The following is a 72,089-nucleotide window of genomic DNA, read 5'->3' on the forward strand; positions in this document are numbered from 1 at the left end:
CACTACTGTCGTATGACGGTGGTGGTCAGTTGATCCCTTAAGGTCACACCTAAAGGACAATTCCCTTAATAGATAAATTAATTAATTGTATGACGATACAAGGTGATCAATTCCTTAAAATTGAACAATTCATTTGTGAGAGAGAATATTGATATCTTATTGTAATGGGATTAAATAAGATTTATTTTAGTAACAAAAATGCTTTATTACTAATATTGTTTATTGTTTGAGAAACAATAGAGATAAGAATGAATGGTTAATTATAATTACAATATGTTGTGAATTATAATTATATGACCCATTTTATTTATGTGATCAAGTATCACTAGTCAACTTGTTATATGTAATTTAATTAATTTTTAAAATGATATTTATGTGATAAATATGCATTAAATTAATTAACGGATAATTCACGCAGTACCCTTGAAGTTGGCCACTTTGCACAAAATACCCATATTTTTTATCCGAAAAACTTAAAGAGGCCATACCTCGTGTTTACGAACTCAGAAAGTGAAGATTTTTTTTTTTTCAAATCGATCATCTTTCCGAGTACTACGATTTGAAAAAAAAAGGTTTGACGAGTTTGGAACTCGTGGCCAGGAGATATGCTCACTCAAAATTTGTTCGGTCGAAAAAACTTTGACGCACAATAACTCCTTGTAGCGGAATCCAAATGCGACAATTTTTTTTTTCAAATTGTAGTTCTCGGAAAGAAGAGCGATTTGGAAAAAAAATCATCACTTTTGGAACTCGTAAACACGAGTTATGACCTCTTTAAGATTTTCGGATAAACAATTTGGGTATTTCGTGCAAAGTGGTAAACCTTAGGGGTACCGCGTGAATTATCCGATTAATTAATAACATGTAACATACTACATGTAACATATTGTGTGACAATTGACATATTGACAAAATAAAATGGTAGTCCATTTTATGTGATATGGACCGAATGGAGGGAGTAGTAGTGGTTTGAGGTTGATTTATTTTATGAGAAATAATCATAGCTATTTGTTTTTGTAGCCTTACACCTACTCTACATTGTCTTACACATCTACACCTTGTGAAGACAAAAAGCAAAAGGCAAAGATGCCTTCCTTGGCCTCTTCCTACCCGGCCTCCCTCTCCTCTTTATGAGACTTTTGATCTCATTTTCCATTTCACTTATTCATTCACATTTCCTACATGCAAAACATTCTCATATTCTCTCAATCTCTCTAAAACAAGTTTTAGAGATACAAGCATTTGTTCATGCATTCTAATATCAAAGTAAGATTACTAGTGTAGTAATAGTGATAATATTAGAATTAATTTTAAGGATACTAGTTTATTAATCTAGTTAATTAGTATACTACTTTAAGGGATAAGTCTTGGGTGCAATCTAAGGAGGATCTCTACTTTGGGATTTTTGGAGGATCATCCAACATATTAAGCTCAAGAACAAGTGAAGGAAGGTGACCTTACTTGTGCCCATATTTTCGAACTAACCAACAATGTAAGGGACATTGTTTTTCCTTATAAATCTCTTATTTTGTTATGCATGCACTAGATCTAAGGAACAAATAATTAAGAAGTTAATTAGTTCACTATTAGAGGAGTCTAATAATAGGTAAATAAACCTTACAAATCGTCTAGTCTATTCACTACATCGTCACAATTCTACCATGGATCCCCTAATCCTAACATAAAAGAGATTAGCTACTCATGTTCTTAATGCAATCAACAATAATAACAAAGAGCATACTAATAAAAGACATGATAAAGGGATGATAATCAAGCATAAACTAAACAAGAATAAGAATAATAACAAGGGAACGAGAAATTAAAGTAAAACAAAGTATTGAGATTAAAGGAAAAAGAATGATTACAATCCAATAGATACCGGCGTAAAGAACAATCTACAAAAGCAAGAGCAAAGGTATCGGACTAAGAGAAGTTCAGCAGTGATTAAGAAGTAAAAGTGTCAAAAGAAGTTAAGAGATGTTTTATAACCTAATGACGACTCCCTTATATAGGGGAGCGAAAATTAACATAATTAAACCTATCACGGATTACTTAAACCCGTGTAACACAGCAAACTACTCGATCGAGTACTTTCGGACTACTCGATCGAGTTCTTCTCCAGCCAAACTGTTTGATCGAATAAAAAGGGCTCTCGATCGAACTCTTCCAATAAAGCGCATTTCGATCGAGTGTAAAGAACTACTCGATCGACCTCTAACATCTGCCAAACTACTCGATCGACTTCCAGAACCTCTCGATCGAGTGTTTTCCACTGAGAACAGCTTTCAACTCGTCAGCTTCATATGACCTTCATTCACGCATCCCGAGGTACGACTCTTGCTCTAACAACTCCGTCTCCTTACAATGCATGCTAAATGGGACGAATAAGGGATGATTCCGCTACTTTCGGGTCCATTTCTGCAATTAAGACAAAACAAACCAAAGTAGCCAATTCGGGGCATTTTGCAATACAAAGCGATACAAAAAGGCATAGAAATACGTGCAATAAAAGGCTAAAAAGTCTATATAAATTGCACGTATCAACCAATTTTTTAAATGTCCTTTGTTTGTTCATTTAATTTTACGTTCTTTCACTTTGCTATTTCTCGCTTATATCTAGTCAAGTTCTGTGTCACAGTCAGCTATACTGTGATATAAAACGGTTGTACCATCTTGTGAACTTACATTCAATTAAGTTTCTCAAGTCTTGTACATCAAGGTTCTTTACTTAAGTTATCAATTAACTAAGTTAAGAACAAAATTTTAAAAAGGGTACACCTAATTCACCCCCTCCCCCTCTTAGGTGTTTATCGTTCCTAACTCTTCAATTGGTATCAGAGCCTCGTGCTCTTGATATTGGTTAAATCCAAAGAGTTAATCCTATAGTTATGGACGATTTAAAACACACTAAGTATCCCATTTTCAAGGGAGAAAACTATGCTTTGTGGAAACATCGCATGGAGCATTATGTTAAAAGTGCGGACTATGAATGTTGGTTGATCATTCAAAAGGGTCCCCTCAAAATAGAAGTGACTAATATTGATGGCACTAGTACCTTGAAAAGTGAGGATAAGTATGTTGAGGCCGATTATAGGAAAATCGAGAAAAACTCTAAGGCCATGTCCATTCTTCAATATGGGATCGGTGACCAAGAGATTAATCGTATATCTGGATGTGCTTCGGCCAAAGAGCTTGGGACACCCTAACCCTTGCTTATGAGGTAACGTCACAAGTCAAAAAATATCGTATTGATCTTCTCATGCAACAGTATGAGATGTTCAATATGGAAAGAGATGAGTTAATTAATAGTTTGTCCTCACGTTTTTCAAGTATTGTCAATGACCTTAAGAGTTTACGTAGAAGTTTTCAATCCGAGGATTTAGTCCGTAAAATTCTTCGTAACCTAACTGAAAAGTGGCAACCGAAGGTTACGGCTATTGAGGAAGCTAAAGACCTTTCATTGCTCACCCTTGTTGAACTTATGGGCTCACTTATGGCCCATGAGTTAACTCTCATGAAGCGTTCTAGTGAAAGCTCTAAAGGGAAAGGACTCGCTCTTAATGCTCTCTCAAGTGATGAGGAGAATGACGATGATGAGTTTGCAATGTTCACTAAAAACATTGTTGGCATGATAAATGGTCGAAACTCTCAAAGGTATAGCAATAATTCTAGCAAACGTCGTTTTCCTAAGAGAAGGTCTTATTCCACTGTTGGTTGCTTTAAATGTGGTGACAAAGGTCACCAAATCAAAGAATGCCCAAAGTGGAACGATATCAAATCTAAGGAAAAACGTGACTCTGCTAAATGCGATTACAAAAACAAGGTAATGACTGCTATTTGGGGCATGTCTGATTCTGAAGAGGACGATGTCCTTGAGGATGAATTAGACGCCAAATTATGCATCTCGTCTAGTTCCTCAAAAGGTGATTCCAAATCCTCGAAGAAAGAAGACATCAAATGTCTTATGGCTCACTCCACAGATTCCGACTCAGATTCAGACCATGAGGTAATTAAGCTCAAGAAAAAGGTTTGATCCTTCTCTAAAGACAAAATTTGTCTCCTCTTAGATCAATTTATCGATAAGTGTCGTGTCCAAACTAATAAGTTGGAAGCTATGCAAATTGAAATTGAGGACATAGCTGAAGAAAATGTTATCTTAAAAGTAAGTGTAAATGAGAATGATCAACCTAGTTCCATGTTGAGTGTTGAAAAAGAAATCAAAAAGCTTCGAAAACAAAATTTGTTTCTAGCCAACAACGTCGATGAAACGAACACAATAGATCTCTGCACTGTTGCATCCGGTTCTAACAAAGGAAATGTGTCGTCACTAACTCAAGAACGTGACCAACTTTTGATTAACTTAGCAACTTGTAATAATGAAAAAGATGATCTTGTTAAGATTGCTGAAATGTTGAATGATGAGTCCAGTCGTGTCAAAAGTGCCTTAGATCGAGTCCAAAAATCAAATAATGACCTTCTTGCTCAAATTGAGAATTTGAAAAAGGCTTAACAGACTCATGCTACAGATGCTTCTACTGTGGCATCCGAGTCAAGAAAAGAAATAGATACTCTCACTAATTTAGTGTCTTCTTTGACTAAAGAACGCGAATCTCTTCTAGCTGACCTCACATTGTGTCAAAGGGATAACAAACAACTAGAACAAATTGGGTTGTTACTTAGTGATGAAGCAAGGCATGCAAAACAAGCCTTCGATAATTTGGGTAGATTAAATCTTAATCATCTTGCTAAAATCGAAACATTGACTAAAGCGCTAGATGAGGCTAAGTTGTTTTACTTAAAATGGGAAGGAAGTCAGAATGTTTTGGAGTTTCTCTTAAAACAATCAAAAGAATATGAAAAATTTGCAAAGAAAGCTGGACTTGGTTTCAAATGCAACAGTAGCACGCACTGTTGCACTCGAAACCAGGATCCAAGCAAAACTGACTTCCGAAGAAGAAAGTATGCCGGTCTTCCTGAATACATCATTTGTAACTACTGTGGCAAAACAAGTCATGAGTTTAATGGTTGTGAAAAACGAGTCCGTGACTTAGAAAGAAGCACTAAAATTGCTAAACAAGTTTAGATCAAGAAAGAGGAAATCAAGAAAGTTGTTGCCAAGAAGGAACTTGGGTTCCTAAACTAAATGTTTGATTTCTTATAGGCATTAGTGAGGGGCAGCAGCAATTGGTACTTAGACAGTGGATGCTCTCGTCACATGACGGGAGATGAAAGTCAATTCCTCTCTCTAGAAGCCTACGATGGTGGTATGGTGACTTTTGGCGATAACAAAAAGGGTGAAATCATTGGTATTGGAAAGGTTGGTAAGTCAAAGTCATTGTGTGTGGAAAAAGTGTTGCTTGTCAAAGGTTTGAAACACAATCTCTTGAGCATTTCACAATTATGTGATCGAGGTAATATTGTTGAATTTTTTGCTAGTGATTGTAGAATCGTCAATGGAAAAACTAGAGAACTCATACTTGAAGGTAAACGTGTCAAAGATGTCTACATGACTAATCTATACTCATTGTCGGGTCAATTATTATCATGCATGAGTGTTCAAAATAATGACCCTTGTCTTTGGCATAAACGACTTGGTCATGTAAATGCTAAAACACTTAACACCCTCAAGAGACTTGATCTAGTTGAAGGCATTCCTAACATTAAGTTTGAATTTAAATCATTTTGTGATGATTGTGTTAAAGGAAAACAAGTCAAGTGCTCCTTTAAATCCAAAAAGGTAGTTAGCACTTCCTTACCTCTTGAACTCATTCATATTGATCTATGCGGTCCCATGCGTATTGTAAGCAGAGGTGGAAGTCGTTATATTTGTGTCATTGTAGATGATTTCACAAGATTTGTTTGGCTTCTCTCCTTAAGTTCTAAGGACCAAACATTTGATGAGTTCTTAATTTGGGTCAAAAAGATTCAAAATAAATTTGGTTATAAACTTGTCTCATTGAGATCTGACCATGGAACCGAATTTGAGAACTTGTCATTTGAATCCTATTGTAATGAGAATGGTGTTAGCCACAACTTTTCGGCCGCAAGAACCCCACAACAAAATGGGGTTGTGGAACGAATGAATCGAACTCTTGAAAATATGGCTAGGACCATGCTCATTAGCTCTAAAGTTCCTAAGAATTTTTGGGCCGAGGCCGTAAACACATCGTGTTACATCTACAACCGTGTCATGATTAGAAAAATCATTGAGAAAACTCCCTATGAATACTAAGAGGAAGAAAACCTAACATTTCACATTTAAAATGCTTTGGTATTAGTAAATGCTTTGTGCACAATAATAGAAAAGACAACCTTGGCAAATTTGATGCCCGTAGTGATGAAGGAGTTTTTGTTGGTTATTCCGATCATAGTAAAGCTTATAAAGTTTATAACAAAAGGACTATGAAAATGGAAGAAAGTGTTCATGTAATATTTGACGAATCTAGTCTTTTTGTGTCAAACACACAGGTTGATGATGGGGATGATGAATATGATGATGATTTTGAGATTGGTATGACACGACACGATATGGATCAAGTGGTGGAAGAGGCTGAGCAACAGTTGGAGCCACTGTTGCCTGAGGAGGATGTCCAAAATTCAAAGGGAACTAATCGTCCTCCAACACAAGAAGATGCTAGCTCAGTTAGGGGGAATAAGGATGGTGAAGAACAGCCTAACCAAGTTATAAACGAACCACAGTCACCCCCATCAAACAATCCTCATGAAACAGTCCCCTCCACTATTACAGACGAACCAACCGAATCCTCTAACTCACTTATTACCAAAAAATGGAAACACCAAAGCTCACATCCTTTATCAAACCTAACCAGTGACCTAACATCTGGAATAAAAACCATATCATCCAAAATTTCTGTGCACATAATGCTTTCCTCTCTCAAATTGAACCGGACCATATCACAGTAGCCCTGACTGATGAATGCTGGGTGACAGCCATGCAAGAGGAATTGGATCAATTCGAAAGGAACAAGGTATGGCATCTTGTCCCTAGGCCCTCCCAACGTACTGTAATTGGTACACGGTGGGTCTTTCGCAACAAGCTAGATGATGTTGGAGAAATCGTAAGGAATAAAGCTAGACTAGTGGTGAAAGGTTTTAACCAATAAGAGGGAATCGATTATGACAAAACCTTTGCACCGGTATCTAGGCTTGAAGCCATACGAATGCTTGTAGCTTTTGCATCTTACCAAGGTATAAAGCTTTTTCAAATGGATGTCAAAACCGCATTTGTGAATGGATACCTTGATGAAGAAGTGTTTGTTGAACAACCTTCCGGCTTCGTAAACAACGAGTTCCCTAACCACGTTTTTAAACTTGATAAAGCACTTTATGGTTTAAAACAGGCTCCTAGGGCCTGGTATGATAGGCTTTCAAAGTTTCTATTGGAAAATTGTTTCTTACGTGGTTCGGTTGATAAAACGTTGTTTATCAAGTCACAAGGAGACGAACTGTTGCTTGGGCAAGTATATGTCGATGAGATTATTTTTGGAGCAACTAACAACGTTATTTATAAGTACTTTTCTGATTTAATGAATTCCGAATTTGAAATGAGTATGATGGGAGAACTTGGATTTTTTCTTGGTCTTCAAATCAAACAAAGTGAAAACGGAAGAATGATTCATCAACAAAAGTACTTAAAAGAAATGCTAAGTAAGTTTGGGTTGACTAATTCTAATCCTATGCCTACACCAATGGTGCCTAAAATAAAGATTGATAAAGACGAAAATGGTAAGAGCATTAGTGAAAAGGTATATCGAGGTATGATTAGTTCCTTACTCTATTTAACCGCTAGTCGACCCGACATACAATTTAGTGTGTGTGTTTGTGCCCGTTTCCAATCAAATCCTAAGGAATCACACTTCAAATCCGTCAAACAGATTTTTAGGTATTTGATTGGAACACAAGGGTTATATCTTTGGTACCCAACTCACTACGAACTTGATCTTGTAGGATTTTCGGATGCAGATTATGCCGTTGACACATTGGATAGAAAAAGCACTTCGGGGATTGCTACATTCCTAGGACCATGTCTCATCACATGGGCTTCTAAGAAGCAAAACACCGTTGCATTGTCCACGGTCGAAAGTGAATATGTAAGTGCCGCTCATTGTTGTGCATAAATTCTTTGGGTACGTCAACAATTGTATGATTATGACTTTATTTTCAAGACTACTCCCATATTTTATGACAACACTAGTGCAATTAACATATCAAAGAATCTCATACAACACTCACGAACTAAACACATCGACATAAGACATCATTTTTTACGTGATCAAGTTAAAAAGGTTAATATATGTCTAAACTTTTGTAAAACGGAAAATCAAATTGCGGACATTTTTACAAAACCGTTAGAAAGAGAACAATTCGTAAGACTCCGGTCGGAAATTGGTTTACTAGGCGACATTTAGCTAAATTGAATCATTTTCTCTAATGATTGATTAGAGGTAGGATTGTCATGTAATATATTTGGCTAAATTGTTTAATGCATGCAAACTTGTCGAACAAAACAATTTAACAACCTTTTGTGCACTTGAGCTAAATATTGCATTGAGCCAATAAATCACTTTATGTCAAATCAAAACAAAGCCTACAATCCTAGACTTAAGCTCTCAACACTCAACCGTCCACTACCATTACTCTCTCCTAGTTAACCACACCAACCCCACATTTATTTCCCATGTTCCCACACTAAATCCTCTATTACCCACTAAAAAAACCTCCCATCACCTTTTTCGAACTCCCAAACCGTCAATACCCCTTCCTTTCCTATATTTCAAAATGTCTCCAAAGCAAAAATATTCAAAGAAAGTTCTCCAACTTAGAAACACCTTCAACCCAAAATATATTGCAAAAACAAAAATGCCTCCCAAATCCGCTGTCAAAACCGATGATGCCATTCCTGCCACTGCCAAGACCACTGTTGCACGAAAGAAAACAACCGCCAAAAGAGGTGGTGGTCGGGGCAGAGGAGGTCGTGGTAGGAATCCTCCAATCTCGCTACAATTGGATGCCGAGGTTGACATTGATACCGATGAGGAGGAACCTGTTACTATGGAAACCGAGAAAGATGAAGTAATTGAGAAGGGGAATGAAGTTGTGAAGTCGAAAGAAAAAGGGAAATAGGGTCATTCAAGTGAAAAGAAAGAGGGGGAACTTGAAGAAGGAAAATCAAAAGAAAGTGAGGAGAAATCAGAAGGAGATGAAGAAAAATCAAAAGAAAATGAGGACGAAACAAAAGAAGATGAGGGAGATTCAAAACAAAGTCAGGAAAAATCAAAAGAAAATAATAAAGAATCAAAAGAAAGAAAGAAAGAAAGAAAGAGTTGAAAGAAAAGAGGGAAAAATCGAAAGAAACTGAGGAAAAGAAAAAGAGTGTTGAAGTCGAAATTGATAAGGAAAAGAAGGATGATGGTGTTGATGAAATCTTGAAAGACTTGGTAAATGAAAGAATGGAGGAAGATGTGCCGGCTGAGACGGATGCAACCAAGGTTCCCACTGTTGAAGAGGTAATCAATGTTGATGATTGCAATATTCAGAAAGAAATTGATGATGGGTTTGATCCACTTTTCTCAAAGCCATCCTCTCGGACACGATCTAAGAGAAAGATGGTCGAAATCTTTGATGATGACGACGATATAACTCCAGAAGCATCCCCATCAAAACCCAAAGTCACTCAAAGAAGAAAGGGATCTGGTTCAAAGACCAAGGCACCCAAACGGCCTCGGTATCATCGGGATTGGCCAAGTCTGAATAAGGATGAGATTATTGAGGAGAATATTCCACTCAACACATGTATGGATCTAGTTGTTGCTCCTTTTCGAGAAACATTCAAGAATGATGTCCTTAACCATCTCAATTCGCTTGATCTTCCGGAGGAGGTCCTTAAGCTATGCCACGGTATGCTGATCTATTGCTTTCACAGTGGAAGGAGATACAAAAAGTCTTGGTATGATACTTCTCTTGCCTTCAAATATTTCAAGGAAGCAATGTACGCACAGGGTTGGGTGAACCTATTGGACAAGTATAGTCCCATGTACTTGTCCGAGATCATTCAATTCTCTGCAACACTCAAAGTAGATGTTGCATCTGGAACCCTTTCAGCCTACATAAATCAAAAACCTTTTGTCTTAACAATTGACCAACTTGCTGCCCATCTTGAAGTGTGTGATGTTGGGCTTACCTCTTACCCCAAACGTGATTGGGGTGAAATTGATGAGGTAAAATTTGCTCAAGTCATGAAGGTTTTTCGACCTGATGACGACAATGGCCCAACCAACATATATGCTCTCGAATTATCCGCACCCGTTAGGTTTATCTTTAACCTTGTCTTCCGCAACCTTGTCCCTAGCAACAACAGTCGGGGGAGATGCTCTCTCCTTGACATGCTCCTCATTCACCATATCATCAAACACAAACCAATTAACCTTCCCCGTCTCATGTTTCACCGCATTCATGAGATCTCCACTAATTTTCAAAGCGGAAATTTCGACAAAAATGTCGTAGTGCCTTACGGTATGTGGCTATCCATTATCTTTGTGAAAGAGGGGTTGGTCATAAAGGGAAATCCCGCAATTGAGAAGTTGAGTGATTAAATGACTCCGGGTCTTCTCTCTTGGATGAATATGGAGACAAAGAATGGGAGATTGATGCGGAAAAATCAGCTTGGAAGTGGTGCTACGGTGGGTTCTACTGTTGAACAGGGGGCGGTTCTTGCAAAGTTGGATCAACTTATGGGGCTTGTTAATCATTTGATCAAGGTAAATGCCAAGTTACGGGATGAGGTGGCCAATCTTCGTACCATGAATGAGGATCTATTTGAACGTCTTGATGATAAGAAGCCATAATCCACGGCTTAAGCTTATGGATTCCTAACCCGTTTATGCATTATCGTACCTTGGCTCTTTGCCTTTAAAACTCTTATGCACTTTTGGATGTTTTTTTATCTTGCTTGAACAATATTTGTGTGTGTTTTAAATCATGCGGCTAAAATTGAACATGTTTTATCCTCCCTTGATGATGTCAAGAGGGGGAAGTAGTTCAAACCATGCTTATGTGTGATCTCTTAACACTTAGGCTAACGTTCACCGTAATTATGTCTTAGCTACCATGATTAGATGTCTTACTTTAGCCAAGCATGTTGCACCCTTCGAATACCTTGATCATGTTTATAAATTATGTATATGTTGAAATGATCAAAGACCGACTAACCATGGGCTAAGGGGGAATATCACACATGTTTGGACTTGTCGTCATCAAAGGAGGAATTTGTTAGAACACATTGAGTTGATGATGCCAAGTCCCCTTGTTATTTGATTGTTTGCTTTTAGTTGAAAATGCTTAGTGTTTGAAGCAATCAAATGGACTCTCAATGATGGCTCAAGATGATCAAGATAAAGTAATCAAGAAGTCAAGACAATGATATTATTCTAGCCTTAGTCGAAAATTGTAAGAGTAAGTGTAACATTATCATTCAAGTCTAGATATGGCAAAACCATACAACAGTACGCTGTACTGTGGTTTCTGATACTACCGTATGGAGGACGTTTTCAATCGAAATGTTTTAAGTGTTAAAACTTTACAAATCTCAAACCTTAGCATTTGAATCTTCAAAAGCTTGAAAACAAATCTGAAATTTTGAGTCACAAATCCACTTGATTAAACCTCTAGATTTGTGCAAATACCTTTTACATAAATGGTAAGTTGAACTTGTCAAACTTTTAAAGCGAGAAATTTTTTTTGCCATTTAGTAAAAGGTCACATGTTGAGTGTTTTGGCCTAAGTATTCAGATTTCTTCAATAACTTAAGCCCCAAGGCTAAAGTCTAACACTTACCATCACTCAAAGGCTACTAATTTTATATTGGATTTAATTTTCCTAAATTGTACTTACTTGAGATCAAATCCATTATAAATAGAGTGTCTTAGTCTCATTTATTTCTCAAGACTTTCCAAAGCATTTATTGTAAAACATTGCAAATCATTTGTGCATTTAAAGCTTTGTTCTTCAAGTGTTTGCAAAACGTTTTTCAGATTTTTAAAGTATTCATTTGTTTTTCGAAAAGCTGTAAACCTCCACGTATCAGTTCGCTGTACTGTGACATAATGAGTTTGTTCCATGATTCTTGTGTTAGATCTTAATTGTGATCTCCATGTTCATTAAGTGAACTCTAGAGATTCAAAGATTCTGTAACACCTTGAGACAGAACCCATAAACTCTTGAAGCGGAGTCGCTTTAAGTTTGAGTGCAACCGGAGTAGGTTGGCGAGTTATTTTCATTGTAAGGGGTTTAGTAAGTTTGAGTAAATTTCTAAACAAGCAATAAAAGAACAGTTGGACGTAGGCCTCGGAGTAGAGGCTGAACCAATTTTTTAAATGTCGTTTTTTTGTTCATTTACTTTTACGTTCTTTCACTTTGCTATTTCTCGCTTATATTTAGTCAAGTTCTGTGTCACAGTCAGCTATACTGTGACATAAAACGGCTGTACCATCTTGTGAACTTAAGTTCAATTAAGTTTCTCAAGTCTTGTACATCAAGGTTGTTCTTTACTTAAGTTATCAATTAACTAAGTTAAGAACAAAATTTTAAAAAGGGTACACCTAATTCATCCCCCTCCCCCTCTTAGGTGTTTATTGTTCCTAACTCTTCACTAATGTTATTCCCTAAGCACCGCACTTTTGTTTTATTCTAACTATACTTGACTCATCTTAAGATTAAAACGGATATTAACCGTTTTAATCGAGAATTTTTTGTAATTATTTCCCTCACTAAAAGAGCCCACATATATTTGGGTCAACTCATATATTTACTGTCCGTATATTATACGATAATTTTTGAGTCGGCTCATTTAATGATTGTTGCTTTTGAAGTACTTTTTCACTTATTTTTGCGTCTTGAAATGTATTTTCTGAGACCTTTTTTTCCCAAGTAGTAAGTCTTTTTTTACCTTTTTCGATTTTAATAATTTTTCACTTTTTATTTAATGTCTTTTTTGCATATATTTCGATTATTAATATTTTAATATCTCCTTGTAATTATTTTTTTCTGCAAAAGTTTGCAGATCTACCATTTAATTTATTGTTTGCAAATCTACCATTCAGGTTAAAGCGGTATAAATTTTGTGGTCTTATTTTATTTTTTTTCTACAATTTTTAAATTTGTGGTCTTAGTTTTTTTCGCATTTTTTTGCAAGGAACCCTATTTTATTTTATTTTTATGTTTTCTACCGATTTTAGCAACTAAAAAATAAAATGATTTTCGATAATTTTTTTTTTGTACTTTGTTCAGATTATATTGGTATTTTTTTAGGAAATGTAATTGTATTACCTATGATTTTACATAGTTTGCACGTGATTGTATAATCTATAGTTTTGTATAATTCCTATAAATTAAGATCATAAAATAAATTAGGAGATTATGCATTATTTATTACTCCGTAATAATTTATATTTATGTAAAAAACATAAACGTAAACATTTACGTACAAAACATGGTGGTTTTCGAAAAATTAATTCTAGATTCTTAGAGAGAGAAGATTATTGATAAAAATGAAGAGAGATAAGCTAGAGAGAGAAAAGCTCTAAATTCCACAAAATATCTGTATCAGAAAACAAAAAACAGCAAGCTCGAAACCCTAAAAATGGCAATAATGGCGAGAGGATCCCAAGCCTCCTCGTCCAAAACACCAAAAAAATCTAATTCCTTTTCAGTACTTGCTACCCAGAATCCAACCAATGGTCCGACTGATTCGGTGAGTGCAAAGACGAAGAATATCAATGAAATTACTGGAATAGCGCCGTTTGACCTTGAATCAGTTGAAATTGATGAATCAGGAGAGACATGGTTAGTTCAAGGGAAACGTAAGCAAACTTTGGAGACTATTGAAGAGGAACCTTCTGGATTGATGCAATGTAGTGCTGAAGATGTGCAGGAAGAGTTGAATTACTGGAAAAACTCAGTCTACTGCTTCATACTAGGAGCCAACCCTCCTTGGAAAATAGTTGAAGGTTTTGCGCGTCGAATTTGGGCTAATTATCCTGTTGATAAGGTATCGTTCCTTCCGAATGGTATTTTCTTGGTAAGATTCATGAATGAAGCTAGTAAGGTTGCTGTTCTAAAACAGGGGCACTACTTGTTTGACAATAAACCTTTAATAGTGCGTGATTTGCAACCTAATATTGAGTTAACTAAGGATGATGTTAAGAATGTAGCCGTCTGGGTTAAACTCCATGATTTACCTCTTAAATTTTAGGGGAAATGTTTACCTAAAATTGCGGGACAGCTTGGTACATATCTCAGAAGTGACCCCTCTACTATGGAGAAAACTAGGCTAAGCTTTGCTAGGGTATTAGTGGAAGTTCCTTTTGGTGTCAAGCTTCCTGAAGTTGTGAAATTTTTAGATGTGGATGGGCATGTTGTTACTATTAACCTGGAGTGGGAATGAAAACCTGTACTTTGTGAGGATTGTGGGGGGGGGGGATTGGCCATGAAAGTTCACAGTGCAGGAAACCAAAACCACAACCCAAAAAGAATGCTCCACCATCTAAGAAATGGGTACCAAAAAAACTAGTCCTACTGTAGCAATGGTGGTTATTGGAACTCCAACTCCTGTTGTAAATGTGGTTCCACAGGCTGTGCAGTCTGAGTCTCCAGTCATAGCACCGGCTGCAGAGCTTACTGCTACTCCTGAGGAAGTTCAGCATCAGATTCAGGTGGTTTGGAATAAGGATGGTACGTATGGACAAGTTAATACTCCACTGAGGCCCGTGGTTTCCTTGAGTAGGACTGCTATTATCAGAGCAGGTCAACAATCTTCAAAACTCTCTCAATACACCTTTTTGGATGCAATGAATAATGCTACACCCAAAGTAGGAATTGGCACGAAAGGTAGTGCATTACTCCCACGGGGGAGTAATGCATAACATTGGTTTTATGAATGTTAGGGGATTAAATAGTCCTACCAAGCAGAAATATGTTAAGTGGTTTATGCACTCTCATAATGTAGGGCTATTTGGTCTCCTTGAGACCAAGGTAAAACCTAGGTCTCTAAATCATGTCAATATGAATATTTGTGATGGGTGGTCTATTACTACAAACACTACTTATCACCCTGGTGGAAGAGTTTGGGTTCTTTGGAACCCTCAAAAATTTAAGGTTCAATTCCTGTTTTACAGTGCTCCAATGATACACATGAAAGTTACTGATTCTAGTCTCAATTTTGCTTTCTATTGTTTTATGATTTATGCCTTTAATGATCTCAATGAAAGGAAGTCTTTATGGCAAGATTTAAATCAACTGTCTACTCAGAGTCAAGGGCCTTGGGTTCTATGTGGTGATTTCAACTGTGTGTTATCCCCAACTGAAAGACTGGGTGGGCAAACCAGTAATGAGGAAATGGAGGATTTTCAAAATTGTATTGATCACTGTGGTCTGATTGATAGCCATGCTGCTGGCTCACTTTATACCTGGAGTAACAAGCAAGATCCCAGTACACGAGTTTATTCCAGACTGGATAGGGTTCTTGTTAATCAAGACTGGTTAACTGCCAGGAGGGATTCTTTTGCTCAATTCTACAATGAAGGTCTTTTGGATCACACTCCTTGCATTATTCAGGATTCCACTAGTGCTTTGAATGGAAGGACAAGTTTTAAATATTTCACTATGTGGAGTCAGGTTGGAAATTTTCTTCCCTGTGTTCAACATCATTGGCATGTATCCTACCAGGGGACAAAGATGTATCAAGTTGTGAAGAAATTGAAGAGTTTGAAGAAACCTTTGAGAGCTTTGAATAAGGAGCTTTTTGCTGATATTGAGAACAATGCAATTCATGCTTGGAAACATTTGGATAGCTTACAGACTAGTTTAAAGCAGAATCCAACTGATCCTTGTCTTATACTTCAAGAAATTGAAGCTGCAAAGGTGTATAGAGAAATGCAACAGGCAGCTGATAGTTTTCTCCTCCAAAAGTCAAAAGCCACTTGGGTAAATTTGGGAGATGATAACACTGGCTATTTTCATAAGATCCTGAAAGGGAGATATACAAGGAATAAAGTGCTAAAAATTGTTGATATGGATGGTCAGGAGCATTATGATGGTGACCATATCCAGCAGGCTTTTTTACAATACTACCAATCACTACTGGGAACTGCATCCTCTACTTCTCCAGTTTGTAAGAGTGTTGTTCAACAGGGTAAACTTTGCACTGATGCCCACTGGCAAATTTTGTTATCACCTGTCCATAAAAAAGAAATTCAGGAGGCTTTGTTTTCTATTCCTAATCACAAGGCTCCTGGGCCAGATGGATTTTCTAGCTCCTTTTATAAAGATACTTGGCCTGTTGTTGGAGAGGAGGTATGTGATGCTATTACTGATTTCTTTCACACTGGCAAACTTCTAAAGCAGATTAACCACACCTTCATTACTTTATTGCCTAAGTGTGAGCTCCCTCAAGATGTGACTCAGTTTAGGCCCATTGCTTGTTGTAATGTCATCTATAAAGTGATTTCTAAGCTACTTTGCAATAGGCTTTCACTTGTTTTACCTGATATTATTAGTGAAACTCAAGGTGGGTTTATTAAAGGAAGGAATATAATTGAAAACATCCTGATTTGTCAGGATTTAGTCAGACTGTACAATAGGAAGTCTATTTCTCCTAGATGTTTGATCAAGGCTGATTTGAAAAAAGCTTATGACTCTGTTGATTGGGGTTTCTTGGATCAAATGCTGGTTGCTCTCAACTTTCCTCCCCATTTCATCAGGTTAATTATGGAATGTGTCAAGTCTGCTTCCTACTCACTGGTGCTTAATGGCCTAAATTTTGGCTTTTTTAAAGGGGCTAAAGGTTTAAGACAAGGGGACCCTATCTCCCGCTTACTTTTCACCATTACTATGGAGTATTTGAGTAGAGTCTTGGATCATGTGACTACTACTATGAAATTTAGGTTCCATCCTTTATGTGGTCAGCTCAAGTTATCTCACTTAATGTTTGCTGATGATCTTCTTATGTTCTCAAAAGGAGATGTTACTTCTATCATGATCTTGCTACGTGCTTTTGCAACATTCTCAGCTGCTACTGGCTTACAGATGAATACTACCAAGTCAAATATCTACTTCAATGGAGTTTCAGAGCATCTTAAATCTGATATATTACAAGTATCTGGTTTTTCTGAGGGGAGTGTTCCATTTAAATACCTTGGAGTACCTGTGTCTGCAGGGAGATTGAGTGTTAGACAAAGTGCTGTTCTTATTGATAATGTTGTAGCCAGGATTAGAACCTTTGGTACCAGACATCTATCCTATGCAGGCAGGCTCACCCTTGTAAATTCTGTGTTGACTACTCTATATAATTACTGGGCCACTGTATTCATCATCCCTAAAGGAGTTTTGAGGAGGATTGATGCAATTTGCAGAAACTACTTATGGGAGGGAGGTCCTGATTACATTAAAGTTCCCATGGTGAGTTGGGAAAAAATATGTGTACCAAAGAGTGAAGGTGGATTGGGAATCAAGGATAGCTTTTCTTGGAATATTGCAACCATTGGAAAGTTAGTATGGTGGATTTTTACTAAGCCTGATAGCTTGTGGGTCAAGTGGGTTGATCATCTTTATATAAAAGGGGGTGACTGGCTCACTTACACTCCTGCATCTGATGCTACCTGGAGTTGGAAGACCATTTGCAGGGTGAAGGATACACTCAAAGCTGGCTTTTCTGCTGGACAGTGGCTTCCTAATCCTGCAGGTTACACAATTTCAAGTGGATACAGCTGGTGCAGAGTCATTCAACCTGCTGTGCATTGGAAGGATTCTGTTTGGAACAATTGGTGTTTGCCTCGTCATAATTTTATCAATTGGCTAATGGCAAGGAAGGCTCTTAAGTTGAAAGATAAACTGTTCAGACTAGGGATTTGTACAGATGATATCTGTTGGTTATGTGCAGGGGCTACTGAAACACATGAGCATCTAATGTATCAGTGCCCTTATACTGTACGTGTGATGGGCAGGATTAGTTCTTGTTTGCAACTAGTCCTCCCTGTTCAGAATACTTTAGACTGGATACAAGGAAAGCCATGGTCTAAAGTCAGAAAAAGAGTGGCTAATGCATGGATTCAGGCTGCCTACTACAGCATATGGCATCAACGCAATCAAGTAAGGGTGGAAGGAGTTCTGGTGCACCCAAAACAAGTGATGGAGAATATCAGAAGCATGTTGAAAATCCGTTCTATATTTTGGCTAAGAAATGTAATGAAAGATAGAGATAAACAATGGATTATGGCATCTTTTTAATATGTTAAATGTCGTAATCATTGTGCAAATTGTAACCAATGTTGGTGGTTTGTAATAGTTTGTTTGATCTTCAATGAAAGCTTTTACCAAAAAAAAAAAAAAAAATCTAGATTCTTTGCTGCGGGTCCCACATTTATTGTTTAAAAAAACAAACTGCATTTGAGGACGTGAGTGAATATGGATGCTTTAAATGTTTCTGTATTTATAAAAATAAGATTTGAGAAAAGACCTAAGATATAGCCTATATAACGGACTTCTAATTCCGACCTCATGGACCCCTTTAAACTTGGACCCTTGTCACGTGACCCATCAAACACCCCTATGGGCCGGCCCTGATAGTAAACTTACAATTTCATGAATAGTACAAGATTACACTTCTATCATCTTCATACTTTCTCTCTTTAATTCATCTTTTATTCTTTTGTTATTACATCATATCTACTACTCCATCGGTCTTCATATATACACATCTGACAATATTGCCACCAACATGTTGTTTAACATAAGTCTGACTTAACCAAATGGGTTTGGCGTGGTGGTTGCTCACCTCATCCCTTAACCATGAGGTCAGGGGTTCGATTCCTGCCCATGGGAATGGAGCAAACTCTTTGGCCAGCCGTTTACCTCTTCGTGAGAGCACCCGCGGCGAGGGGATTATACACTGTTGTCGGCGGTGGACACCCCGGTTTACACCAAAAAAAAAAAATAATAAATAAGTCTGACTTGATTTCTAGGTCTTTTAAGCAGCCAGCAGTCCCTAAAGAACCCAAGTTCCATTGTCCGCAACAAATTGGATGATTTAGATGACTATATACTAGTATATAAATGCAACATGAGTACATCATCTCCTCACTTTACGGTCACTCTGGATGTATATGGTTCATAATTGCAGTAGTTTCACAGAAATTATCTCATATGTATGATCGATCCCCGAAGTGATGACTACAAAATACACGAGATATTCCTAAGAACAATTCCCCCTCAGCCATGCGAGTTAACTATACAACAGACAATCATGGGATTTTAAATTGTAAGATGAATCCACATATGGCATGACATTACATCCCAAGCCATCGGAAACAGGCTTCCGTTCAAACTCTATCAATATACAATGCAATTGTTTTACTACAGAGATACACGAAAACGTGTTTTAACTTTTAACCATCATTTACACACACACACCCCTCAAAAAAAAAAATCATAAATCAGGATAATCAGACAACAGTTCGCAATGATAAATGATACACTCCCAACTCATTTTCTATGAGTATTATTCAACGACTTTTGTGAACCACTAAACAAATCCAGTATAAAGTTCCCCAAATCATCAGCTGTGTATCTGATGTACTTGTCGCTAATTTCGTTGGTATGTCTTCCTACAAACGTCCGATATGCTTGAATCACCTTAAGGGACGTCGAAATCCGCAAATCTTCCTGAAGCTGAGGATCCTTGATTAACCACCCTGTTTGATTCTTATAGACCTCCTCAAAAGCCACGTAAAAGCTTCTCAACCTTTCTTTCAGAACATTTTTCGTGTTTGAATTTGATCCCGAGTTTTGGAGTCCGTCATCTTTGAGCAGGGACAGGATGGAACTCCAGGTTGCTCTTTCGTAGTTCATTGCTTGCTGTTGAAATTTTCCATTGTGCCTTTTGATCCATTCATTGCCAAATATATCTCTGAGCTCCGAATGTTTCACCTTCTGTGCAATGTAATAAATGTTGTTCATCAGGAAGAAATGCTGCAAAGCGGGATCTTTGTACAACTTTGATTTTTCATCAAGATTACGGAGTAGGGTCGAAGTTATTGATTGAAAATGAGAAGCCATTGGAGAAGATTCCCCTTGATTCCAGTCATCCGTGGATGAAATAGAATCTGCTGATGGAGAAAGTGATTCCTCTCTTTCAGCATCTTCAAGGATCTGATTGAGAGTGTCCTTGTAATCAGTGAGCAGCCTGATGTAGTTCATCACATACCTGGTCAAATGATGGACCCCACCCCCGGTAAAGGGGTTTGTCGATGCATTCGTCGCAATGGCGTTCTTAAACTCAAGAAAAGTGGCCTTTACTGAATCACCCAATCTTCTCAAAACCTCATAGCACTCAGACCTAACAGAATCACCAGCCTCATTAGAGTACATAGAATTAATATCCGGATGAATTTCTACAAGTACCTCATACATGTCGATGATCCTAAACAATTTCTCGGGTTGCCTAGAGCTCACGGCCACAGCATCCCCGAAACTCAGCAGCTGCATGACTGAACCCTTTGAAGCATCAATGAAACAGAAAGAATTAACGGGGCTAAAGTCCCCAAAAATATCATCGCTAAGCCTTTTTTCACTGGCAAGATAAACCCTCACATATTTTTTGATAGCCCAAACCCATCTCTTGATTTGAGAATCGAGGCTGCCCCATTCCATCTTGAGGACATCTTCAATGCTTAGAAGCTCAACTTCCAAAATGAAGAGGCACCTATTCAAAGCGTTTCTTCTGGCATTAACATAAGCTTGGGAGCACTCACGCTCATAACCTGAGCTGAACATCAAGTTTGCAATATGTTTTAGGTCCGGGATTACATCAGGATGGACCAAATCCAGAATGAAGTCCTCCAAGGTTTTACCTACAGAATCTCTGTGAAAAGATTCTCCAATTGAGTCATTGTCCATAGAAATGGGGCTACCAACTAAAGCATCTCCCTCATTAGAACGGAAAGACAAACATTCTGGCTCAAATGGTTGGGCATTCTGGACCATAATGTGCTCAAATTCGTGTTCAAGTCTTTCCATTGCTATTTGAAGTACATCATGTGCTTTCCTAAGCAGTTCAACTTCTTCAGTATCCTTATCCAAACACAAATCCTCCAATTTTTCTGTCAAAAGACGAGATTCCTCGACAGCCTTTAGGTAGTCAGAAGTGTCCTCTGGACCTAAATCCCATATCATAGATTCATCGGATACCCTAATCATTATTTTCTCAGATACTGTATTCAAAGACAATTGAATCTCACTGGCCTCGTCAGTCACGGATTCAGAGGGTTCAACAGTCTCTGGAACATCAACAATAGCAGCCATCGTATTCAAGAGGGTTCGAAGTTCCACAAGAATTGCCTTCTCATCTTTAGATAGAACTTTATTCGTCCCTAATGCCGCAACAATATGCTTTGCTGCAGCAATAAGGTCACTTCCATTTTCAGAAGGGTGTTCAGTCTCATAACTTCCCATGATACGTCAATTTCACACTTCTAACCCCGCGCCCTTAAAAGGAAAAACCTAAATTTGACCCCTCAATGTCATCAAACAGAAGAATCCAACTCTGAAGCAGTGAAACTCTTAATAACTAACATTAAGCTCAATAAGAAATTAAACTTCATACCTGAACCTTAATATAACAGCAAACATAGAACGAAACAAAGTATAAGTGCCGTTGAACTGAAAAATACAGGTAATAGACAGCAGAAAAATAGGTTGACGAAGAACAAAAAAAAAAAAAAAAAAAAAAAAAAAAAATCGAAAAATTAGAGGAATTTACAGAGGGGTATGGTATCTCAAATTAGAGCAAATGAGCAATGATGAGTAGAAAAATTGGTAAAGAAGAAGCTGACCTTTATACAAGCTAGATCTATGAAACAAAGCTGAATAGTAAACAAAATCATCGGTGCTATAAAAGAGTGGAGTTATTGTTTACAAGATATTTTTTACTGTACTAATGACAAAATGCGGGATGTTGAAACTTAGAACAGTGGGTCCTGAGCATTGTAATGGAGTATCATTTGTGTTTAGCTAAACTAGTCTTGTTAATTTACACAGCCGCTTGTTCACAGACTATTCCCTCCATTCCGGTCATATGGTCGTATGTTTACCAATTAGTCTCCCTTGTGACGAACTATATGCGTCACAAGATGAAAACGGGCCAAATTAATACCATATTGACTAATATGAATACTAGTGGAGCATGTCTATCTATTATTTAATTTATGGAATTCTTGAAAAAGTTAAAAAAAAAAAATAGTAAACAATTGGGGAGCTCCCAATATTCCGTCTGATGTCAGGCAAATAATTATACAAACCTCACTCTCTCTCATCACTCTCACATCAGTTTTTATATTTTTTATCACTCTCTCATGACTCTCACTCTATCATCAACAATAATCGTCGTTTTCCCATTTGAATCGTCATTTTAGCAGGTATTGTGTTGATTTGGAAGGTATTGTGTTGATTTTATGGTGATATTTTTGTTGTTTAGTAACTTATTGTAAAATATTACTCAAAAATCTCAATTTTATTTGTAAAAAATTAATTAATGTCAAAATTAGGATTTCGTAGATTCATAGATTACTGATTTTACGAATCTTGATTTTTTTTTGTGAACTTACTTGTTTTTGTATTGATCTTGTTGTTCATCGATTGTAATCGTGTGTTTTCGGTTGAAGTAGTATTGATTGGAGAAAACAGATGATTTATTTGGTGAATTTAATCGTGTTTCTAAGTTGAATTAGTTGTTGAGTGGGGGAAGAGATTTAATTCGATGTGGTTAGTGTTTATTGTTCGTTGGATTTGCGTTTAAAGTTTGATTTTCATGAAAATAGAGAAAAATGTGATTTTATTAGTGGAAAGGGGAAACGATAGTGTGATTAGGTTTTGTCGAAGGCTGTGATGACGAAAATATAGAAAAATGTGATTTTAATGTTTATCTGAAATATATTTGCGATAATCTGAGAACGAAAATGTTACCACCTTTGTGTTAATAATGCGACTACATTAGTTGAGAAATGTACCTATATTTGAGTGTGTTGTTATTTATATTTATGTTTGTCTGGGTTTAATATGGATCTTACCATGTCAACATATATGTGTAAACATAGTGACATATGTGTTAGTGCTGAAAATGTGACTACCTTAGCTGAGAAATGTACATATGTTTGAGTGTGTTGCACATTATATTTATGTTTGTTTTGATATAAAATGAATCTTAACATGTTAACATATATAAATAAACATGGTGACATATGATTTGTGTTAAAAATGTTACCACATTAGTCGGGGATTGTACCTATGTTTGAGTGTGTGTAATTGCTATCTTACTAGGTTCAGCTCTTGTTATTTATATTTATGTTTATTTGGGTTTAAAATGAATCTTAACATATTAACATAAATGACTAAACATGGTGACATATGTGTTTGTGTTGGAAATGTGACCACCTTAGCTGAGAAATGTACCTATATTTAAGTATGTTGCTCATTATAAAAATGTTTGTTATGGTTTAAAATGAATCTTAACATGATAACATAAATGAGTAACACGGTGACATATGTGTTTGTGTTGAATATGCGATCACCTTAGTTGAGAAATGTACCTATGTTTGAGTGTGTTGTTATTTATCATGCTAACATAAATGACTCAATATGATGACATATGTATTAGTTTTGAAAATGTGACCGCCTTAGTTGAGAGATGTATCTATGTTTGAGTGTCTTGCTCATTATAGAAATGTTTGTTTGAGTTAAATTATTACTATTCTGGATATCTGTTTTCAGTGTTAATGTTACCATTTTATTAAAGAACGTGACCATTTAAAAATATTTGACCATTTCATTTTTCATATGTGATCAATAAGGGTGTACATTGTTACCATTTTATCGTATATATGGATTTGTGATTGTGTGATATCAATTTCAGTTAAAATGGTAACATAACAATGTGTTGCCCCTTTCTGTTTAATTTTTTAACATTTAAGCTACACTAGTTAATTTATATATTCATTAAGATAATTATATGGTAACTATTGGAGTTAAACTGGTAACATATGTCATTGATAGTTGTTACCATCTTAATGTAACAATTGAGAGTGAATATAAACTGGCATATGATGTTTTGAATGTTACAAATGTGTCTTAATGTGTAATACCTCGTATTTTAGGACATGGTCAATGGTTAGTTAGCAGTGGAAATGTCAAATGTGATTTATAAATTATATTTCAAAATATGTTTTATTATATTTATTAATTAAAGAATTATGTTGTGAGACTATATAAAATAATAAAATAATGAATGAGTCGGGAAAAGAGAGTTGGGTCGTGTATTGGACCGTGTGTCGGTGTGTAGTAGCTCATGCAAATAATAATAATAATAATAATAATAATAATAATAATAATAATAATAATAATAATAATAATAATAATAATAGTAATTTACAAATACGATAGTAATAATAATAATAATAATAATAATAATAATAATAATAATAATAATAATAATAATAATAATAATAATAATAATAATAATAATAATAATAATAATAATAAAATAGGAATTAGGAAATTTCCTAGTACCTTCCTTATACCTATCTTTTACTAGTATAAATACAAGACTAGACCTATTCATAAATCACTTTACACTTTTACAAATATCACACATAAATTAGAGAGGGAGAGGTAGAATAAGAAGGAAGAAAAAAGGAAAAGGAGATATTGGCAATCAATTTGAGGATTTTGCATCTAATTTTATTGGATTCAATCTTTTATTTTGTAAGTTCATCTTTAATCCTTCAAAGTTTTAATCTGTAATCCTTATAATCATGTTTTAAGTTTTAGTTCATCACCTAATCATGTCTAGATTAAATATAATCATCTATAGTTAAATTTGTGACAATTTTGTTAAAGAATAAAGTTACAGCAATTCTGTAAATCTATAAGTTGTCTTAAACGAATTATCAGACCATCTTAAATTCCTTGTCTTCAAAAACTTAAAGAATAGACTTAGGTTTTTTCAAGCCTAGTTGATGCCTGTAAAATTTCGTAGCAATTGACCGTGTAGATTTTCCAGAATAAATTCGTTATGAACATGTCGACTGAAAAACCGCGAATGCACTAGTAATCAAAAGTTTAATTCGTAAACCTATTTTATAAATTGAAATTGAGTTGGGTCTTTTTTAATACAATAACTTTGAAGAGTCTAGATGATGTTAGGAAAAGGAATTTCTCAAAAATCATATGTTAAACTTATTTTAAGAATCAATACTTTTTATGCAACGAAATTCGTCAGTATTTATAAATCCTTCAAGAAAACCCTGATAAGTCTAGAATTTGAGAAAAGTCTATTTCACAAGAATTGTAGATATGTGTCTTACGGTTTCAACCCCATTGGTCTTGCGTCGTTTTGATTTTTATTGAATTAAATATGATTTTTTTTGTGCGAAATAGGGGCAAAGCCCCGGAAATTAACTAGTAGCTATTACACGGGGAATAGCGACCCCAAATATATCCTCCCTAAGGGTGGACCCTAAATCATTCATAGGGAAATCTAAGTGTGTAACTAAAGTACTCGAATTAACTCATTTGTTAGCTAATAAGTCGGCCGCCTTGTTGGCTTCTCTGTAAGTGTGCTCCAGCTGAACTCTCCAATGATCTTCATTTATCAAATCTTGGCATCGACGCACTATAAACTTCAAGTTATTACTGACCAATTGATCTTCAATGATAAGGTCGACGCAAGGATTATTATCCATATGGATAAGTAGCTTTGAGATACGGAGAGCTTTTGCTCTTTCTAGCCCTGCGAGTAAAGCGAGTAGCTCTGCTTTCATGGAAGTGCAGGAGCCACAAGAGAAGTAATAAGCGGTAATGTAACTCGAAGATTTGCGAAAACGGTAGGATTAGATATTTAGCTTTAAAGTTGTCAAAAGGATTAGGACGTGATGGGCATAGGATAAGTGCATGATTAGTTGGTTGTTTATGTAGTAATTGTACATAATTACGTTATGTAGGTTATGGATTTGTAAAGGATCAATTTTGATTGCTTGTGTGACTCGAAGATTTGCGAAAAGGTAGGATAATCTACTCAACTATATCTGTTTTCCGTGTTTAATGGATGGATGTTATTGGAAGGATGATTGGTTTATGACTGCTTATTTAATTAAGTTAATTGAGTGATTAATATTGTCAGTTGTTGGAGTTGTGTATATTTTATACGATTATATTGTGGAATAGTTTATGAGAATTGGACTGCCCCAGGCTTCGTCTATGGTGGATAACGTGTGTGATTAATTGGACTGCCCCAGGCTTAGTCTCTGGTGGATAACGTGTGTGGTTAATTGGAAGGTCCAGGCTTAGTCTCTGGTGGATAACGTGGACAGTTGATGTCGAGATATGACATGTGGACAGTTGAGATTGGAATTTGTCATATTGACAGTTGTGAGATTATTATAGATTGGTTGTTTTAATGTGTTTTATCCTACTCAACCTCGTGGTTGACAGTGTATTCGTGAACACCGGTGCTACATTTTCCAAGGCTTCAGGCTTGCAGATGAGCAAAGGAAAATCAAATGTGTATTTCAATGGGGTGCCACCTGAAGTTAGAGCAGAAATTGTGCAGGTCTCAGGCTGCATTGAAGGGACCCTTCCTTTCAAATATTTAGGGGTCCCAATCAAGCCTTCCAAGCTAACTATCAAAGACTGTCAGCCTCTAATAGACAAGGTGTTAGAGAGAATCAGAATGTTGGGGACCAAAAAACTGTCCTATGCAGGGAGGTTAGTCCTGGTCAAAGCAGTGTTTAAGTCATTGCACACTTATTGGGCTCCCATTTTCATTTTGCCAAAAGGTGTCATTGCTAAGATTGAAGCTATATGTAGGAACTTCCTGTGGTGTGGAAGCTCTGAATTTTCTAAGACTCCTACAGTGGCCTGGGATAAAATTTGTAATGGAAAAAGGCAGGGAGGCTTGGGACTCAAGAATGAAGTCATGTGGAATAAAGCTGCAATTGGTAAGCTTCTTTGGTGGATCCATGCTCACCCTAACAAGCTTTGGGTTCAATGGGTCCATAGCATATACATGAGAGGGACTGCATGGGACAATTATCAATGCCCTAATGAAGCTAGTTGGACTTGGAAGAAGGTTTGTAAACTGAAAACTGATATGCAGCCTGCTTACAGTCAGAATGAATGGAGTACTTGCCCTGGCAAAGAGTATTCCATTGCTAAAGGGTATGCTTGGCTGCATCACTCTAATTCAGATATAGATTGACATCATCAGGTTTGGAATAAGTGGACTGTCCCTAAGCATGCAATTATAGCCTGGTTGTATCATCATCGGGGTCTCAACACCAAGGACAAGCTCTTTAGACTCAACATTGCTAGTGATAACCTCTGCTGCATTTGTGGAAGTGAGGAAGAAACCCTACAGCATCTGTTTTTTAAATGTCAGTACAGTAAGGCAGTTTTGTCTTTGATTCGTGAATGGACTGGTTTTTCCTTGCTTGAAACTAGAGACCAAGATTGGAGGAGGAATGCTAGACTGTCTAGACTGAAAGTAGGAATCATAAATAGCATTCTGAATGCTGTTACTTATCATATTTGGAGGCAACGAAATGGCAGCAGACATGAACTGCAAATCCAAGCACCTGCAGGCTGTCTGAAAATGATACAGTTTGAAGTTCGAACAAAAATTCAACAACAAATCAAGGGCACAATGTCTAGGAGAGATCGTAGTTGGCTTGAAAAGCTTATGTAATCTGTAATTAGTTCCATGGCTGGCTGATTTTCATTTCAGCTTTAACTGTTGATGTATTTGGTTCTTGTTTTCTCAATATATTTTTACATTTACCAAAAAAAAAAAAAAAAAAAGATTAGCAGACTTGGGAGCTTATGGGATTACGTGAGGACTTGACCGTGGCCTAGGCGTCTAGCTGACTTGATTAGTTCATCACAATTTAATTAATAGTCTAATCACATTATTTCCGCTGCGAGTTTGTATTGATTATTATTTAAGTTGGGTTTAGTCATGTTGTAATAAAACCGTTATTTCAGTTTAAATTATTAAAGTACTTTGGTGAGTTGGACTTTGTTATTCACTACCTCGGGAAACCGAGATGGTCACAGTCCTATTTATTTGGGAATGTCTAGCTAAAGGCTCCTGAATAAATGGGGGTGTTACATAATGTTACTATGTTATTCGAAAATGTTATCATCTTAGCTGTTTTATATTAAGAGCTGATTAATTTGTTTTGTTTGTAGGTAAATGAAGGAGGTCGAGGGACATGGGCCACCATCTTCCCTATACCATCTCATAGAAAAATTGACCACCGCGCATAAGATGGATGTGAAAGATACAGTAAACATCGGTTTGTAATAAGAAAGACTTAGTACTTAGTGATTGATGGATAATATGTTATTTTGCAACGCATTTTTTTAGTCCCTCAAGATGTTAGTGATGTAAGACAATGATTGATTTGTAACCGTCTTATTATAAAATATGCGCATTTTCTTTTGAACAATTTTAACTCACCTTAAAAGTTTACAAATGTTATAATTATTGTCGCGTATGTGACCACTTCTGTTTATTTGGAAATTGTGTAAAAGAGAATATGTTATAATGTAAATATAGCCATATTATTAGGCATCTATAGTCTCTTAGAATGTGAAAAGGAGAATATTGCCATCTTAGTATGAAAATGTAACTACGGCAGCTATCATCTTAACTACGGCATGTAAATATACTACAGATTACAGGCATACCGTCTTGCATAGATGTCTGTTTCTTACTTTTCTTTTTGGTGCCAACAACAGCTGCCATCTTAACAAGTTAACATAATTGTTTAAACATGGTGACCTAAATGTGTTTGTTGAAAATGTGACCATCGTATCGAGATATGTTCCTATGTTTGAGAGTTCTGAACTGAGTTTAACATGATAATATAAACGCTTTATAACGTGGTGACTTATGTTAACATATTCAAAATGTGAGCACTTTGGTTGGAAAATGTAACCACTCTACCGCTAGTAATGTAACCATAATGGAACTAAATTTAGGAGATGATTCAAAATATGACCACTTTGGTGGTAAATGAAACCACTTTACGCTAGTAATGTAACCATAATAGGAACATATGTCACAACATTCGTAGATTGTCTCATTTCATCATAAGGTGTTTACAAAACAAAGATTGTCTTACATCCCTAACATCATGAGAGACTAAAAAGTGTGTCCCAAAAAGAATACATCGTTAAACAAACCACCATGTACTAATTCCCAAAAGATCATCATTATTACAAACCGACGCTTACATCAACGGGTCATGCCCCTTCTTCATTTCTTCTTCGGAGTCTTGGGAGGACGAGCAACATCTTAAGAACTATTACAAATGGGACCTCCTGTTGGCCTATCTCTAGCATGGATGTACCTGAGTTGATAAGTGGCGTGTAACGCCCCGTAATTTCGGACCGTTAATATATTTCGAAAATAATTTATTAATCAAATAAAAGTTGATATTTAAGTATTTAAAGTAAAAATAATTCAAAGAAATATAATTTTATTATATTTTGAAGAAAAGTATTTATTTTGATAGTTTCGAGATGTTTAAAATAGTTTAAACCGTGTACAACTTTTTATTTCGAAATAAGGGCGTATCGGGGGGAAAATGACAATTCTTTTGAACGTTGGGTAAACGAATTTGGAAATGGGTCGTATGAATACTCAATTTTCTTGTAATCTCGTGTTTAAAAATTTTGGTCTTGTCGGAATTTGCATTTGACTTACGGTTTTAATTATTATCGAAACAAGTTAAAACCGACTCGAAAAATCCCGACTCAAACCCGACTCCCTCCTTTCCTTTCTCCCTTACCCGGCTCCCCTCCCCCTTTCTTTTCTTTTTTTTCTGATTTCCTTAGTTTCCATCACCTTCTTCAACCTTCTAATACTCCAAACACCATTTCAACAAAAATTCAAGCTATTTTGGCCATAATTTCTTCGTTTCTTATCGGATTTTCACGAAATTTACCTTTCCGGAATCCCCTCGACGAGATCTACAACCTAGTATGTTTTAATTTTAATTTTCTTGAAGTTGTTTTAAGATAAAATTTCGGAAATTCGGTGTTTATACTTAATTATTGTGTTTTTATTGTTTATTTAGGTGAAGAATTGGAAGACGAGTTCGGGGACTCGTATATTGTAGAGGATAGCGGCTTGTTGTTGTTAGGGTTTGGGTTTTGAGGTGCTAATTGCTCATTTTCTAGCTTAAGGTAACATATTTCGAGTTACTCGACGAAAGATCGTCACATGTTTTTGATTTTTGTATGTTTGGTGATTTTTGTTTGAGTAGTAGTTTTCACATGTTAAAATTTGTTGCATGTATGCTTAATTTATGCCTTTTGTTAGTTTAAATTAACAAAGTTGAATTGGGAACGATTAATTAGTGTTCAGACGGTCTTTTACTAAACAAAAAAATGGAAAAATGGTGGTGTAGGGGTGACGGCCAAAGCAGCCGTGCGCCCATGGCAGCCCATGGCGCCCACGGCCGGCCTTGGGGTTGGCCCGGTTGGTCCGTGCTTGTTTCGCGGTTTTTCGTACAATATTGGTCATTTCGGGTTAATTAATGTTAGAGTTGTATAAGTCACATATGGGTACACTTTTAAATTGAACCATACTAGTAGTAGAAATTATTCTTATATTGGTAAAATTAAGCTTATATTGATAATTATCACATGTTAGGATAGTTTATAAGTTGAAATTGTAATGATTAGGCTCAAGGTAAATTTTATAGCAATAATTGCCATGTTTTGATGATTGTGCCGAAAACTGAGCCTTAGTCCCTTTGACTGATGCGATGTCAGTTAATTGAGTGATTGGTCACCGCAATTTAACCCGCACTGTCGCGGCAGGTTGGGGTTGCGGGTAAAAATTCGGTTGAATGATTTAGATAATCGGCCTTTTTCTTGTTTTAGGCCATTTATCAAGCTTTAGTTCACATGTATAGCTTATTGAATTTAATAGTATCTTGTATTGTAGAAATGGCCCTAGTTTTCCCTAAAGCCTTTAATATTGTTAAAATTGCTAGAATTAGAAATTAGTATTGAATACTTATTGAGGATATTGTTGGGTTGTTTGCTGAATAGACATTTATATAGCCTTTCACATGATAGAATGTTAGCATTTAGGTTGGTAAGTTGGACTTTTTGTCCTCTTATGGTTAAGTGGGTGTCTTACTTGATTTGTGTGGTGAGTCTTGTGTGGTGTGGGCTAAAGTATTCAAGTGGGACTAGCGGGACTAGGTCCTAGGTGAGTATTTCGGCCTTCATCATAGATAGGTCTTTATAGTCTTTGACGTAGTATATGTTCACCGCTTGATAGCCTTTGTGTTCGACTAGTGGATTTATATCCAAGTTGGGGCATGACCTCGTTACTTATTTTGATAGTAAGTGGTCAGCTTAAGTACTAGCCAACCCTTTGGTTGACTCCTTAGGGTACTCACTTCACTTTGTTTTAAAAAAAGTTGTGGGTCTTGGGTGCGGTGGTGTGTATCCGCATGTCTAGGTCTGCGTAGATTTTAGGCTAGGGATTGTGTTGTCTCTTGGCCATGTTTTATTAATATTAACCGCTGAGCCAAGATACCGGTTCGATTACCTTCCCTACCTCGTGGTATAGACTCGAGTTACAAAGTGACTATTGACGGGACTAAGAACTTATGCCTGTCTTTGATATATTGCCCTTTCTTGTTTGATGATTCTATGAATCATAGAAGGTGAGATGCAAGCCGGCTATGGTTGATAGAGTTTGGATTACTATTTGTTATATGATTCACATGATAGTTTAGTTTGGTCAGTTTAGGGGTCATAGGTTAGATTACATGATAATTACATTGTTTATCATATTGTTTACATGTTACATTACATGTTACATTAATTTTGACGATTCGTGGCTGGGAGGACTCGAAGTTACTCCCCACTGAATTGTGGCTTTCGTGTTTGTATAAAATGCGATTGACAGGTTGTTGATGCTTTGTTGGGGTCACAGACGAGCTAGTGAGCAAGGAACCTTGGACCTAGTTTTTGGCTATTCTTATAGTAAACCTTTTATCTTTTGGTTTTGTATATTATTTGAAGGGACATATGTCTCCCTTTTCTATTTTGGGTTTGTATCTTTACTTTTTCTTATCATTAGCTATGTATGTAAAGTAGTTCCTTAGCATTGCAGGTTTTGGCACCCGCTTCTGGGAACGTTGGAAATGTTGTGATTGGTTTAGAAAATTTTTTGAAATTACAGGTTTTTGGCTAGTTGAACCAATTACAAACATATCCTACCAGTTTTTCCGTAGAATTTACGTAATTAATTAAGGCTAGATTTAAGGGTGTCACAGTTGGTATCAGAGCTTGTTGCTCCCGACGCACGTTTGTGCACCCCACTTAAAATCTCTTGACCTTTAAATAATAAACTTGAGAGATGGGTAGGATGGGTAGATTTAGGATTTTATGTGGTAGTCTGTTTGTGATTGCTAATTGTTAGGTACTAATTGATTTTCTCTTTTGTAAGATGGCTCTCCAATAGATGAAGATAATGCAATCTTACCTTAGTCTTTCAAATCTCGTTGTTTATTCGTCTTTCAAATTCCTCTTCTCTCGCCTTGGTAACTACCTTTCAATTCTTTCTCCCGATTCTTCTTAGGTTCGTTTTCTTCTTATAATAAAGTCCATGTGGACACCTTCCTTTTATTCCGCAGGATAGTTCCCTTGTTCAAGAGAACCCGGTTTTGAGAGAATGTATCATTGGAGGGCGTGAACGAGTTGAGAAATTGATTGGTTAAGGTTTGAGTGGTATAGGAGAATATAACTTGGGATCCTTTGGTTAGACTTGTTAGTTGTGCATGATATGAGAGCCTAGTGAGTTGAGGAACACCTTTGGATTTATGTCTATTGAGAGCTTGTTTGTTCTAGATGATTGAGCATGGGTACTACCTTAGCACATAAGATGGAATGAACCTAAGCTACTTCATTTGAGAGTCTCGATGTTTCTTGTGGAGAATTAAAGGTATGATAGTTAGCCCTAATCCTTGTAGACCTTGAAAGGAATACAATAGGACATTGATGTTGCTTAATGGATTGGTATTGTACTTTGGAATTAGTTAGTTTGTTAAACCTTTTAAGTTGACCAAATCTAGTATAGAGTAGCCCTTGTTGACCTTTCGAAATTTGAGAACACGTGGTTGACCTTAGTAATCATATCTGGATTTGGGAATTATGGTGGAATGTTGTTCGATGTAGTTCGTGAGTTCAAGGATGTGATTCCAATTTATGGTATCGGAGACTAGAAGTATTAAGTGGTAAGATGATATACTTGGGGATGACATAGTAAGTGAAGTTCAAGGACGAGAATTGTAAAGAAGATACTTTGGAACATGGGTGGTAACAAATGAATTTGTGTGGTGAATTGATTTTGGCTCTTAGAACCAATTGAGTTGAGGAATACCTACCATTGTAGAGTCCTTGTTAGTCTTATAATTTGATAGACTTTTGGGGCTTTGTTGAGCACCTTAGTGATGTAACCTTATCATATCGATCATAAGCTTTGATGAGTGTTTGGTAAGCGGGAACCCTTTCATTGTGCCGCTTCTATTCTCCTTTCCTTCTCTTTAACGATCGTTGAACCTTGTCTTTATGCCAAATTTTACGTATCTTCTTCTTGCCCGAGATATCTTCTTAACTCGAATACCTCTTATTTTTGTCAACCGTTATCTTTACGGTCTGACTCCTTAGTTTCCTAACTTGTCAGATTCATGCACCCTTCAGAAATGTTTTACTGTTTCTCTATTCCGTTATCACTCCTTACCTCCTTAGTATAGTTGTTACCCTGTTGACCATGTTTACAGAGTTTGTGAGATGTGATTTGAGGATATAGGTTTGGTTAAGTAGCCGAGTTTGGGTTGGGCTTCCATAATCACTTTGGATATGAGGGTTTGATAATGTATATGTTATCGTGTGGGAAATGTTAAATGTGGGATTATTTGTTGGTTTTAGTGGGTGATATTGATTACTACTTGAAGTATGTTATGAGAGTGAGAGTAAGCTACATTGTTGGGAAATCTTAGCACTTGTTTTGGTAACTAGAAAGGGTAATGGTTTGGTTGACACCAATTGTTAGGTTAAAGAACACAGTTTCACTTATAGTTTTAGGAATTTTGAGGAGATAAAGTGTTGTTACAATTAAGACCTTGTTCCTTGGGAATTTGATGGTAAGTAAGTTTTAGGATGTCAAATTTGAAAGAATATTCCTTGAGATGTGGATGACCATAATGGTTTGGTGATGTGATTTGGCATTCTAGTTGACTCTTGAGAGTTCTTGAGTTGTGAGAGACTTAGTGTTGAGAAGAATTTGTTAACCCTATAGATTTATAGACCTTGAGGTCACATTGATTACTTGAGATGATGGGATGATGTTGTAGCTGAGTGTAGATCCGCTTTCGGCAATCCTTAGTAAGCAAAAGGATAGAAAACTTGAGATCCTATTGATTTTTCAGAGTTTGGGGTTGGTATGTTACTACCTTGTTTTGAAATGAGAATCTTGTGGAATATTTGAGGAACTTTCTCTTGGAGTTTATAGCTTGGTATTGGGATTCTTGAATGAAGGTTTACTTTTTGAGGAAACCATAGTTGACACTAGTTGGATATGAATATAGCTTTGTTGGAAGCTATGACCTTAGGCTTGTGGAAGTTGTTTCTGAATGTTTGAGGATTTGGAACGATGAGATCACGCTTATAGTGGAATACCTTGTTTCAGGGAATAGATTAGGATGAGGTAACATAAGCAATTGAGGAAACCCTTGGGAGTGATGTGATTATGAGTTTTGTTGTTAGGAAGTTTTTGGAACCGTTTTGGGTGTTGTTGTAGTTTGTGATAAAAGTGTTTGGCATTTCCTTGTTGTCTGATTTTCCTTCTTCCTTGATCATGAGCGTTACTGCTCATACCTCTTTTCCTTACTTCATCACACTCCTCTCATAAGTTTAATGTTGGTAACCTATGAAACTCCGTCTTTGACACCCATTTAGGTTCGACTTCAATTCTTACCTCATGAAATTCATACAGCTCCTTTGATTATTATTCTTATTATAGAACTTTGAACTAAAATTTTGAAAATGCTTTTATGATTTTTAATGGTTTTAACATTAATGAGTGTTAAATCTCGTTGTTGGAGACGTCCCAATAATGGGTTTTCTCATTTATTGGTGTAGAAATATTTTTATATCTTGATATGAATATGGATGCTCTTGTCTGATCAACAAGAGTATCACCGTTTCATTGAAAAGATACCTATATTTTCTTATAACTATAATTTCTCCTTCTAAGTTTCGAGGGCGAAACTTTTTAAAAGGAGGGGTGATTGTAACGCCCGTAATTGAATCGTTAATATATTTGAAAATAATTTATTAATCAAATAAAAGTTGATATTTAAGTATTTAAAGTAAAAATAATTCAAAGAAATATAATTTTATTATATTTTGAAGAAAAGTATTTATTTTGATAGTTTCGAGATGTTTAAAAATAGTTTAAACCGTGTACAACTTTTTATTTCGAAATAAGGGCATATCGGGGGGAAAATGACAATTATTTTGAACGTTGGGTAAACGAATTTGGAAATGGGTCGTATGAATACTCAATTTTCTTGTAATCTCGTGTTTAAAAACTTTGGTCTTGTCGGAATTTGCATTTGACTTACGGTTTTAATTATTATCGAAACAAGTTAAAACCGACTCGAAAAATCCCGACTCAAACCCGACTCCCTCCTTTCCTTTCTCCCTTACCCGGCTCCCCTCCCCCTTTCTTTTCTTTTTTTTTCTGATTTCCTTAGTTTCCATCACCTTCTTCAACCTTCTAATACTCCAAACACCATTTCAACAAAAATTCAAGCTATTTTGGCCATAATTTCTTCGTTTCTTATCGGATTTTCACGAAATTTACCTTTCCGGAATCCCCTCGACGAGATCTACAACCTAGTATGTTTTAATTTTAATTTTCTTGAAGTTGTTTTAAGATGAAATTTCGGAAATTCGGTGTTTATACTTAATTATTGTGTTTTTATTGTTTATTTAGGTGAAGAATTGGAAGACGAGTTCGGGGACTCGTATATTGTAGAGGATAGCGGCTTGTTGTTGTTAGGGTTTGGGTTTTGAGGTGCTAATTGCTCATTTTCTAGCTTAAGGTAACATATTTCGAGTTACTCGACGAAAGATCGTCACATGTTTTTGATTTTTGTATGTTTGGTGATTTTTGTTTGAGTAGTAGTTTTCACATGTTAAAATTTGTTGCATGTATGCTTAATTTATGCCTTTTGTTAGTTTAAATTAACAAAGTTGAATTGGGAACGATTAATTAGTGTTCAGACGGTCTTTTACTAAACAAAAAAATGGAAAAATGGTGGTGTAGGGGTGACGGCCAGCAGCCGGCAGGCCCATGGCAACCCACGGCCGGCCTTGGGGTTGGCCCGGGTTGGTCCGTGCTTGTTTCGCGGTTTTTCGTACAATATTGGTCATTTCGGGTTAATTAATGTTAGAGTTGTATAAGTCACATATGGGTACACTTTTAAATTGAACCATACTAGTAGTAGAAATTATTCTTATATTGGTAAAATTAAGCTTATATTGATAATTATCACATGTTAGGATAGTTTATAAGTTGAAATTGTAATGATTAGGCTCAAGGTAAATTTTATAGCAATAATTGCCATGTTTTGATGATTGTCCTGAAAAATCGAGCCTTAGTCCCTTTGGTCGATGCGATGTCGATTAATTGAGTGATTGGTCACCGCAATTTAACCCGCACGCGCAGGTTGGGGTTGCGGGTAAAAATTCGGTTGAATGATTTAGATAATCAGCCTTTTTCTTGTTTTAGGCCATTTATCAAGCTTTAGTTCACATGTATAGCTTATTGAATTTAATAGTATCTTGTATTGTAGAAATGGCCCTAGTTTTCCCTAAAGCCTTTAATATTGTTAAAATTGCTAGAATTAGAAATTAGTATTGAATACTTATTGAGGATATTGTTGGGTTGTTTGCTGAATAGACATTTATATAGCCTTTCACATGATAGAATGTTAGCATTTAGGTTGGTAAGTTGGACTTTTTGTCCTCTTATGGTTAAGTGGGTGTCTTACTTGACTTGTGTGGTGAGTCTTGGGTGGTGTGGGCTAAAGTATTCAAGCTGGGACTAGCTGGGACTAGGTCCTAGGTGAGTATTTCGGCCTTCATCATAGATAGGTCTTTATAGTCTTTGACGAGTATATGTTCACTGCTTGATAGCCTTTGTGTTCCTGACTAGTGGATTTATATCCAAGTTGGGGCATGACCTCAGTTACTTATTTTGATAGTAAGTGGTCAGCTTAAGTACTAGCCAACCCTTTGGTGGACTCCTTAGGGTACTCACTTCACTTTGTTTTAAAAAAAGTTGTGGGTCTTGGGTGCGGTGGTGTGTATCCGCATGTCTAGGTCTGCGCAGATTTTAGGCTAGGGATTGTGTTGTCTCTTGGCCATGTTTTATTAATATTAACCGCTGAGCCAAGATACCGGTTCGATTACCTTCCCTACCGCGTGGTATAGACTCGAGTTACAAAGTGACTATTGACGGGACTAAGAACTTATGCCTGTCTTTGATATATTGCCCTTTCTTGTTTGATGATTCTATGAATCATAGAAGGTGAGATGCAAGCCGGCTATGGTTGATAGAGTTTGGATTACTATTTGTTATATGATTCACATGATAGTTTAGTTTGGTCAGTTTAGGGGTCATAGGTTAGATTACATGATAATTACATTGTTTATCATATTGTTTACATGTTACATTACATGTTACATTAATTTTGACGATTCGTGGCTGGGAGGACTCGAAGTTACTCCCCACTGAATTGTGGCTTTCGTGTTTGTATAAAATGCGATTTACAGGTTGTTGATGCTTTGTTGGGGTCACAGACGAGCTAGTGAGCAAGGAACCTTGGACCTAGTTTTTGGCTATTCTTATAGTAAACCTTTTATCTTTTGGTTTTGTATATTATTTGAAGGGACATATGTCTCCCTTTTCTATTTTGGGTTTGTATCTTTACTTTTTCTTATCATTAGCTATGTATGTAAAGTAGTTCATTAGCATTGCAGGTTTTGGCACCCGCTTCTGGGAACGTTGGAAATGTTGTGATTGGTTTAGAAATTTTTTTGAAATTACAGGTTTTTGGCTAGTTGAACCAATTACAAACATATCCTACCAGTTTTTCCGTAGAATTTACGTAATTAATTAAGGCTAGATTTAAGGGTGTCACATGGCGTCTGCTTGACGTTTAGCTTGCCCAATATGAGTTGATAGGTGATCACATTCTCAACAATCACAGATATGTTACCATGTTTAGTCTATTATATTGACATGTTAAGAATAATGTTAAGGTGGTCATGTTTTCAACACTAAGACATATATATGTGATCTATGATGGTCGCATTTTCAACATTAAGAAATATGTGATCATGTTTATACATTTATGTTATCAAAACAAATATTTTTATAATCTTCAAAAATAAAAGAGTAAATTGATAAACAGTACCAATATAAGCACCCATTTTTATAAACAGTACCAACATAATCAATAATTTGTAATCAGTACCAAAATATTAAGTTTCATCTATGAATAGTACCAAGTCGCCTAAAAATCTCATCTTAACCTACTATATAAAGTCCAAGAAACCATCATTTAAGTACAAATCTTGACTCATCCACTTCCAAACTCCCTCTGTTAGATGAAAGCACATATAAAGTAGGAAAAAAATGGAGTAAAAAGGCGACTTGGTACTATTTGTAGATAAAAGTTATTATTTTGGTACTGTTTACGAATTATTGATTATGTTGGTATTGTTTATAAAAAAGGGTTTTTATATTGGTACTGTTTATCAATTTACTCAAAATAAAAATAAAAACATTGGTATATTTCTCAGCTAAAATGGTTACCTATTCAACACTAACACATATGATACGATATCTACAGATAAATGTTATCATATGTAAAGCATATATGTTATCATGTTAAGTTCGTCAGGTCACAACACTAAGACACAGGTACATATCTCTGATAAGGTGATCACATTGCCAACAATCACAGATATGTCACCATATTTAGTCAATTATGTTAACATGTTAAGACAAATGTTAAGGTGGTCACATTTTCAACACTAAGACATAGTATGTGATATCAGGTGGTCACATTTTCAACATTAAGACATATGTGATCATGTTAACTCATTTATGTTATCAAAACAAACATTTTTATAATCTTCAAAAAATAAAAACATTGGTACATTTCTAGCTAAAGTGGTTACCTATTCAACACTAACACATGTTATAATGTTTACACATAAATGTTACCATGTGTAAGCATAGATGTTATCATGTTAAGTTCAGGTCACAATACTAAGACATAGATACATATCTCTGATAAGATGGTGACATTGTCAACAATCACATATATGGCACCATGTTTAGTCTGTTATGTTAATATGTTAAGAATAATGTGAAAGTTGTTACATTTCCAATACTAAGACATATGTGATCTAAGGTGGTCACATTTTCAACATTAAAACATATGTGATCATGTTTACTTGTTTATGTTACAAAAAAAAAACATTTATATAATTTTCAAAAAAAAAAGGATAGTACATTCTGTTCCGGGTGTAATTCCAGAGCAAGTATAGTTACCACCCGTGGCTTGTTGAATAATGTCTTGAGTTGGATTCTCCCTTGGCCTTAATCGTTCCACTCGGCCTCTCCTGCAACAATGAACGAACTGAGGGCTTGGCTTTGAGCCAAGCGTACCCACTCTGACGCCCAAGTCAGTAAACTTAGATGTATAAGTTGTATGCTAATTGGTTAGGAATATATTGTAGAGAGATAGGGAAGATTATACCAGATGAATAGTGTATTTAGGTTAAGTTGTGTATTTCTGGATTGGATCCTTTCCTCAATGAAGGTTGAGGAGTATTTATAGACTTCACCTTTTGTCACGTAGTGGCCAAGTGGCCAAGTGGCTAGCAGGTGGAAAGACTGATCAACCCCTCGGCCGAGGGACCTATGGCTGGCCGGCGGGCCCTGGTGACTCACCGCCGAGGGGTCTTGGATATGAGTACGCGGGTATGTGTTTCGGCTGGCAGGTTGTCATGCCGGGACCCAGGTTGGCAGGCCGATGGGCCGCATCGGCTAGGTCGTCTAAGTCGTTGACTTGCTGTGGATATCTTTGACCTTGCTCGATATGTTGACTTGGTCAGCGGTGCAGAATATGCCCCATCAATTTGCCCCCAGCGTAGTCTATGCCGTGGTATGGGCTTCGATGTACGTCTGAGCGTATATTCTGCGCAAGTAGTTTGTAGAAAATTTTCTGCATCGGCTTCTTCTTCGGCGGCTTCTTTTGCCTCTGCCTGGTCTTTCTTAGGCCGTACCATATCCCCCCTCCACATGGATGTGTATTGGGCATCCGATGTGGATAAGAAAGGGACGCTGGCCGAGACCGGGGTTGAGATTGCCGGTTCTTTTTGATTGCCCCCGGCCGGCGGTGTCTGGCTTGGTCGATCATGTGGCCGGCGGAGAGCAGATGCTTGGGAATTTGTTGAGGAAGGTGAATAGGCGGAGAGATTTGAATAGGCGTGTTGAAGACATTTGGTCACTGTTGCATTGATTGACACAACTGTTGCAATGATTGACATCCCGTGGTTGCATGTCCGACACGTGTCTGCACGCTGATTGGTTGACGCTTCATGGGCTGTTCTCTGATTGGTCCTGCTTCATGGGCTTTTCCCTATAAATAGGGCAGTTGCCCCGTGAAATTGCCCACCAATTTCATTCTCCAAAATTTTCCTTCTCTAAACTTTCAAGGGCTTCTGTCTTCTAACATTCGAGTTGTGATTTAAGCGAGTGTTTTTCTTCAAGGTAAACAAACAAACTTCTTCACTTTTTATTTTGTTAAATAATTGTTGCTATTATGTCTGCTACTGGCGCCGGGACTAGTACTTCTGCGCCGGAGGATTCCCCGTTGCGTATTGATGGGGAGGAGATATTAGACGCCATTCCGATAAGGTTTGGGGGCCCTAGGTCTCCTTCTCCCGTAGTCGATCCACCAATTCTGGAGGGACGGGAGGATGAGGGTGAGGATGCTGATGACGATGAGGGGACCCCTTCCGATGGTGGGGAGGTCGTCTGTCCCGGATCATGGCGAGCCCCGCACGACTGGTCTTGAACGTGGTTGGTTCCATAAGTTCGCCAGTTGTTCCGGCGAGACATTTTTCGGAGGCCATTTCTCGTTCGGTGAGGGGTATAAGATCGTCATTCCTAAAGAGGGTCAGGCGGTCTGTTGCCCTCCACCGGGTCACACCGGCGTGTACATCAGGCATCTGGAGTACGGGCTGCGGTTTCCTCTGAATAAATACGTCGTGGCCATTATCAGAGCTATGAACGTCGCGGTGGCCCAACTACATCCGCTGGCCATGAGGACGATAGTTGGCTTTGTGTGGCTTTGTCTCTTTAGGGGGAAATCCCGACAGTCAACTTATTCCGCCGACTTCATAGTCTTCGACCGTCAATTGCCGGTAAAGTGGGGTGGTACGGCGTACATGACGGAGCGAGGCTATGTCTCCGTGAACAAGCTTACTTCTGTAAAGAGGCGCAACGGCGGTGGGTTTATGTCCAAGTGCGGAGGATTACCCATTGCCCCGGTCTTTCCGAGCCCTGTTTACTTGCGGTGTGAGAACCGGGAAGAGTATGAGGAGTGTACCTCCCGGGGTAAGGTGAAAATGGACGCTTCGAAGGTTCCTCTTGCGAGGATGAGGAGCGGGCGTCACTGTTCGATCTTTGAGAAGGGATGGCTGCCCCGACTCGATTATTCTTCAAGATGAGTCGCTCTGTCACGTCGGCCTCATACCGGCCCTCGGCCCGGGGTGAGTGGGGTCGGTGTGAGGCCCATTTTTGCCTGTTATGCTCCTGTTTTTTAGAGCTATGTTCTATTCCTGTCGTGTAATTCTTGTTTGGTTTTCTTTTTGCGGACCGGTTTGGCAGGATCTGTCCGAGAGTACCTTGAAGCGGTTAGGCCTTGATAAGGACGGGAAGGTCGTTGAGAAAGCATCCCACGGGCCGAACCGTGCGATCGTAGACCGTCCCCCAACGAGCTCATGGATAAGCGTTAAAGGGGTAGATCCGGTGGCGGCCCGGCAAGGGTTCTCGGAGGCGTGCCAAAGAGAACGAAGAAAGTGCGACAGTGTCGGCGACGGCGTCGTGCCGGCTCCTCTTCGACCTTGGTGGTTCGAAGGAAACTGTGGAGGTCGTTGATATTCTTCGGGAGGTCGGTGACCGTTGCTAAGGAGCCACCGCTTGCTTCCCCGTTGTCGGGAGAAGAGGAAAGATCCGCCATCTACCTCCACCGTTGGCGGGGAGAAAGCGGCCCTCGAGCGAAGAGGGTCCAAACGGTACGGATCTAACTTATGGTTCGGATTTAGCTGGTTATTTGGATATCCCGGATGACCGGCTTTCGATGTGTCAATTCAAGGTGACATGGATGCTTTGTGCAAATTTTTTGCAGATCCTCCCTCGGCGTCCGTCGTTCTTATTGAACGGCAATCGGGAAGCGACCGAGAGGGCTATCGAGAAGGCGGGTGACGGAAATGTCATTGTTGACTCCTCCGCTCGAGAAGATCTCTCGCCTCCGAGCTTGTGGCGGAGGGTGTGAAAATGTATAAGAGGCTGGCGAAGTGGACCCAACAAGCCGGCTCCTATATCGCGGAGCAGGAGAAAACCATGGCCCAAGCCGCGCGCCGATGGCGAAGCTTAAACTTGACCTCTCCGCCGCAAAGGGGGAAGCCGCGAAGTTTAAATCGGATCTCTTTTTTCGCCAAGAAGCGCGTGGAGGAGGTTGAGACGCTGCTGGGGGCCGAGAGGGCCAAAGTTGAGGAAGCTGATGGCGCGACTGCCAAGATGATGGAGGAGCGGGATAGGTACAAGGGTGCTTATGACGCCGTGGTTGCCAAGAGGGATCAGTGGAAGGATCTGTTCGACAACCAAAGCGGAGGCGCTCGGGACGCGCAGCCGCCGTCGCCCAAAAGGAGAAAGACATTGCAATGCTTCAAGATGAGCTTCTCCCTAAAATGTGCGCTCAATTCCGGGACCAGGCCGAGGAGGCGACCAGGGAGGCAATAAGGAAGCTTGTCCCCGAGGGCTCTTTCCCGTGGGATAAATTTGAGCAGCTTTTGGACGAGAAGGCGGAGGCGGCGAAGGCGGCTCAGATTGCCGAGGCCAAGGTGGTCTATGATGCCAAGGTGAAGGAGGGTGACGCGCTAAAGGCACTTGAGAATGTCGAGCCCTCCTCCGAGCGCCCACCGAGAGCGCGCCGCTGGCGATGGAGGACAAAGAACAGGCATAGGGAGACGGGCGGTCGTCACCGGACTCACCTGGCATCTCGGATAGCTTTAGCTGTTCGGGGGCCAATTATTGAGCCTTCTCTCCTTGCCATCTTTTGGCGCTTCAAATCCCAAGTCTCAGTAACCTTTTGTTTTTTTGTTTCCTTGCTTTTTGTAAAGCTTTGGTAGGTAGAGTTAAATTTGTCCTTATGGGGGGACCGTCGTCTGTACTCTCCTTGCAATTATTTTCGATAAAGTTTTATCTTTTTGGTCCTTGGCTTGGCCGGGACTTTGATCATCATCCTTCACTTGTCTCTTTGCGTTATTTAATTGAGTGTCTTCGTTTTACCGTCGGCATGGCGAGGCGGTTAGAATGCACATCTCAACGTGTTAACGTCTTTAGCATTTCTTCTAGCATACCGGTCATTGTGTCCCCGTCGCTCTCGGCTAAGGCCGAGGTAATCGGGGTTATGGCTCGATAGCGCGTATCGGTCATTGTGTCCCCGTCGCTCTCGGCTAGGGCCGAGGTAATCGGGGTTATGGCTCGATAGCATTCAGAATCGTAGGCATATTGACCGCGGGCTGGCGTCTCAACCGCACCGAGTATACGTTTCTTCTAGCATATCGGTCGTTGTGTCCCCGTCGCTCTCGGCTTTGGCCGAGGTAATCGGGTTACGGCTCGATAGCGCGTATCGATCATTGTGTCCCCGTCGCTCTCGGCTAGGGCCGAGGTAATCGGGGTTATGGCTCGATAGCATTAGAATCGTAGGCATATTGACCGCCGGGCTTACGTCTCAACTGCACTGAGTATACGTTTCTTCTTCGAGTGGCTGACCGATAGCAACTTATGGAGGGGACAAGCACTTTGATGGAAAATTTGGGTGATTCTTCATTTGTTATGATTACGCATTGGGGTGTCCACAATGGGCTTGGACACCTCCGCCGCTATACAAAGTACTTTCTTAAGTTGTCGGTGTTCCAATGGCTCATCAAAGGCACGCCCTCCATGTCCGTCAGCCGGTATGTACCCGGCCTCATCTCTTCGACCACTTTGTAGGGACCTTCCCAGTTGGCCGTCAGCTTACCGTGAATGTTTCCCTTGTTAGTGGCAGCCGACTTTCTTAGGACTAGGTCTCCCACTCTTAGGTCCCTTTTGTGGACTCTTCGATTTTGTAGGCTCTTTTCATCGGCTTTGATATCGCCAAGTTGAGGCATCTTCGTATCTCGGCTTTCTTCGACTAGGTCTAAGGAAGCTCTCAGGCCTTCCTCGTTTTCAAATCGGGTTAAAGGTAGCCGTTCGAATGTTGGCACCGTCGCTTCAATTGGCGGGGATCGCCCGGAACCGTAGACTAGGTGGAAAGGGGTGTACCCCGTTGCTTCTTTCTCCGTGGTTCGAAGGGACCATAGGACGCCGGGTAGTTCATCGGCCCACCTTCCCTTAAGGTCTTATTTGTCTTCTTCAAACCGTTAAGGATCGTTTTGTTGGCCGCCTCCGCCTGTCCGTTGCTCTGTGGGTGGCAGACGGAGGAGTATGCAAACTTGATACCAAGCTCTTCTAACCAATTCATTATCGGTCACTCCGAACTCTCGGCCGTGGTCAAATACTATAACTTGGGGTAATCCGAAACGAGTTATAACATTTTCCCAGATTACCCGAATGAACCGTGTCTTTGTGGTCAAATACTATAACTTCCCGCATCGCTACGACTTCAACCCATTTGGTGAAGTAATCAACGCGACGATCAAGAACTTCCTTCCTCCGGAGAGGTGTTGGGAATGGCCCTAGCATGTCCATCCCCCACCGTGCGAAGGGAAGAGGGCTAAGCACCGCCGTAGGTCCCCGGAGGGAGCGTGTATTACACGGGGCATGCATCGACGGTTCGTGCATTTCTTGGTCTTTGTTCGGAATCTTGAAGCATGGTGGGCCGAAGTAGCCGGCTCGTAGAGCTTTGTGGGCTAGCGTTCTTGCCCCCATGTGGTGTCCACAGATGCCTTCGTGAATCTCTGTCGATGATCGCTCTGCGTCGGTGGACCGACACACTTCAAAAGTGGTCTTATTACGGACCTTCCGTACGTTCTCCTTCGAACACTAAGTACCGGCGCGATCCGTTTCATTTTGGCCGAGGGATTGCGGCCCTCCGTAATTCACCCGTAAGTTTGTATTTCATTATCGGAGTCATCCACGTTGTCTCGGCCTCTACGTTGCCCACCATGCCGTCGGTCTCGGTGATGCTCTTCGCATTCCGGATATCTTCAAAGACGGTTGGCCGACGTTCTTGATGCTTGAGTGGCAAGTTTGGAGAGAGCGTCGGCCGGTTGTTCTCGGATCCGGGAACGCATTGGATTTGGAAAGACTTCAATTTCGCTATGTCGGCCTTTACCCTTTCTAGGTACCTTACCATTCCGTCGTCCCGAGCCTCAAACTCCCCTCTGATTTGGTTAGTAACCAACAGTGAGTCTGTCTTCAACACAATGTGCTCTGCTCCGGACCCTAGCTATCTCGACCCGGTTATCACCGCCTCGTATTCGGATTCGTTGTTCGAGGCCGAGAAGGTGAATTTCAAGGCGTACTCGAACTCGTCCCCGTTTGGGCTGATGATGAGGATGCCATCTCCTGAGCTGTTCGTCGTGGAGGAGCCGTCGGTGTAGACCTCCCATACGCCTGGGTTTGGCTCTTCTTGATACGTGCATTCGGCCAGGAAATCTGCAAGTGCTTGCCCCTTTATCGAAGGTCTTGGTTTGTACTTGAATGCCGGCCGGAGAGTTCCACCGCCCACTTGATGAGCCTGCCGGATTGTTCGAATTTTTCCAAAGCTTTCTCTAACGGCTGATCGGTTAGGACCGTCACGGGGTGCGCGTCGAAGTAGGGTTTTAACTTCCTCGTGGCAACGACGACGGCGAAGGCCGCTTTCGATTAGTGGGTAATTTCTCTCGGCGGGCAACAACGTATGGCTGACAAAGTAGATTGGGTGTTCTTTGTTTGTCTTCTTCCCGATGATCACCGCACCGACCGTGGCCGAGGTAATCGCTATGTATAGGTATAGCGTCTCCCCAAAGATCGGCCCGACAGAGTTGGGAGAGTCGAAGATGAGCTTTCGAGTTGTTTGAAAGCCGTGCTCTGTTCCTCCCCCCAGCTGAAGTCTTTATTCCCTTTCAACACTTTGAAGAATGGGGTGCTCTTGTCGGCTGACCGAGAGATGAAACGGGCGAGAGCCGCCATTCTTCCGGTCAGCATCATAACCTCTTTTCGATTCCTTGGCTCCGGCAGGTCTAGGATTGCTTGGATTTTGTCTGGATTTGCATCGATGCCTCTCGCACTGACAAGTACTCCGAGGAATTTTCCCTGCCGGACCCGAAGTTGCATTTCATTGGGTTGAGCTTCATCTTGTATTTCCTTAGTGAACAAAATGTTTCGTGTAAATCGGCCAGTGCTCATTGTCGGACTTGCTTTTCACAATAGCATCGTCGACGTAGGCCTCAATGTTTCGCCCTTTTTGATTTTGGAACACTTTGTCCACCAGCCTTGTATACGTTGCGCCGGCGTTTTTCAAACCGAACGGCATCATTTTGTACATGTATGTGCCGTTAGCGGTGATGAATGCGCATTTAGGCATGTCTTCCTCAGCCATGAAAACCTGGTGATATCCCGAGAAGGCGTCCAGCAGGCTCAAGATGGTGTAGCTCGCCGTGGCGTCGATTAAGCTATCTATCCGAGGCAGAGGGTAACAATCTTTGGGGCATGCTTTATTAAGTTGGGTAAAGTCTACACACATTCTCCATGCCCTCGATGATTTCTTTACCATCACAACATTGGCTAACCACTCAGGGTAAGTGCAAGGCATAATAAAGCCCGCCGTAAGCAGTTTATCTACCTCGGCTTTGATGGCCTCATCTTTCTCGACTGAGGAGTTCCTCATCCTTTGCTTGACAGGGCGAGCGGTGGGGAGTACGTTCAGCTTGTGAATAATTACCTCTCGGCTCACACCTGGCATCTCGGCCGCTGAGTAGGCGAAGACGTCTTTATTTTTCCTTAGCAGGTCCAGGAGTTCGGCTCTGAACTTTGGTTCCAGGTTGACACCGATGGTTATGGTGCGGCCTGGATCAATCTCCACCTCCTCGGTCTCTGCTCCTTCGACCATGCTGATGGTTCGGTCGTTCTCGGGCACGGGAGTATCTTCGTATCCGGAAGGATTTTAATTTTGAAGCGCCGGCTCTCACCTTCTCCGGATACCTTGTCGCCCCTATAGTCCCGAGCCTTGTACTCTCCTTTGATCGGTTGGTCGCTAGGAGCGAACTGTTTTTACTACGACGTGTTCCGCCCGGCGGTTCGGCTAGCTTGACTCGGTTATCACCGCCTCGAACTTGGATTCGTTGTTTGAGGTTACGAGAGGTAAGTTGTAAGGCGTGCTCAAACACGTCTCCGTTTGGGCTAAAAATAACGATCCGGCTTTCGAGCTACCCGTCGTGGAAGGGCCGTTGGTGTGTATCTCCCATACGCCGGGTTCCTTCTCGTTCTTTGAGGCGAGCTTATGCGCTTCCCCCCGGTCCGAGACGTATATCAATGTCAAGGCCCGGATGGAAATTACGGCGTCGGTCTCACTCAAAGTGACCCGGCCTATGAGCACGTTGTGGGCAGATGCGCCGTCGATGACTATAAATTCGGACACAACATTCTGGCTGCAGTTCCCTCGCCGAACCTCACCTAGCGGTCGACCGACCCTAGGGGTACCAGGCCGACCCCAGAAAAGCTGTACAGCGGGTTGGTGCAGGGGCTCAAATCTTTGATTCTCAGACCGAGGCTGAGAAAGCATTCTCTGTACATAATGTTAGTGTAGGCGCCTGTGTCAATCAGGCACCTCTTCACCAAGTGGTTGGCTATGTCTAGGTGGACCGTAAGTGGGTCGCTGTGAAGAGCGACGACTCCCTCGTAGTCTTTCTTCCCAATGGTCATATCGGGGATGTTGGAAGCGAGAGTGGCTGTGTTGGGCACAAAGTTGATGGTCTGGCACGGTTCATTCAGGTGCCGTTTGTGCCCATGAGCGGACCCACCATTCCCGTTGCCCTCGATGATAGCATGGATTACTCCTATCCGTTCGAAGACGGATTTGCTGTTTGACCCGTCGGCATTCGGTTTCTGGCCTTTGGCAACATATTTGCCGAGGCTCCCCTTCCGGATCAGCTCTTCAATGGCGTCCTTCAGATGTCGGCAGTCGTTGGTTAAGTGTCCGGTGTGGCCGTGGTACTCACAAAGATCGGCTCGTGTCACCGTCACTCCTCGGCCTAGGGGCCTTTCCCACTTCTGGCCTTCGTTCTTGCTCAGAGCGAATACCTCGGCGGCCGACACGACTAGGGGGGTGTGATCGTTGTACCGTTTTTTGTAGTACGCTCCCGAACTCCCCCCGGCGCCCGTCGAGTCCTGTCTCCTGGCATATTTGTCAGACCGTGGCCTATTGTTGTCACGGCGTCTCTCGTCCAGGTTGTCCTCCCGGCGGCTTTTATTTTCTGAGTGCTCGGGCTCGTTGGGGCCTAACCACGTCTTGTGATAGTCTTCTACTTTGATGGCCTGGTCGGCCATTTTCCTGGCGGCATCCAAGCCCAGGCCTCCGCACTTGATGAGTTCATTTTTTAAATCTCCCCTTGGGAGGCCCTTCATCAGCGCGAAGGCCGCCAGTTCGGGATTAATCTCTCGAATCTGTTGGACCTTTCCGTCGAACCTCTTCATGTAGCTTCTTAGAGACTCGCCTCCCTCCTGTTTGATAGTTAGGAGGTCCGATGTCTCCACGGCCCTTCTCTTGTTGCAAGAGTACTGGGCTAAAAAGGCGTCCCTTAGGTCGGCGTAGTAGTACACCGAGCCGTCGGGAAGCCCCTTGTACCAACTTTGAGCCATCCCATGCAACGTTAAAATGGTTACATATTCAACACTAATACATATGTCACATTGTTTACACATAAATGTTAACATGTGTAACGCATAGATGTTGTCATGTTAAGTTCAGGTCACAACACTAAGACATAGGTACATATCTCTGATAAGGTGGTCACAGTGACAACAATCATAGATATGTCACCATGTTTAGTCTATTATGTTGACATGTTAACAATAATGTTAAGATGGTATATTTTCATCACTAAGAGATAGGTGTTCTAAGGTGGTCACATTTTCACCATTAAGACATATGTGATCATATTTAGTCATTTATGTTTACCAAAACAACATTTTTATAATTTTCCCAATAAAACAAACATTGGTACATTTCTTAGTTACAATGGTTACATATTCAGCTTTAAGACACATGTGATCATGTTTAGTTATTTATGTTAACAAAAAAAACCTTTTTATGATCTTAAAAAAATAAGACACATTGGTACATTTCCAAGTTACAATGGTCACATATTCAACACTAATACATATGTCACAGTGATTACACATAAATGTTAGTTTGTATTAAACTCAACGTAACATCAATTTTGAATTAGCTATGGTCACATTATCAGCCCTTCATAGGCAAATTACTCAACTGATATGGTCACATTATCGGCCCTTTAGATACTACATGTTCCAAGTTCAAGACAAATATATTACAGATTACAGGCATACCGTCTTGCGGAGATGTCTATTTCTTGCTTTTCTTGTTAAACCGGTTCTCAATACAAAACGTCTCTTATACATGTGGTTCTCGGTTTTTCGATCAAAGACGAAGATTGCCTATTTTCGTAACACATTTTATTTACCCAAAACAGTATGTAAAACAAACATTTTAGTCACAAATTCATCATAAAAACAGAAAGTTTACCCTTTTTGTAAACCACACATGAGTACATGGTTTTCCTAAAACAAAAGACGGATTCTTAAACATATGATGTTACGTAATAAACAAATGTTGAAAGTGAATTAAAATTGAACATTGGGAAGGAACGAATAGCATACCATTGTCGAAATAATCCATCATACTAATAGTAAAACAAATTCCTCTCTAAATTGATTTGGATAGAATCCTCATTTTTTAGCCATAACAACCCCAGATCTACACATCAAAACACAAAAGATTCAAACTTTTGGACATAAATCAAACAAAAACCCAATACTTCGAGTAAAACATGACATAAAGATTGAATCTTTTTACATAAATAAAAAAACAACCCCAGATCTACACATCAAAACACTAAAGATTCAAACTTTTGAACATAAAAAAAAACTTAATAAAATTATCAACTTTGAGTAACAAATGACATACAGATTGAAACTTTTTACATAAATAAAAAAAACCAACACAATAATTAATTACCATCAAGCAATTCACCATCCTCATTCTCGACATCATCAATTTGCTCCTCTAAAACCGTCAAAGTAGCTGCTTCCGAATTTTTTTTGGTAGATGTATTTGTGCAATTTTAAATGAGATTTTTAATGAAGAAGTTTTAAAGAGAGGAAGTTGTTTGGTTTTAAAAAAGTAAAATTAAAATGTCTAGAAGAGAGAAGTTCATAAAAAAAAATTAAAAAATTAGGAGAGAAGGACGGAGGAAGAGACTATTTGAGAAGTTTTGCTTACCTAATGTTTGGTTGTTGATGTATGTTTGACGTAAAGCATGATTTAGTGGTGTTTTTTATGCAATTGTGTCCCCCACCCCAATATTATATATTATACACAATACCCACTATCATTTTGCTATCCGACCCATATTAGCTAATACGGTATCTATTCACTCCGTCTCTCACTTTTGACGGATAGCATCCGTCACAAATGAGAATTTGTGTATGTTTACACTTACATTATGCATGCCAGTGCGTTTTTTTTTCAGACGACTGTTTCTCGTCTGAAATAAGACGGTCAATATGTCATCATTTTACAATAAAATGTTGTTATTTTCTGATAACATGTTACCATTATTTTTCACATCATTTTCAGGGTTAAAAGTAATGCCTCTAGTCATAACATTTTGTGGATTAAATTAAATGATTACATTTTCTTAAAAAATGGCAATATTTTACTCGTCCTATTTCAGACGGGAAAACAGCCTATCTGAAATAAGAATTTGATAACCAAGTGACTAGTGAGGAGAGAGATGATAAAAAAGTTGAATAAAACACAAGAGGATGCACGTTGTTGGGTTAAACAAATCTTAATCATATTCACTAAACAATATTTTTATGGGACATACATCTTAAAAATTTGTGGCATTTTCCACATTATAGTAGTTGAAATTTTTGGAGGGACATTTCCCACCAAATTCAAATACAACCAAAAACATTTTGGGGTGGAATTTTTTCCTACAAAGTGAAAATACATAAAAAATTACCCTTATAAAAAAGGTTAAATACAACATTTATTAAAATCCAAACATTAACTTTCTTATAACTTCACAATAACTACTCATCCCCCCTTAACTAAAAGTGGGGAAGACCTACTACTATTCACTAATGAATAGTACCCTTGGGATGAATAGTTGAACTTCAATTAGGCGGGTTTGGTTGTAATGTTAACGGGTAGTTGTGTGTTCGACGTAGCTTTTCGGGCTTTTCACTCCTCTCAGTCCAACTCTTCATCTTTTTCACTCTTTGGTTTTTCTTCTGTCCACGTTTTCCATTCTCATCCCCTCATATCTCTACACTAATTCATCATTGTTCTTCCCTCTTCTCTCCCATGCCTCTGCCTCTTTCTCTTCTCTCTCCCTCTATTCAATTCCTATCAAACCCAGAAAATTCAATTTGATTAACCAATAATTAAACGTGATAGATCAGACTAAATTCATGTTTTTCACCCAAACTTGGGTATTTCCTTCATCTTTTTATTTTATTGTAATTTAAGTTTAATTTATTGTTTTTTGAATTATAATTGTTAATTTTAATTCAATACCCATTAAACTCAGAAAATTCAAGATGTGTATACATGAACTAGAGATATCAATCCAGAGAAAGATCATGTTTTTCATCAAGGTATTTTCTATTTTCTTTTTCCGTTTTGTTTTTATTTAAATCTTAATATTGTAATGTGAGAGTCACAATGTATTTCTCATATTTTTTAAATTTTTTTAAAGAGATTGGTTGTCATGATACTTTGATTAGTTGTATTGGGTTTTCGTAAAAATCTCATGTTTGATATAAACCAGATTTATGGCCGTTTTGCTGCACTTTAATTTGTTCTTATTTGCATTTTTTATCACGAAAGATTAGTTCTTTATTGGTTTATTGTAATCTAAGGTTGTTTTGCTGCACTTGGTTTGTTGTTATTTGCATTATTTTATCATAAAATTTTAGATCTTTATCGTTTTTGTATGTAATTTCAGGCTGTATTGTTGCACCTGCGTTGTTCACAAGTTTGTTTATATAATTAAGAAGACCTTAATTGCATTTTGTATCACAAAAGATTAGATCTTATCATTTTTGTCGTAATCAATGGTTGTTTTGCTGTACATGATTTGTTCTCAAGTGTGTTCATATAATTAAGAAGACCTTAATTGCATTTTGTATCACAAAAGATTATATCTGTATCGGTTTTCTGTTTAATTTAAGGGTGTTTTGCTACACTTGGGTTGTTCTTAAGTGTATTTGTATGATAAAGATGACCCTCTTTGCATTTTGTATCACGAAAGATTAGTTCATTATCGGTTTATCGTAATCTAAGCCCGTTTTGCTGCACTTGGCCTGTTCCTAAGTGTATTTATATGATAAAGATGACCCTCTCTGCATTTTGTATCACAAAATATTAGTTCTATATTGGTTTATCGTAATCTAAGGTCGTGTTGCTGCACTTGGTTTGTTGTCAAGTGTCTTCTTATGATGAATATCACCGTCTTTGCATTTTATACTATGAAAGATTAGTTCTTTATCGATTTTGTGTGTCCTGAACTTGATTCTCCTATCTATGTAATTGATATGATCCTAAATGCAGTTTGTCTAATGAAAGTTTAGATCTTTCACAAAAACGTGAGATATCACAAGCCCAACAGCTCCATTACGCAGTGTAAACTAATAAAGGTTAGGTTTTTCTCGTCTGTGTGAATAATCTGAGCTATTGGACTTGCAATCTCTCACGTTTTTACGAGGTAAGTGACAGAGTAATCAGTTTTGGATGCAGATTTGTTCTTTTCAGGTCCAATTGAACACTGAAGTTAATTTTACATGAGAAAGTTTTAACTTTTTTTTGTCTAAATAGGGACAAATTCCAAAAAAAAGTGCAGCTTTCTTGTGTCTTGAGCCATGGATCTTTGAACATTGATTCGTCAATGGATGAGTTCTAAGGCTTGGTTTCGGAATATTTAGCGGGTAATGTCATTTGGAATGCTTTCATTTATTCAATACTATTTTGACTTTCTTATTGAAGATTTGGGGGTAGTAGTTTATATGTTACAAGCGTCAAAGATTCAATTTTTATGCTTCATTTTTGCGTTCAATCCGGTGTGGTTGTGGGAGTCAGTGTGTGGTAATCTGCTTTATACAGTTGGTTACTTATTTTCTTAAAAAGTTGATCATGGTTTATTTTCCGATGTTTTTGTCGACTTTAACGGTCTATTGCTTCCGGAGTTGTACACAAGTGGGCCTTTGTTTATGTATAATTATAAAAGTGAAACTGAAAATGCCTTTTTATGCTCCCTTTTGCAGTACAGCAGTACAGAACAACCAGTATACAAGGCACCTGGTAAAACGCTTGATCCACTTTGCATGTTGTTTGCAAGATTGCACTTCAGTTTCTGATGCTTCATCCATTCAAATCTGTGCTCACTGCTAGGAGACCGTTTGGTGCACTATAATTAGAGGTCAAGTATGAAAAATAAAAGATCCATCGAACATACCAAATCTAAGATTGATACTGAAATTAATTTCTAAGTATATATGGTTGATGTGACCAATGGTGTTCCATAAAGACTAGAAAGGATTATCTTCAGACATACATGCCACCCACTACAAAAATATCTGTTAAAGGCGTCTAAAGCAGGCGATTGTAAGCACATTCGCCAATTTGGCGACAGGAAAAAAAAAAGCGGGCGACCGAAAACAGTCGCCAATTTGGCGACTATGGAATCTTATCCCAAAATCCGTATGAAATCCAAGGGCGACGCAATAATATCCAATTTGGCGACGGAAAACAGTCGCCAAATTGGCGACGTATGACGGTCGCCAAATCTCTAACTATGAACTTTTCATCTTCTTCCTTCCTTTCACTCGTCACTTGTATTCCACAAAAAAAAAAAAAAAAAAAACCGCAGCACCCACCCGACGAAACCACCACCCATCACCACCACCACCGGAGAGGCAACCCATCCACCGTAGGCGCCACATCACCACCGACCACCGGAGTTTCCTTCACTATTCTTCTTTTTTTCTAAAGGTTTGTTTTTGACTCAAATTGATTTAATTACTTCAATCCTTAATTTTTGTTTTGTTTAATTTGTCACTTTAATTAGTAATGAGATTGTTATGATGGTTTTAAAAACATTAGTGATGCCTATTAAGTATGTAGTTGTAATTTAATTAGCATTTTGCCTAATTAATTTTAGTTAGGGTTAGAAATTGGGAATTTTGTTAAATTGCTAATGTCATATGATTAGGGGATGTAATTGAAGGTAATCTTGATAATATTAGTATTATTGAAGGTAGTAACTTAGTTTTAGTAATATTGAAGGTAGTATAGCGTTAGTATTGTTGAAGGTAGTATAGTGTTAGTATTGTTGAAGGTAGTATAGTGTTAGTATTGTTAAAGGTAGTAAGTTATTGTTAATGTTAGTGTAGTTTTAGCAATGTTATTGATTATGATCTTGGAATAGAGTTTAGTTAGTTGTTGATTAGAATAATGTTAGTATTGTCAAATTTTTTCATACTTTAGTTATAACACAAATTTGCCTTATAATTGACAAAATTAATTTAGAATGAGCATGACGTATAAATTGCATTTTCAAAATTTTATTTACATTTTTGACAACTTGTTTAATAATGACCTAGTACCCGTTCAAGAATTACTCATTAGGAGTAATTCTTGAATAGTCCCCATTTTGGGACTATCTTTGTACATTTCAAGTCACTTAGGTAGTAAACACATATTTGTGATTTTATTAATGAGAAAAGAGTTTCGTGGCAATTCCTTTAATGTTATCTGAATACATTTGTGGAATATAAATTTATTCCACATTGTGTATTTGGAGAAGGGGAATTGCTGCCGAATTTTTTTTCTCATTAATAAATCACAAATGTGTGTTTGCTAGTGACTTGAAACGTACATTGATTGGTTTAGGTTGGAGTGATAAGGACCCAATTAAAATCTTGAAATTAGTCTAATATGGAGGATGAGATAACTATTGTTGAAGTACTATAATGTGATAAGTTAGTACAATTTTAAAGTTAGAATTTTTTATTGAAATATTATTTAAAATGGTTAGTTTGCTCTATATTGTCTAGATTAAAATGAAGAGATCTGAACGTAGCTGGATGTACAAAGAAAGAGTAGATAAGAAGAAACGTTCTATCGCTAGATTTATAAAGGGAGTTCGTGGATTTATTGAATTTGCTAGATGTGAAGATTCATATGATTTGGAAAAACATAAACTTAGGTGTCTTTCTACTAAATGCAAAAACTTAAAATATTTACTTGACATTGAAGTAGAAGAGCATCTTATTACAAATGGTTTTTTTTCTAAACTACTACAATTGGATATCCCATGGAGAAAAATATTCTCCCGATCCCGAACAGCCTCAAATCCAACAAAATGAGAACCCATATAGAGATATGGTACTTGATGCCTTTGAGTCTAATGCTTTCATTAATAACGACCGTGTACCAATGATTGATGAAGAACTACCAAACCCAAAAGCAAAAGCCTTTTTTGACATGCTAAGTGCTTCCGAAAAAACCTTATATGAGGGGAGCGGAATGACATTGTCACAAGTTGCATCCAGGATAGTTACTTAAAAATGTGAGTTTAATATGCCATTTAAAACCATTGATAGTATTGCTATGTTGGTTGAGGATGTTTTTGTAACACCCTTTTCTTACCCGGCCAAGGTAATTGGGAGATGTTATCTTCTCGGTTTCCTGAGGCAGTGAATCGGAGATACAATAAAGAAACATTTATTATAAATGACAAGTTTACTGATTACAAACCATTAACTAATGAATAAAATACAACTCATGGTTACTATACTCATCTAACTAACTATACTCATCTTGTGACTCATCAAGCTCGTCTCGTCTCACGCGTACTATCCAAACCATCTGTACCTAATATGCTCCCCATATGACCAAAGGATATCATATGGATCAACACAGGCCACCCCAAAAGAGACAGACGACAAATACACAGAAACACAAACATCAGTTTCAATAAACAATTGAAAGATGACACGACTCAAGTGTGAACATGCAACATGACTACTAGTATGAATGACATAACATCAAAAGACCACCACCACGGTACCGGGACACGCCCAGGCATACCGACAACCACACTGGTACCGAGACACGCCCAGATATACCGATAACCACAAACAGGTACGGAGACACGCCCAGACGTACCGGGTCCGGAAGCCAACCGAATCCCCTGCCAGACGTCGTGTCTCAACCACACGAGTCCCTCCATAACTCAAGCCATTAATGTGCACATCTCTCTTGGAGTGGAAAATTCCAAGAGGCGACTTAAGCGTAAGACGGTCTCTCAACCATCTTAATTCTCCATAGCAACAACAACAACTACGACAACAACAACAATAAATCCTCCAACATATATGATTATGACCAATACATGAACCACAACCAACATATCATGATCATCCTCTTAATGATGTAATTACCACTAAACATGTTATAATTCAAATAACCTAATTATGCAATACTAAATACAACATCAACATTATTGAAACCGAGTAGGATTAACCTACCTTTTAGCAATCTCCTCAAGCTACTCGAATCCGGACTGAAACCGTCTCAAGGAACCGTCTTATCCTATAAAAATCATATAATAATTATCACAATACATCCTATACTAATATACAGTACAAAGCCCCTATTACCCCTTAATTACCCTAAATACACCTACTAAATACTAATTAATTACCCATGATGAATTCCCTCAAAAGTTAGGGTTTAAAGACTAGAAAAGGAGAGATCTTTACTTACTAGGTGAAGGAGATGAAGAAGAAGGTGGTAAATCTTCTAATTCAAGCTTGAATCCCAAATAGAAGGTGTTTGTGAGGGTTTATAGAGACGGGAGGGAGTTTGGAGAGATAAGGAGGAAGGTGGAAATGATTTAGGGTTAGGGGAGAAAGGTGTTTAATTCCGTATTCTGAAAACCGCGTCATTCGACCGAGTGCCGAATCCACTCGGTCGAGTGGACTCACTCGGCCGAGTAGCACTCCACTCGGTTGAGTGGACTCACTCGGCCGAGTAGTACTCCACTTGGTTGAGTGGACTCACTCGGTCGAGTGTACCCTTCACTTGACCGAGTAGACCCTCTCGATCCGCTGCAACACCACTCGGTCTAGTCCAGGTCTAGTGTAAGGTTGTCCTTCCCTTCCGAGTGATCTCTTATCAGTCTAAAAGTCCTCTCACGTGTCCCAAGGTCTAAGTACAGGTCCCACAAAGGCCGGGTACTACAATATTCCCTCCTTAAAATGAACTTCGTCCTCGAAGTTCGCCTCACCCTCACCTTTCCTTAACATTTTCTTATGTCTCATTCTTGTCTTGCCTCACACCCAATCTCTTCCTCAAGCCTTCACTCGTCTCTCTTGCTAATTCTCATGCCCTTTCTTATTTCTAAATGTTACATTCACTCCTCCTAAAAGAGAACTTCATCCCGAAGTTCGCCACTCGATCCTTCACAAGAAGGGTTCTCTTATTCACTCGATCTTGGCTCATGGGTCCGAGTACAAGTCAAGCTCACCTTTCATTCCCACTATCATGGATAAGGCCTAGTCGAATCATGCATAACCACGTGATCATGCATGTATTCTTATCCACTCTCGTATCATATCATCTCACTCTAATTGCCACAAGACTCGATCGTGTATAAGACTCATAGAATTCTCACTTATGCTTACCGATTACCATATAATTATTATCCTTACTAAGCATGTTAGGTCTCATCCATCGAATAAACGTGTTTCATGTCACGACGTACAAAACGGCACATAACAATATAAACAACTTATTTTAATTTGTTCGTTAATGATTCCTACGCTTACCCAACCACTAGGACTCGATCGGATTTGTGGACGCGGGCCCACGGGGGTCGCTCGGGTAGAAAACGAGCAAGCTTTGAATTTGTGGAGTCGCCACCAATTTATTGTGGAAAATTGGAAACCGTTCGAATACTTCGTGTCATGTCAAGACACAAAGTAGTGACAAGAACACTAAGAACTCGTTACCCTTAGCATTCTATGTCTAGAATGACTCTCGTGGATGCCAATGAACACGGATGTTCACAGAGATCTAGAGTAAGGGGTGAGGGTACGTATTAGGAAGCTCTTTTGATCAAACACCTAATCCCGCCCGCCTCGATAGCGGCCTCTACTAATGATTAGGGAAAATCGTCTATACTCGATATGTTGAAGGTTATATGCATGCTATGCAACATCCATTAGATTAATCCTAACATGTGAGAATTAACTAAATCGGTAAACACGTAATTTAACATGCATTAATGTCGAGGTAGAGATTTAGGTTAATTGCATGTGAGAGCATACAAACAATAAATAATAGAATATAGAATATAAATACAATAAAAAAAATTACAATAATTACATCGGGTTAATTGATTTACGTCGAAAATACATTTAAAACGGTTGGTTTTAGAAAAGAAAGAGAAACTAAATAAACGAACAGATTATTAGGTGATAATACGAGTAATAGTTAATTAATACGTAAGCTAATAACTATGTCAAAGCAACAACGGAAGTTCAGGGGCATAATTCAACCCGGAACAGGCGCAGCAGTGCTGCGTCCTTTGGAAGAGGCGCAGTGCTCACTGCGTCTGTTCCTGAGGTGAATTCTGGCTGTGAATCCGGAATTGCATATCGTTAATGTTCATTGGTGATTTAAACGATCAATTATTGATATTTGACTCGGATAGAAGTGGTTTAACATATTATTTACATGTGAATGAGTCGTAAAAACAATAAAACATGAGATAAAACTAATTAGGACAAATTAATTACAAGGTTAATTACAAATTAACAAACTAGTTAGGTTATTAATGCTAAATTATTGATGATGATGACGATAAATAACAGATGCAAATATACAAAGGTGAATTTCAGAGACTTGATATTGATGAATCAAATCTCTAAAACCCGGATTTGATTTTAATGACAAAAACCCGCAAATATTAATTACAAGGGATTTAAGTCGGGAATTAAAAGATGATAAATTAATAACGAACATATGTTAAATTATCATGCTAATAAAATAAGAACAAGCAAAGACGAAACAAGATAAACAGACGAATAAAACAAAAGACGAAGGAAGAAGAAGGAAAGCAGGAACTGCGGCAGCCTCAGAAAGAGGCGCAGCAGGTGCTGCGTCCCTTCGAAGAGGCGCAACAGTTGACGCGTTCCTTCTCGACATCTGTCTCCCGTTAATCCGTAAAAAGGGTTTGAATAAAGGTTTTGTAAATCGGTTTTGAATATGTTTTCGACGTAAACCTTACAATAATGATTACAAAAATAAAGTACAATGATAAAAGATGGGATTTACACCCTCAGACTTACATGTTTGACGAAACGAGATTAACTAAGTTAACGTTTAGTGATGCTCGACTCGAATGTACGACGAAAGTGCCCTCTAAGAGGAAATTAAACAAACATAGTTGATTAAGTTGATTGAGGTGGAGTTGGTCAAATTGGTCGGTCATGCAAAACGAGGCTGGTACTCAGAAGGATTTAAACTTACGTGGTAGAAAGTTTAAGCACGTAGACGCCAAAAAGCAAGAGCGTGGTCTTAGAATGCAAAGGGAGAAGAGAAGGGCGGACACTCGCGTGAGAAATATGAGGACCGAAGGTCTCTATTTATACTAATCACGGAATTAAGGTTTAGGAAAGGAGAGAAAGATCCGGAAACAACCGACTTAGGTTAAACACGGAAACTTGGACAAAAAGAAAGCCTGGAGAAAAGGCGCAGTAGGTGCTGCATTCCTTGGAAGAGGCGCAACACTTACTGCGTCCTTTCCCCAGCGGTTTCCTCCTGCGTAAGAAAGCGCGTTTGACATCTTGTCGTATTTTAGGCATAACTTTCTCTACAAGACTCGGAATAAGGTGATTTTGGTGGCGTTGGAAAGCTAAAAGAAAGATCTAGAACTTTCTGTGAAATAGGCCTGACCAAAAAAAGTCGTTATCACCTCGTAAAACGGGCCTAAAGGTCGAGTTATCATTTTAGTTAAATGAAATGCACATTTTGTAATGTAAACTTTAAGTTTAGCCCAACGAAGTGACATGGGACTCAAAATGAGATATAATCTCAACATTTTATGACATCCTAACCTTTGGTAGATAAGCACATTGCTTTTGACTCGGGATTTGACGGTTTTAGGAAATGAAGACGGTTTTTGACCCGGACTCCAAATGAACTCTAATTACTGCCAAAACGACCGTAATGACACCTAGATGAAGACCAAGGGGTATACACAAGTATTTGAGCTATCACTTGACGATAAACTTACGAATTGTCATAAATCATTCCGTGTACCAAACATGCGGCCCAAACATCACCGGGTGGCTTGCGGGAGGTCCAGAAATGAGGTATCTACAGAGCCCCCACTTTGACTGAGGCTTGGACAAGGCGAAAGTCAAAGTATAGCCATCAGTTCAATCGAAGATTACAACCTGACGACTATGGCGACGCGAGGCCGCTCAAGGGGTCTGAGCCAATGACCTTTCGTCGGGAACATTTTAGAGTCTGTCGACTATCGAGGAGGGTCGTTTAAAGTCCATTAGACTATGTAAGGAGGCTCGCAAGCCATAAGAAGAGACCATACCCGAAATTCCTTGAAACTCCTTACTCTGTCGGACTCCAAGGGGAAACGAAACGTAAGATTAGAGGATTAAAAGGGGGGCAGCAGGACGTCGGCAGGAACTGTTGTGAGAAATCTGCTTGGGCCAGTCTTCAAACAAACTTCGGCAAAACTCGAGATTGATGTTGAACTCCACGTGTTGAGAGGGACAATTGGCTGTCGGGAACTCTCGCTAGGGGAACATAATTGAGGCTGATCTCCACGTCTTGAGAGCGACAATTGGTTGTCCGGAACTCTCGCTGGGGGAACATAACCGAGGCGTGTCAAAACACCTGTCAGAGGGTATTCGCTCGTTGTGGCAAGCGAGGTCTTGATAAAGTACCGCGACAGTTCGCAGATCTCTCGAAAATACGGGTCCGGGCGAAGAATAAACCTCAAATGGACCGAATAGATGATATATGGTGTTGAGGAAGAGGCGCACCAAATATGGGCCCACAAATAACGAGCTTACAACGAATTTTCGAAAATTGACTTGGAGGGGAACGGAGGAAGAGGCGCATCAAAGGCTGTGTCTCTTGGAAAAGGCGCAGCACCTGCTGCGTCCTTTCCTGGATGTGTCCCTGTCAGAGTAAAAACTCGATAAAAAATCGTGTTTTATTCATAATTTTCGAAACATAAATCCTTCAAAACTCTCTCAAATTCCGACCATTTCTTGCCAAAATTTGATCCAAATCCTGCATTTGCCATGACTAATCGAGGTATGTGTATTATTTTTGCATTAATCTTCCGCATTTGAACAATTTGGACCGACAAATTAGGGTTTCCAACCCTAAAAATGTCGAAAATTTGGGGCTTTTCCCCCAAACGATTTTGCCTTGTAAAATTGACTTTGTAAATGAATAGTTGGCAGTATAAGGATCATAACCATGTGTTCATTTCGAATTTTCATTGAGTTTTGAGCGTTTGCGTGAAATTGTGATGGTCTCACAGCTGAACCGTAAATTGCTTCGAAAATAGCCTTAGGATTGCCTTTTTGTGATGAAACTTGATATTCGGAATCCTTGTATGATGGGTAAACTTCCTACAATTTTGGATTTTTGATTTGTGACGGCTTTTTCAGGACACTTTTCTATGGCATAATCACCGTTATAACGAAATGCTGTCGAAATTCCGACTCGAACCCATGACTAGGCTTCAATTTAGACTTGACGTGACCCATACTACCACATGAGCGGTCGGGTTTCGGGACAAATGGCCAAGGATGGCGAGAAAAGAGCGATTTCGGAGCTTTGAAAGCTTAAAAATCCCCTAATTAAGGCTCGTCGTAACTTGACGCGGCCTAATTCACTTTAATTTTGCAGGTGATGAGGCTTCTACGCCCGGGAGGGCTCCCATGGACGTGGATACTGTTTTTGACCCTTCTCTTACGTTCGAGGAGGTGTTAGAGGAGGCTTTTGCTGCAGTGGCGGCCGCGGAGGAGGTCGCCGAGGAGGAGGTTGTTGAGGAGGAGGCCCCGAGGCGGGCCAATGTCGGACGAGGCGGACATCAGCTGAGGTGAGCACCTGAGTGGGCTGAGAAATGGGATAGCCGACATCTCATCTGGGCAGCGGAGAGTCACCTGTCCTACAGGACGGTGAAGAGCTTGGTAAATCGAATTCACCATTCTTTCATTTACCTTCTTTTACCCTTCTTTTGCTATTCCTTTTCTCTTTCATTCGAGCTAAAAATAGCTCTTACTTTGAATCAAAATAGGAGGCCGGGAACATCAGGTCTTTCTCGGGTTACACTACGATGATAGAGGCTTACGGGAGGCTGTCAGCGGAGGAGCAGACCATCATCGAGCGGGGAGCGTTTGGAGCCTTGGTACAAGCGTGGAGGGACATCAAGGGAAGGAAGATTCAGGCTAACCTTTGCCTGATTCGATCTTTCCTTGATCGGTTCTGGGACACGACCTCGACCTTTCACATGCCTTTTGGCGAGGTTGGGGTCACGTTGGAGGATTACGTCATGATCTCGGGCTTGCCGTGTGGGACCGAGGCTGTGGTGTGGCCGAAGACAGCCATGAGAGTGGACTCGGCTGAGGCTAGGAGTTTGATCGGTTGGAACCTGGCGGCGAAAGCTGTTGCGGTTCCCGGGTTGGTACAGAGTTCCTACGTCAGGGATTACTTTGCTGGCAAAGTCCCAATGGTGGTGACGATCGATGGGAGGGAGACGGCTCCTCCTCCTTGTACTGCAGAGCAGAGAGCTCATCTGTAGCTCTGGTGGTTCTTGTCTTCACTCTACCTTGGCGACAAGGGGGAGAGGCTGTCGACGAAGCTTCTTCCATTCCTTTCTGACTTGAGTGGCCTTGGTCATTGGGACTGGATCACTCCCGGCTTTGCGGTCCTCACTCGCTACATGAGGGCCATGGTTCGTCCTGAGTTGGTGGAAAAGGGGACTTCTCCTGCCACTGTTGGTCCTGGACTGCTGTTGGAGGTATGAACCTTCATTTCGTATCATGAAAGATCATTTCCTTTTCTTATCAAATCACGAAAGATCGTTATTGATTATCCTGTTTGCAGGCGTGGGTGTACTCCTACTTTCCCAGCTTCGCGCCCAAGAGGACGGAGCCAGGGGAGAGAGCCTATCCCGTTGTGAGGGATTGGGTGATGTGTCGCAAGAAGAGTCAGCGTTCTTCTCACGACATCTGTCGACATGACGTGAACGCCCTGCAGCTGAGTGGCGCGAGTATCACTTTCCTTTATTTGCTTTCTCATCGCTTCCTTTTAGAACTGATCATAAGAATGACCTCTTGTTTGCTTATCTCAGTGGGTGCCCAGGCCTTGGGCAGACTACACTGGCGCCCCTCTTTTTGTGGCTGAGGTCCTTCGACCTAAGAGCTCGAGCCGGTTGCTGCTGAGGACGTCGATGGGTCCCGTGTGGTACTTGGGCGAGCGTTTGACTCGCCAGTGCTCTCGAGATGTCTTCACGGTCCCCATCGATCCTCCTCGGATGATGTTTAGGGAGCCTTCCGATGCTGAGAGGGAGGCTGACCTGGCAGACGTCGGCGGTGAAGCTCTCTTTCTTCCTGACGAGGACTACTCCGCATTCCTCTACCGGAGGTTGGCGTACTGGCCGGTTGTGGTGAGTGCTTTACTTTTCTTTCGACTGGCTTGAAAACATGATGAATGATCATCGATTAATGGAAACCATTTGAATTTTGCAGGAGGTTGAGGCGGCTGGCGTCGAGCCTCCAGCGTACCCCGAGGCCCTCGAGTACACTGACGCGGCGGGGATGACGACGGTCTCCGAGCTTTGCGACTTTGGCGAGGCGGTGACAGATGCTGGCTTGGACGAGTAGAAGCATCTGATTCGGAGGGTAAGTTCCCCAACTTAAATTAGCTTTTGTATAAGAATACATTTGTTTAACTTTGTCAAATCATTGAGAATCCTTATTTATTGAAATGCAGGTAGCGCCATCTCGGTTCGTGGCTTTGTGGAGGGTAGCCAACCGGCTACGGGTTACTGCCGTCGAGGCACTTGCTGGCGGTCGAGGACGTCAGGTATGAACCTTCCGTTTACTTCATGTTGGACCATATAGCTTATATGTTTATGTTTTGATGATGTCAAGGTGTTTTACATTCTATATACTTATTGCGTGTAATCGTTTGTTAAGTATCTTAGGAACTAACTTGTTACGAGCAACAAAGAGAATTGTGACAATTGTATGAGAAGTACAATCCTTCGTCCAAGATCAACAATTCAAGATTCATTCAAGAATTATGTGAAGACGAGGTCCTTCAAAAGATTATTCAAGCTTGGATGATGACGTAGCCTATACTCAAAGATCTCCTTGAAGATTAGAATAGTATAAGTGATTATCTTGTAATGGTAATCAAGAATGAGTTTCTTGATTAGTAAAGTTATAGCTTTGCAGCTATAACATTACTAGTAAAAGAGCTCAATGTTATAGCTCTTCTACTATAACATTGAAATGCTGAGTTTTTATACACGACTAATAAACATTTCGAAAATTGTTTTATAATTGTTTAATGTTTATCTTAGATGTTTAATGAAAGTATTTATTTTATAAAGCTCGGTTTAGTAAGGAGTCCGGTTTTATGGTAAGTGTTAATTGGTGGTTATGATGGATCAACTTATGAGTTGGACTTTACTACTAATTAGGGTTTTTATATAGCCTCTCCTAAAACCTAAATTCTAATTATATATTAAGATTAGGGTTTGCATGGTTCACGAGCTTATGAGCCGTGATATGCCGTGTTGCCTAAGAGATATTAGGTAAAGATTTTATTCTATAATAAGATCTTTACATATCTTATATATCTTACTTAATATATTTATGGTAAAAGATATTCTTGTTTTAGGAAATCTTATCATAATCTTAGAATTTATAGTAAAGATAATATTTAGAAAGATTATATTCTATCTTTTAGAATATTCTTTATTATCTTTTAAGGCTTTTAGGAAAGAGATAATAAGAAGATATAATTTGTAATTATATCTTATTATTTCGGCTATTAGGGTTTGTATAGAAACCGTGTAGCCTACCTCTTCCTTACCTTTAAATACTTTGCTATTTACAACATCTGAGTTAGAGACCTTAAGCATAAAAATTGTTTTCATATTTAAAAAGCAAACCGTGTGTTTTAAGCAGAAAAACCGATTTGCATTTTTGAAAGGTCGTGTGTCATAAAACTCGCATACTTGTTCTTCATTTATCGTTATAAGATAATAGTGCTTAGTTGATTTCTTAACTTGTTCATTAACGTGAACCTTTGTTAGAATCATTAGTGCTTTTTTATTAGCGTAAGTTAGTCACTCGAGTATTTAACGGTACTCATTGAGTTACAGCTAGAGTTAGTTGTACGAGTTGGGTTAGTAAATTTGTAATCCATAGAAAGGTACTAAATTTATTAATCGAGAATAGTGGACGTAGGTTTCGACTTGTGAAACTGAACCACTTCAAAAATCCGTGTGTCTCTTCTTGTTTTGTTCTTTCGTTTATTTCGCTCATCATCGTTAGTTGATTAGTTAAAGTTTAACTAATAAACTTTAAATAATCAATTACATACGCACAATCGAAAAAGCTTTAAAAAGTTTTAAATCCTCAATTCACCCCCCCTCTTGAGTATTTTGGATCAATAGACTCTTCAATTGGTATCAGAGCCTCGTGCTCTTGATTGCCTAACCGCAAAGAGGCTGATCTATCTTGTTTTTCATTTATCTTATCGTTTTATATTCCGCTGCCTATCACGTGATAAATGGATTCCAAATATCTCAAGTGTCCCGTCTTTGATGGGAAGAATTACGGATTGTGGAAAAACATGATGACTCACTATGTGAAAGGACACGATTGGGAGTGCTGGAGGATTATTCAAAACGGACCGCACAAAATTCTTGTGGCATCCGAGGAAGGCACTACCTATGAAAAGAAAGAAGAGGACTATGTTGAGGCCGACTACAAGAAGGCCGAGAAAAACTCCAAAGCGATAAGTCTTCTGCAAAACGGAATGACTTCCACTGAGTTTGATCGGTTCTCCTCATGTTCCACGGCCAAGGAGATATGGGACGGGCTCGAATTAGCTTATGAAGGTACTTCCATTGTTAGGAAGCACCGAATTGATTTGCTTATGCAAAAATATGAGCTATTCATCATGGAGCCTAATGAGTCTCTAGATAGTATGTCCGCAAGGTTTTCAAGCATCATAAATGAACTGAAGAACCTAGGTAGGAAATTCTGTACTGAGGACATTGCTAAAAAGGTTCTTAGGAGCCTGACTAAGAAGTGGCGTGCTAAGGTCACTGCAATGGAGGAATCACGAGATCTTGAAACCCTTTCCTATCAAGAACTCATTGGTGCTCTCATGGCCCATGAAATTACTCTTAACAAAGACGACGCTGAACCAAGTCGCAATAAGAGTATGGCCTTAAAAAGCGAAGAAGTGGACTCTGACCTAGAGGATGAAACTGTCTTGTTTGCACGACGTTTTAAAAATAAGATTTTTCGAAATAAACAAACAAAATCATCATATAACAACAATAACAACAAGTCATTCAACAAAAAGGTTAATGACTCAAAGTCGTCCTTCGCAAATAGAGGTTGCTTCAAGTGTGGAGAATCTGGTCACATGATCAAGGATTGTCCAACATGGGAGAAGATAAAGGACAAGACAAAACGTGAGAAGACAAAGAGAGAATTCAAGCAAGTTATGATGGCTTCGTGTTGGGGAGACCTTGATTCAGAAGATGACGAGGAATCTGAAGACGACGAAGTAGCAAACCTTTGTCTCAGCAGTGTTAGTCTTGACCTAATTTCCGACAGTGATGATGAAAGCACAAATTCTCATTCAAACTATTGCTTTCTTGGAGAATCAGACGAAGACGACGATGAAGAGGTAAGTTACCTTGAGCTTAAGAAACGTGTTAGGAAATTGTCTAAAAGTGCTTTAATTGAATTCTTTGAACAATCTCTTGATAAGTGTCACGAACATGATTTGGAATTGAAAGATCTAAAGGAACAGATTCTCGAAATCACGGAAGAGAATCATACTCTCAAGACTAAAGCTAAGAAGTTGAAATCTAAAGTTATAGCTGAGAAAGCTACAACATTAGATTCTACTATGGCTGAAAAGAAGGAATTAGAGTCCAAAGTTATAGCTAATGAAGCTATAACTTCCGACCTAAAGCTTAACATCAAGCACCTTCAAGCCAAAGTTATAGCTAATGAAGCTATAACTTTAGAACTTAGAAAAGTCAAAGAACTCTTGGAAACTAAGGTCACATCTAATGAAGAAGTGATCTTGGATCAAAAGAAAGAGATAGATTCTCTTTTAAAGCAATTAAAGGAATCTAAGACTGATATGATCAATGTTAAGAAACAACACACCGATGTTGTGTTTATTCTTAATAAACGATTCCAAGACTTTCGTGACAACTTTAAAAAGGACAATGATGTAGATCACACGAAATGTCAAGAGGAAATTAAAACCCTAGAAGACCTACTTCTACATGCTAGAAAGGTCCATGACAAGTGGGAAGGTAGCACAAAAGTCCTAAACTTCCTAACCGAACAATCTGACAATAATATGAAGATGGGGTTAGGACATGAGTGCTACAGCCGTAGAGATCACTCTAAATGCAAATCAACACCTTCGGATTTTGATTTTAGAAAAAGGAAGTATGTTGATCTTCCTGAATACTTGATTTGCAATTACTGTGGTCATACGGGTCATATCCAAATCAATTGTGTCAAAAAGGCTCATGATTTACGGAAAAATGCCAAACATGCCAAAACTGTTGACACAGTTGTCGAGAATAAGGAAATCCCCACTAACGAACCTAACGAAGAAAGGAACAATAAATTTCGTTGGTTTTATGACATGGCCTTTGACTACTCTAAGAAACCTAGCACTTCACAAAGCCCTTGTAAATCTCAACCCAGTAAACCTATTCACAAGGCAAATAGTCAAGAGAGACCTAGAGAAATTCCTAGACCTAGACAAAACCCTAACCCTAGAACTCCTCCCAAGCCAAACAAACCTAAAGTTAGAAAAACGGTCATTAGACGTGTTTGGGTTCGAAAGGATTTAGTATATAGAGTAACTAATCATAAGGGACCCAACTTAGATTAGGTACCTAAAAACTGTATCTAATCCTTTCTGCAGGAAGAAGTGAAAGAAAACAATCAATGGTATCTTGACAGTGGATGTTCAAGACACATGACCGGAGATAAGAATCTGTTTCTTTCACTCAAGCCCTTCAATGGAGGAAAAGTAACGTTCGGGGACAATAAAAAGGGAAAAGTTATTAGCGTCGGCAAAATCGGAATCTCCAAGTCTCACGCAATCAGTGACGTTTATCTCGTAGATGGCCTAAAACACAACTTACTGACCATATCTCAATTATGCGACAAAGGTAACAAGGTAGTTTTTCATACTGATAGTTGTCGCATCATTATTGAAGGAACTAGCAATGTTATTCTTGAAGGCCACAGAAAAAGGAACGTGTATATGATGGATTTAAATGATGTGCCTACTAACTCTTTTTCGTGCATGAAAGTTACACTTGATGATCCTTGTCTATGGCATAAACGTTTTGCACATTAGCTCACTAACCTTGAACAAACTCAAGAAGTGGGACTTGGTTGAGGGGTAACCTAAGATCAAGTTCGACCAAGAAAAGATGTGTGACATGTGTGCTAGGTGCAAACAAGTAAGATCATCGTTCAAACCGAAAAGAGTAGTAAGCACAAATCAAGCCTTGGAATTAGTACACATGGATTTATGTGGACCTATGAAGGTAAGGAGTAGAGGAGGATCCAGGTACATCTTCGTTCTTGTAGACGACTACTCAAGGTATGTATGGCCTATCTTTCTTCATTCAAAAGACGAGACTTTTGATGAATTTGATTGTCTTATAAAATGTGTTCAAAGCAAATATAAGACTAATCTCGTATCTATTTGTACGGATCATGGCACCGAATTTGACAACCAAACTTTTATAGAATATTGTAGAGTTAATGGTGTAGGGCAAAACTTCTCTGCACCAAGAACTCCTCAACAAAACGGTGTCGTTGAACGTATGAATAGAACCTTAGAAGATATGGCACGTACAATGCTCCTGTGTAGTGGTTTACCTCGTAACTTTTGGGCTGAAGCCATTAGTACTTCTTGCCACATCCATAATCGTGCTATGATCCGACCTATCCTTAAGAAAACCCCCTACGAACTCCTTAGAGGTCGAAAACCTAATATCTCCCATCTTCGCTGTTTTGGGAGTAAATGTTTTGTACATAATAACGGTAAAAACCGTCTAAGCAAATTCGACCCTAGAAGTGATGAGGCGATTTTCATAGGATACTCAGATCATAGCAAGGCTTACAAAGTCTTCAATAAAAGAACTCTTTGTATTGAAGAAAGTGTCCACATTATTTTTGATGAATATAACGTGTTCGATAAGCCTTTACAGGATGAGGAAGAAAACTTGGACGAACCCGACTTTCGTCTTTCAAGAGACGACCCCCCGGAATTGGAATTAGAGGATAACGAAATTGAGGGAACAAGTGATGAACTTACTCGTTCCTCAAAAGACAAAAAGGAGAAAGACAAAGTTATAGTTGATGATACTATAACATTGACTCAAGATAAGAACTCCCAAACCAATGTTATAGATGATGTTACTGTAACATTGAATCCAAATCAAGGTGTAGAGTCCGAGGTTATAATGGGCTCAAATACAACACCCGGATTGGATTCAGGGGGAACTCTCTCTAATTCCGAACCAAATAAAGTTGGGTCAAGCTCGAATAACGAGGAATAACCAAGCACTTCGACGAAGTGGAAATACAAAAACTCACACCCCATGGACAATATTCTTGGAAATATTAAGAAGGGTGTTCAAACAAGACGTTCCTTGAACAATTTCTGCTCTTTCTACTCTTTCCTATCCATGATCGAACCAAAGAACATCAATGAAGCTCTTGCTGAATCAGATTGGATTATAGCTATGCAAGAAGAGCTTCAATAGTTCGAAAGAAATAAGGTTTGGCATTTAGTTCCTAGACCAAAAGATCTTTCAGTCATTGGAACTAGGTGGGTCTTCAGGAACAAATTAGATGATGCCGGAGTCATTGTCAGAAACAAAGCAAGATTTGTGGTCCAAGGATATAATCAAGAAGAAGGAATAGATTATGACGAGACTTTCGCACCAGTTGCTCGTCTTGAAGCTATTAGACTTCTGATAGTATTCGCCGCACACAAGGGAATGAAGCTCTTCCAAATGGATGTCAAGACGGCATTCTTAAACGGTTATTTACAAGAGGAAGTGTTCGTTGAACAACCCCCTGGATTTAAGAATATCAAATTTGAGTATCACGTTTTCAAATTAGATAAAGCCCTATACGGATTAAAGCAAGCACCTAGGGCTTGGTACGATCGATTATCTAAGTTTCTACTTGACAGTGGATTCAATAGAGGATCCGTCGACAAAACCCTATTTCTAAAAACTGAGGGTTCTGACCTTTTGGTTGTTCAAATATACGTCGATGATATCATCTTTGGATCGACCAACCGAAGTTTGTGCAAATACTTTTCTGAGTTGATGACTTCCGAGTTCGAGATGAGTATGATGGGAGAATTGAAATTCTTCGTAGGTCTGCAAATACAACAAACAGATGAAGGCATTAATATCCATCAACAGAAATATATCAAAGAGTTGATACGGAAATTTGGAATGGAAAATTCACATGCTATGCCTACTCCAATGGTCGAGAACAAGAAATTGACATTGGATGAAAACGGTAAATCAGTTGATGAAACTACTTACCGTGGGATGATTGGGTCACTGTTATATTTGACCGCAAGTAGACCCGATATTATGTTTAGCGTATGCGTTTGTGCGAGATATCAATCGTCTCCCAAAGAATCGCATATGACGGCTGTAAAACGAATTTTACGTTACTTGATTGGAACGGCCAACTTATACCTATGGTATCTAATGGAATGCAATTTTGATCTTGTTGGTTATTCTGATGCCAACTACGCGGGATGTTCTCTAGACAGAAAAAGCACGTCGGGTGTCGCCACATTTGTCGGACCGTGTATCGTCACGTGGGGTTCGAAGAAACAAAATTCGGTTGCTCTCTCAACTGCTGAAGCCGAATACATTGCCGCAGGACTGGTATGTACTCAACTTTT

At 39.0% G+C, this 72,089-nt stretch overlaps 1 protein-coding gene and 4 long non-coding RNA genes across 6 annotated transcripts; 3 read left to right on the forward strand and 2 right to left on the reverse strand.

The window, feature by feature from the left end:
• Nucleotides 1-19,294: 19,294 nt before the first annotated feature.
• Nucleotides 19,295-22,082, reverse strand: LOC141611851 (exocyst complex component EXO70E2). Of its 2 annotated transcripts, none has more exons than XM_074430497.1 (2): nucleotides 21,903-22,082; nucleotides 19,295-21,673 (listed from the first exon to the last, which is right to left on the reverse strand). In XM_074430497.1, the coding sequence occupies exon 2, from the start codon at nucleotides 21,520-21,522 to the stop codon at nucleotides 19,555-19,557; it is 1,968 nt and encodes a 655-aa protein (XP_074286598.1). In that variant the 5' UTR covers nucleotides 21,523-21,673; nucleotides 21,903-22,082; the 3' UTR covers nucleotides 19,295-19,554. The 2 variants fall into 2 exon arrangements, with proteins under 2 accessions (XP_074286598.1, XP_074286599.1); XM_074430498.1 differs by having other exon boundaries at nucleotides 19,295-21,679.
• A 2,632-nt stretch (nucleotides 22,083-24,714) lies between these two features.
• LOC141615014 (uncharacterized) lies at nucleotides 24,715-26,197 on the forward strand. Its single transcript, XR_012529546.1, has 2 exons — nucleotides 24,715-24,825; nucleotides 25,782-26,197. It is a non-coding gene; the product is annotated as an uncharacterized LOC141615014 (long non-coding RNA).
• Nucleotides 26,198-29,138: 2,941 nt separating this feature from the next.
• On the reverse strand, nucleotides 29,139-51,044 carry LOC141615017 (uncharacterized). Its single transcript, XR_012529549.1, has 3 exons — nucleotides 50,751-51,044; nucleotides 50,393-50,489; nucleotides 29,139-29,474 (listed from the first exon to the last, which is right to left on the reverse strand). It is a non-coding gene; the product is annotated as an uncharacterized LOC141615017 (long non-coding RNA).
• LOC141615015 (uncharacterized) lies at nucleotides 29,969-32,349 on the forward strand. Its single transcript, XR_012529547.1, has 3 exons — nucleotides 29,969-30,106; nucleotides 30,204-30,312; nucleotides 32,057-32,349. It is a non-coding gene; the product is annotated as an uncharacterized LOC141615015 (long non-coding RNA).
• Nucleotides 35,917-38,283, forward strand: LOC141615016 (uncharacterized). Its single transcript, XR_012529548.1, has 3 exons — nucleotides 35,917-36,054; nucleotides 36,152-36,260; nucleotides 37,996-38,283. It is a non-coding gene; the product is annotated as an uncharacterized LOC141615016 (long non-coding RNA).
• Nucleotides 51,045-72,089: the final 21,045 nt, after the last annotated feature.

The sequence above is a fragment of the Silene latifolia genome, chromosome 11 (assembly GCF_048544455.1).
Source record: "Silene latifolia isolate original U9 population chromosome 11, ASM4854445v1, whole genome shotgun sequence".
Classification (NCBI taxonomy): Eukaryota; Viridiplantae; Streptophyta; class Magnoliopsida; order Caryophyllales; family Caryophyllaceae; genus Silene; species Silene latifolia.

Bases quoted from the DNA above. Each gene is read 5' to 3' on its own strand.
- LOC141611851 (XM_074430497.1), bottom strand. From the start codon at position 21,522: ATGGGAAGTTATGAGACTGAACACCCTTCTGAAAATGGAAGTGACCTT.